This window comes from Dipodomys ordii, unplaced genomic scaffold (genome assembly GCF_000151885.1).
Source record: "Dipodomys ordii isolate 6190 unplaced genomic scaffold, Dord_2.0 Scaffold30, whole genome shotgun sequence".
NCBI lineage: Eukaryota > Metazoa > Chordata > Mammalia > Rodentia > Heteromyidae > Dipodomys > Dipodomys ordii.
In genome coordinates this window covers 8,338,138-8,410,226 of record NW_012267246.1, presented here as the reverse complement: position 1 = coordinate 8,410,226, position 72,089 = coordinate 8,338,138, and positions in this window count along the sequence as shown.

The following is a 72,089-nucleotide window of genomic DNA, read 5'->3' as shown; positions in this document are numbered from 1 at the left end:
CCTGTTTGAATATTCATCAGTATGTCCCAATGGGAAGCATGTTCTCAAACTTATCTCTATCCTCACTTCTGATTCCAGTGTGGGTTTTGTATAGACCCGGCTTGCTGACACAGAAATTATAGAAATCCCAAATCCTAAGTGGTAGGATGGCATCTAAAGGAATGCTGTCCAGTCTGTATATCCATTCATGGAGCCTGTGACAAAGGGAAGGCATCACTGGTTCCCTTAAAAATGTTAAGTACAAAGCCAGGGACCCGAGGCTCACGCCTGTAATCCTAGCTGCTCAGGAGGCTGAGATATGAGGATCGTGATTCAAAGCCAGCCTGGACAGGAAAGTCTGTGAGACTCTTATCTCCAATAAACCACCAGAAAACCAGAAGTGGTGCTGTGACTCAAGCAGTAGAGCACTTGCCTTGAGCTGAAGAGCTGAGAGACAGCACCCAGGCCCCATGACTGACAAAAGAAAAAAAAAAAGATTTAGTACAGGGGCTGGGAAAGTGGCTCAGTAGTACAGTGCTTGCCTTGCATGCATGAGGCCCTGGGTTCGATTCCTCAGCATCACATAAGCAGGAAAAGCATGCAGTGGCGCTGTGGCTCAAGTGGTAGAGTGCTAGCCTTGAGCTGAAGAGCTGAGGGACAGTGCCCAGGCCCAGAGTTCAGGCCCCTTGACACACAAAAAAAAGAAAAAAAAGTTAAGTACATCATGATACCACCCCTATCAATTTTTGCTTTAAGTTTTTGAGGGTTTTAATATGTTTGTGTGCATGTGTGTATGAGTGTGTGTGTATGCGTGTGAGTGTGCATATATGTGCACGTGTGCTGGTACTAGGGTTTGAACTCAAACCTTTCTGCTCTTACTTGGGTTTTGCTCAAGGCTGGTGCTCTGTCACTTGAGCCACAGCTCAACTTCTGACTTTTTACTGTAGATTCAAGTCTCATTTTGGGCTTTTCTGCCCAGATTGGCTTTGAACCTTCTTCCTCAGATCTCAGCCTCTTGAGTAGCTAAGTATGAGCCACCAGTGCCAGATCCCTTATGAATTTTTCCATGTCAACTTGAAGCAACTTAGCACAAACTTGAAGACATGTAACTTTAGTGTATTTGATGGTATTCGGAAATAAATATAGGACCAAGAAGAGAACATTTAAGCAATTATATCTTCAAATGACCAATTTTTCCCCATTATAAAAACCCAAGAGGCATTCCCAGTTGTAAATTGACATGAGTTGGCATAACTTCCTTTCTAAAGAATATAATTAGTTTTTGAGACAAAGCAATAACCTTTCATCCTAAGACCTCATCAGAATTCTTAAGTCTATATTTTAAAGGTTAAACTACGTCACTACTTTATCAGGCAGAATCCAGAATCAGGTTTCTCTGACAACATGTGATTTGTTTCCCTCTTGAAGTATCGAGCTGTTTCTTTGGCACTTTGTTAAAGAACACAATGACAGACTGTTATCTATTAGAGGAGATGGGAGAAGAAACTGTAGCAAATCACTAGCAAGCCTAGAGATGTTTCGTGAGATGAATGAAATATTAGGCTTCTACATCAACTTAATTGGGTTCCAAATTAGATCTCAAAATTAAATCCTTGTTTCCTGACTCTTATTGCTTACCTTGCTTAATTTCCTTACTGCTGTGACAACGTATTTTGTCTGTGTTATAATTTATCAGCTGTCTAGTATAATCACTAGATAGAATGTGACTGTCTCTAAGCACTAGGACAATTATGGAGATGGCCATCTCCCTTTCCTCATGTTGCCCAGAATAGACCCAAGTCTAGAATATAACATTTGTGAAAAGGAGAAGAAAATGAAACAGTTACAGTTCTTTTGCAAGCCTATTCTGTATTATGTACTTGGGCTAAATGAATGTAGGACTCAAACAAACCCTGTCAAGTAGAAAGAATTGCCTCTATTTTCCCAATGAGTAAAATGTTCCTAAGAAATAATGTTACATTTGAATTCAAACACTAACATCAATATTCTCCACTACATATTTTTCTCTCTCGTGGATGCTTGAACCAGGCAACTGGTCAATGCAAATCCCACATCTGATCAGAATCCCTCTGAATTTGTATCCCAAACTCAGGATTAAGAGGAAGTAACATTAGGGTTAAGGCAAGGCGGGGATGCTCCAACAGCCATAGTGTAGAGAAATGATTCATGGTATGTTGAGATCGCGAAGATGCTGAGATCTTCACTGAAGGAAGATAACGGAAGATTAAATTGGGCTCTGAGGGAGACCTTAAAGATACCTCATTCCATCCCATGGTATTATTTTGTGTACACACAAGCATCCATTTCAGGTCATGGAGATCCTGTGGTGTTTTTCATGCTTCTTTATCCATAGTGAATATTCACCAAGCCCCAAATTTACACGAGTATGTTAATCACCAAGTACATACTACATCACATCAATCTGAGGGTAACAAATTGCAAACCTGCTGTTTTTGGAAGCAAAAATTTCACTGAAGACAAAATGGCCGCTCCTCAAAAGCAGCCACACAGCTAAGTGACAGCTGATCTTGCCCGAGAAGACAAGTTCCAATTCCCTTCCTCTAGCTTTTCAATGTCTGTAGCTTTGCCAGAGATCTTTGCCTCTGTTTGTGAGGGCTGCACTGTGTTCTATTTTCCTGATCACTTGATGGTATGTTTCTGCTCATTTCAACTACTTAAAAATGGTGTGATACTTTTGAAGTTGTTTTAATTGTGATAAACAATGAGGCCCAGGAATAGATGTGGCCCTTATTCAATAATAGTAAGGATGAAGCAAAGGAAATTTGGTAACACGATGAACCACAGACAGGAACAATGGAACACTGAAGGTCAAGCTATCCTTGCCTTACCAGCATAGGAAGGATCGGCAAGATCTTTGCTTCCAGGCTGGACCAACTCCACCGGGGAATGCACACAGCCATGCTGTTCCACATATGCACAAGTTCACATTTGCAAAGTGTCAGGTTCACACTATGGGTATCAGCTCTGCTGAGTGTAAGTCCGTATCTGAGATTCATGGATGCAAAGTTTTTCAGTCTCTTTTCGTAAGGATGACTGCATTCTGGCTGGCTGCATTTGTCTGTCACGTGAATAACACCTTGACTCTGTGAGATGGCAAAAATATTTCAGTTTTACAGTCAATATATAAACTTTTAAAATGCCATATCCGGGAGATATTAATGAGAACATTCCTTGCTGTCTGCACCATTTACCACCCATCATCAAAATTTGACAGGTAGGTTGAGATGAATTTAAAGTCTGAGAATGATTTTTTTCACTAAGAAATGCAACATGGAGAGGAATCAGATTTTTTTTTGTCAGTCGTGGGGCTTGAAAGGAATCAGATTTTGCATAGAAGCCCAAACTTCAGCTCTGAAAAAAAAATAGTATTCAGACTCCAGGTAGACCAATATATTCTTGTTGTCATTTGAATAAAAAATAAGTTTGCTATGAATGTATTGGACAATATTCTATTTCTTTTGTGAGATTTTGATGCACCTGCTCTTAGTAAAAAGAGCAATAATAATTATAATAATCATAGTAATCAGAGCCAACCTAAATTGAACATGTCCTATCCAAAGTACTACTGCTTTCTATGATTGATTTATTTGATTGAATAGAATATAGTGTCTTATAAGATAGCTAGTGGCATTTTTCTCATTTTTTAATGTGGGCAACACATTCGATAGTTTTCTATTTCTTCACCACAATTTACCAAAAACTTAACACATTAGACCACATGCAACTAAGAGATCAGATTTTTTTAAATTTTATTTTTTGAGATCACATTTATTTTTCTATAAGCCAGAAATCCAGGAAGCAGTTTACAGCTTGGTTCCCTACTCAGGATCATATAATGCTAAATTAAGGCATTGTCTGGGCTGCATTCTCAAGGAAAAAAAATCTGCTTTCTAGCCAGCCAAGATGCTTACTGGCAAATCTGGCTCCTGGAAATGATGGGACTTTGGTGTCCTTGCTACATCTCCTACCAGGCCACTCCTAGCCCTCAGAAACTGCTCACATCTTGAAGCTGCCCCTCATCTTGAAAGATGACAACAAGTCTTGTCTCACATCTCTGGCTTCTCTGCTTCTGATATCTGTGCCATATTTCAAAGGCCCATGTGATCAGATGCATCCTTTCTTAAACACAACTACACTAAAGGAGTGAACATCCTCATTTCTCAGCTCATTCCTTTACCCCAGGGGTAACACATTATACCAGGGTTCATTCATTGTGGGTAAATCTAAATTTCTGTTCAGTGACACCACCCCCCAATAAAAATGCAAGTAAAGGTTCTAGATAACTATGCCCCAAACTGTTAACTTGTGAATCAGAACCCTCAATTGACTATAGAGCTTCAACCATTCTGCCATTTAGATCCTGCATTTTGAATTGAAGACTACAGAATTAGTAGATGATGTCTGGATGCAATGTTATTAATAATAATTTCCCCAAAGAGTTTTGGAATAATTTTTCATTGAGTATCTCATCCTCTGCCTCATTCTAAAACCCTAAATTTAACTTTCAGACAAACTGCAGAACTTATAAAACACATATTCCTATAAGTCAGGTTCCTCAATTAAAATCATATTCAATTTACCCAATATTTTCTCCCCATGCATACATATAGTTCATTAACAACTTTATTGCTATGTGATTTGCATGCCATAGAATTCACTTGTTAATTTTAGAACAACTTCACCAGTCCCCCAAAAGGACTCTTGTTTTCAGGTTTTTTTTCCTTTCTCAATTTAGCCCTGCCCATACCCTAATACATTCTCTGTCTCTGTAGATTTGTTGCTTCTAATCATTTTGCATAGTTGGAATCATAGCATCAGTGCTTGATCACTGGTTTCTTTTATTGAATTTGATGCCTTGAGATTCAGACATCTGATAGAACCCATCCCTATTGAATCCTGTTCTATCTCCAAATTATATTCATCATGTAAGTATATTGTATCTTGATTATCCATCCATCAGACGGTAGATATTTGTATGTTATCTAGTTTTGACTGTTACAAATATTCCACAAAAGTTTGGGATATGTGCTTTTATTTCCTTGGAGTAGGTGTCTAGCAGTGGGAAATCTGGGTCATATGGTTATTCTTTGTCTAATAGTTTATAAAACCTCTATTCTCCTGGATCATAAAGGATCAGTAACCTATTCTAATGATCAGTTCAGGTCTGCAATACCAGCTCTTAGATGAATCTGTTCTTGACACAGCAGCGATTAGTGAGGAGCGGACATTTTGGAAACGTGCCTCAATAATCAATTTTTGTTCAGTTCCTTAAATTATAGAATAACAAGTTCTATTTTCACATTTCACTCTGAATCAGGGTGTCCCTTCTCCTTTCCTTCCTCTACTCCATCTTGTGTGAAATGCCTCTCTGCAGGTCTTTGCATTTCTAAAGTCTTCAAAGATTCCACTGCTAAAATAGCTTAAGTAGTTCATGGCTTTATGTATCTGGACATGAAGATATAATGATGTTGATGGTGATGATGTGTTTCATGTTTTCAAGTGTAGACAGTCAGTGAGACCATTTGGGACACTAATGTTGCCAGCTGACCAACATCTGGTCAATTCCCTACTAGGTCTATTGTAAGCTCCATCCTGAGTAAGGAAAATTCACTTAGAGTTCTTGGAGAATATGTGTAAGTGGAAACATGGTAGAGTCAGCTTGCAGGACCACCTGTTTAGTGGTTATATGATCTAGGTTGGTGCCAGCCCATCCAACACTCCTTAGCTGGATGATTTCAAAGAAGATGTGTTAACCTCTGAGTCCCAGGTTCCTAAAACATTCTTCAGGAATAATATCACTTTAGGGGTACTTTAGTCAGTGTTATTTTAAAAAATGGCTGGCACAAAATAAAAGGATGAAAGATTGATGCTGGTTCCTGGCTTGAGTTCCTGGTGTGGAGATTGTTCTGGTTTCTGAACAGTGATGGACGGATAGCATGGAGGAATGGTGTACAGGAGTGAAGTGTCTCATTTCAAGACAGTCAGAAACAAAGAACAAATCAGAAAAGGGCCACAGAAAGGTCATCCTGCGAAGCCCCTCCCCTCATGACCTGCCTCCCTCATCGAGGACCCACCTCCAAATGTTTCTCAAAATAGCATCACCTGTTAGCTGGTGACGAAGCTTTTACACATGAACCTGTGGTCAGTGGACATCCCATTCACACCATAACAGGGCTGGAGAGTTCATTAAACACCTTGAATCTCTACTGTGTATTTCTCAGAAGAACAAGTGAATTCTGGGTCTTACCATTACTTGAAGGCAAAACCTGGAATTAGAACCCAGCTCTATGGCTCTGCTTCCATACCAGTGGACTGCACCCCACCTAATGTTAAAATCATCCCAGCTTTAAACCTCATTCTGCATCAATTTGATCAGTATCTCTTGGGGTCAGGCTTTGATATTTCTCCAAGGTCCTCAGGTGATTATTGTGAACCCAAGGCTGAGAATCCCCATTTATAGAGTAAAATCATGTCCAAATATTAGCTGATGATTTTTTAAACGCTTTCTATGATTCCTTTTTGCCTTTGCCCTGTACTCATAGACATGGAAGCATCCATTGCTTTAGGATAGGGTAGATTATTTTTTGAATAAAAGAAAAATGTCACTTTTAGCTTTGATTTTCAAAATAGACTTTCAGAAGTACATAACCAAAAGAGTTTAAAAGCTTAGCCTTCAGTTGCTGGAATTAGGCACTTGAGAGAGTGAAGAAATTTTTTTTTGAATTACAAACTCTTTCTTTGAAGTATCAAAAGTCAGAGGCTGATGACTCAGACACAGAGTGTCAAGGAATCATAAAAGAGGGGAGACGAAGGATGCTTCAGTGTGAAGGAATATAAAAACCATAGCAAGGACTATACTTTCCATAGCCGGGGGATGAAGAACTTGAGAAAAAACTGAAAGCAGACAATGATGGATGCATTCAGGATTTTCCAGTGAAATAGAGAGAGGAGTCACACACACACACACACACACACACACACACACACACACATGGGGGTGGGGGGAAGAGAGAAAGAGAGAGAGTCAAAGACAGAGAAATGCAGATTGATATTTTAGGAATAAATACAAAATTCACATTAGTTCCTATATGAGAACTTTCTGTGATGAATTATGAACAGGGAATATTTTTTTTTACCAATGATCACATTGTCAATAGGTTAGAAATCTGTGTGACTGTTACCTATATGTCTTAATTAAGGTATTATTTATAATAAATTTTGACTTAGGTTGTACATCTTTATATTGTATGTAAGCATACAACTTTAACATGGAGATTAGGGGACCATGAGAGAGTCATTGAAATGGTATTTTGGTTACAATTCTCAGGAGTACTACAATAGTCTCTAGAGAACAACTTCTCAGTTTTCTGGGAAAGAATGATGATGACAACAGCCAGTTAAATAAAATAATGCAGGTCTCTTCCTCCCTTAGCCATTGACTAAGTATTATTATTATTATTATTATTATTAAAATAGTTCTTAGGTTTAATAGATCTCATACGTGAGCCATATATACCAGTGGCTGGCAACCAACCATGTTTGGGCTTGACATTCAAAAATGAATGTTCCTCTACAATGGAAGAGTACACCTGCCAGCTCAGGAAAACAGGCAACTAGCAAGCAGAGAGGAGGTCTTCCTGTGTTGTCAGCCTGTACTTCTCCTGCACAGAAGTTCCAAGCTGAGTCTCCTGATGTGAATGAGGGAGAGAAGACTGTGTTTATTAAAGAGTTGGGGGAAGGAGGAGAAGGGAGGAGCAGGAAGGAGAGGGGTGAAGACAGGGGCAGAAGCAGAGACGGCGAATGCTGGTGTCCAAAACTTTTTTCAGGCATTGAAGGATGAGAACAGGAAAGGCCCCTTGCAAGCCCTGTCTACAGAGAATTCAGCTGGGTCACAAATTGTTGCCTAAGCAATTCAACCCCCTCTCCTTGGATAGAGCGGAAAAACAAAACCATTGCTGTGAGCTCAGTGGAATCCAAGGTGAGTGACATCTTCCAAGGAGAAGTTCATGACTCCAAAACTTGCAAGACACAATTAATGCTTTCCCTAACACTAGAAATCCAATATCAAGAAAGATACACTCAGATATTACTCACCCAACTCGATACTCTTTAGAAACTGCCCAGTTCTTTAAACTAGAATTAAGATGATTCTGCCCTTCAAAGAACTTATATTTTGGTAGACACTGTCCAAAATAAGTAGCTTCTAAAATGAAAACTGAAATATAAAGTAGTTCAAATACACTGAGAGTTTAGAGAGAGATTTTTAAGGGACAAATTTGACTAGGATTTTTTTTATGAAGTACCCATAACTAGCTGGTGTGAGTTTTTAGAAAATTGTAAAGGAAGTGAATATTATAATTCTTTTGCTGAAAGGAGAAAAAAAGCAGATAAGCAAATAAACACCTGCACGATTCAAATATTGATGCATCTGTTCCAAAGCACTAAAACTAATTAGAAATTTTGCTTCATGGCTGCAATTGGCCCTTTAAAAAGCTGGGTATCCATTAACACAGTTTGGTAATAAAAAAGACAAGCAATTAGTTATAATTGTTCTATTCTAGAAAGAAATAATAATTGAAAGTAGATGACTTCTAAAAGATGTGAAAAACAGGTTCGTTAAATTTTTCTTTTAATTTAGTACAGGAGATTCATTCTGAGATTATTGTATTTTGAAGGCTTAAAAGATTTCAAGAAAATAAAATTCTTTCATTAGTTTCTCCCTCCCCTTTCCTTATTTTCTTGACCCCACAGTAGCTTAATGATTTACACTCCAGTGTAAAAGAAAACAAAAAGAGGACAAAATATTGAGGAACTTCCATGAATTGGATGCTGAGAAAAATTACCTATAAGGCAAGACTCACTATAAATAATTGACAATTTTAAATAATATATTGGGAAGTTGTAAAAGCTGATATCAATTCATTATCAGGAAGAACTTCTTAAGGATCAAGCTAGAGCAAAAAATACTTTGCCCAGATATTTTAAATACTTCAATTTGTGCAAAGATGAATAGAAATCTCCTACTGGGATGTCATGTGTAGGTATTTGCTGGTACCCGGAGGAAGCTGGGGTGATGGTTGCTGACTATATATAAATTAACTAGAATATAAATTCTCTCAGAGAATTGCAGCTCCTCACTATTTAATCCATGAAATCCTTTTCAACTCGGCTATATAGAGAATCATGAGCCTGCATACAGGTACCCTAATGGGTGACAATAAAATCAGTCAAAATTAGACATACTGTTGTTAAGTGACATAAGGGTATTCTTCTTATACTTTTTACCTCCACTGTATTAGAGAACCCATTCTTCCAGAACACTGGATGCAAGTATTACAGGAGAGTTTGCCATAGTACTGGTGAATTAGATTGTGGCCACACGGCTGCCATTTTGTGAGCTATGTCCAATAGGCATAGTTTCATTGCTGATTTTAAAAAGTCTCTCCCGTGTGACTTCGTACACACTCAGATCGAGTGAAAGGATGACTCCGACCTCCAGCCATTCTAGAAGATGCAAGGAAGAATTCCAAGGTTAAGTGAATGGACACGCGTGGGTGAAATCACAGAATGGGGTCACTGGACGTGGCGGCCCAGGTGAAGGCTGGCGCTCCCACCTGCAGCGAATGCAGACGCCACATTTTAGGTCCTAGGCCATCCCGCACTTAGCTTTCCTCTGCCATAGACATCACAAACTTAAGTCAGGTCCCCTCTGGGCTCCCAGCCATTGAACCTCTACCTAATAAGAACAAAACATGGCAAAGTCAGTGTGAGCACTCAGGAATCTCGTGATACATGGGCTGGAACTGATATCCACGAATCTATCCACTGGCACCTCATAACCTTTCCACAACCATCCCACCATTATCCTGTCGGAACGTTTTTCATTGCAGATAACAGAACGCCCAATTCTAACTACTTAACAATCAAATAATGGCTCAGCTGCCCACTTTTCTTGTCTCTTCACTTCGATTTCCAATACTATTGTCTCAAAGTTTTTGTTTTAATACATTTCACTCAAACTCTGACTGTTGCATCCTGCCTGGTAATTGTACCAACCACCAACGGTTTTCTACAACTGTCATGTATCCATTCATGTACCATTCAGGGTGCCAACTCTGCTGTTTCAGGGTCATAGAACAAGCTACATTACAGTCCCTAAATTGATAGAACTATCTTGATTTGCACAGAGGAGGCTATGGGCAGAAGATCGCAAGATCCTAGAAGGCAGTGGTGGAGGCCACAAGCCACTTTCTTATGATCAAGTTTGCATCTTTCAGGAGGAGGAGAGAGGGGAGATAAGAGGAAAGGGGAGGAGATGGAGTGAGGGAGGGGAGCAGGGAGGGGAGAGGAAGAGAGGAAGGGAAGGAGGAGAAGAGAGGGGAGGGAAGTAGATGAGGAAAGCAGGAAGAGGGAAGAGGAGTTGGGAGAAGAGAGGAGAAAGAAGGAGAGAGAAAAGAGTGGAGGAAAGGAGGGAAGGGGAGAGGGAAGATAGGGAGAAGAGGAAATGAAAGGGGAGGGGATGAGAAGAGAGAAGAGAAGACAGAAGAAGGCAAAACAAGTAGCTATTGTTCAACACAATCTTGTGATAAAATTTAGTTCAGAGATCACCAAACTAACTCTGTTGCATGTGTTTTTGTGAATAGGTTTATTGAGCCCTATCTACACCCCTAAATGTGGGTGTCTGTAGCTGCTTCTGCATTTCAGTGGATGAGGCTTGTAGCTGTGACATTGAGCACACAGTCCACAAAGCCTAAGATATTTGTTATCTACTTCTTCTCCAAGTTATTCTCTTACGTTGATTTAGAGGTAGAAGATTCATTGTTTAAACTTGAAACTTGCATTCGCTGTTGTGTATTAGCTTTGCGTAGCCATGGAGATTGGTCTCTGTTTCCACTAAGATAAAATGCATAGTTGTGAAACACTATGGCATTCTGGGGGTGAACAATCTTCTGGTTGCTTCAAGATCTCATCCAACAGTTTTAAGTTTGGCAAACAGGAGAAGACTCTGAAACAAAAGTGAAGAAAAGGAAAAGGAAAAGTAACTACACCGAAGAAAAGCATTTTATTTTATGTTACTCTTTATAAACCAATAGGCTTTGCCTATTGTTACCAAAATCCTGAGTGGATGGCTTTGCTTCTCTCTTGTCTTTACAGTGGGCTGCAATAAAGTATAACTCATGTCTGCTGTGCAGATGACCCTGCCATAGCATGCCCTCTCCAGGATCTAAGAACTATTTTGGCAGTGAGTTAAGTATTGATCAGATAAAATAAGACCTGCATACAATCTGTTTTTATAAGAGAATCTCATTCCAGATTTTATGAAGTCCTATAAGGAAAAAAAAATCAATGAGTGGATTTAACCAACCGACTATCTGTAAGAAAGAATGTGATCCTGATAAATGTGCTCATTATAAAGTTAAAAGGTTTGGGAGAGAGAGAGAGAGAGAGAGAGAGAGAGAGAGAGAGAGAGAGAAGCAACTCCCTGTTTCTTAGTGATCGCTAAGAGGCAAATGTATTATGCTTATTTTTTCTTGACAGCACTTTAGAAAAAAATTTTTATTATAAAGGTGATATACAGAAGGTTACCATTTCATAAATCAGATAATGAGTATATTTCTTTTTGGACAAAGTCACTCTTTCCATCGCTCTCTCCCAGTTTTTCCCTCCCACCTTCCTACAAGTTGCATGGCTCACTTTCAACATAGTTTGACTTTTGAAGCGTATGTTTCAGATGAAGAATCAGAAAGGGACCGTTTGAGTGGGTCCTTTACAACAGTAAAGGTCATAGATACAATAGTGTTCAGAAGCAACCAGTTTTCCTAGATCTGGGAATTCTGAGGGTTTCAGACCAGAGGGCTTGATAAGATTCAGATTTGCAGATGAAAGGTCTTAAACCTTTCAGCACATGAGCTAAACCAGCTACTGGTGATGTTGGCCTCCAAACCAGCTTCCAACATCTGCCTGACTTCCTCAGAGTGAAGTGCTTGTGGCACATTACCTCCCTACATCTCTACAACTGCCCAACTTGGTTGATTTGTAGTCTCCATTTTAAACAATGTACCCAAGATCAGAAGTATGTAAGTGACAGAGTAAAGATTAAAATCCCAGTCCTCTGTGACTCCCATGTTCATATTCGGCTGGCAGGAACTCCTGGAAACACCAGGCTGGGGGTGAAACAATACCACATTACCCAGGTGAGATGAGAACTTACACAATTGATGCTATCATTTAGTCCTTTCTCTTCTTTTGCTTTATACTGTCTTTTGATGGGAGGATCTGAGGCAAAGGGGGAAGGTAAACAAAGTCACAGCCTAAGTGATAATGATCAGGAAATGCCATACTTGCAATACTATGGGAAGGTTCTTTGTAGTCTGGCCCAAATCTTCCACTCTGATACCCAATGGCAAAATAAATACTATTATCATATTTAAAGTGTAGGTTACTAACTAGACAACTCCACTTGGATGAACTTGAATGTCAGCTTAGCTGTTCAGAAATCCTTTCTTCCTTCTCTGAAACCATCACATTTTTCTATACAAAGCCGCCTTGTAGTCTCTAAGCCAACATAACCTACCTTTATATAGTGTAAAATACTATGCATCCATCTTGGGCCCAATGCAACAGAGTTAAAACAGAAAAACTAAGAGAAACTCTGTCCCACATAACTTTATTCCTACATCAGGAATTCAGAAAACAGAATTATATTGACACCCCAGGGCATATCAGTTTTCAGACATTCTTAATAACATTGTTGTAAGGCATTTTTTTAAAAGAAAGAAAATGAGTCTGTTGGGACCCAAATGGTTTATAAAATCCCACATATAAATGAAGAAAACTGAAATATAATAATCTTAAATTATCCTTATGACTAAGAATATATTCTCTTATGAGTGATGTTGAAATGTCCAGCTAAATCTCCTCTGACTGCACAAAATATCATTTCAAACTTCAAAATATTGTTATGGTTATATATTAGTTCAATATTGAAGCAATCATGCTGCCAATTTCCACTGTTATGTAAAAACAATTGGAGAATTTATGAGCACAGACATGAGATTTTGCTTTCAGACCATGGTCATCGGGGACGCAGCTCCAGTAATGAGATTTATGTAGTAACAACAAAGATTAGAATTTTTATTTTGACAATTTTTCATTGTGTAGCAGGAGGTGAAGAACCTAACATTATAAAAGCCTCGGAACAGAATTGTAGTGGTGGGAAAATGGCAGTTTATGAAAGGAAGAGGGGAAGAACTAGGTCTATTATCGAAATTGACTGTAGATGAAGCCATATAATCATAGTATAGGAACTGACTGGCCCTAGACATAATATAGAATTCTTGGAGATATATTCAGCTGAGAGGCAATGGGAGCAAATACAAGTTTAGAATTCAAGCACTTGCTGAGTGCTGACGGCTCATGCCAGTAATCCTTGCTATTCAGGAGGCCGAAACCTGAAGAAAATCACAGGAAAGTTCATGAGACTCTATCTTCAATTAACCACCAAAAAATAATGCCACAAGTGGAGCTGTGCCTCACATGGTAGAAAACCAGCCCTGAATGGAAAAAGCTAAGGGACTGTGTCGAGGATCTGAGTTCAAGCCCCAGAACTGGCACAAAAGAGAAGGAAAGCAAGCAAGCAAGCAAGGAAGGAAGGAAGGAAGGAAGGAAGGAAGGAAGGAAGGAAGGAAAAAAGAAAGAAAGGAAGGAAGCAAGCAAGGAAGGAAGGAAGAAAGGAAGGAAGCAAGCAAGGAAGGAAGGAAGAAAGAAAAGAAAAGAAAAAAGCAAGGAAAGGAAAGAAAGGAAGGGAGAGGTCCCATAAGGACATCAACAGTGGCACAGAGAATTAGCTAGGAGAAATAGGTGTGTATGTATAATTTAAGTTTGTTTCGATTTCATTATTATCACTATGAGCATTCCCAATGCTGACAGAATATTAAAAATGTTTTGTTTTTTAAATTAAGTTTATGAGTTTTCAACCAGAATAAATTTTCTATTCTTTATATGTTTATTTCTTATTTCTTTTTTCTTTTATTCTTTTTATTTCTATTTCTTTCTATTCTTTTTTAATTTAATTTTATTGTCAAGATGATGTACAGAAGGATTACAGTTACATGTGTAAGGTAATGAGTACATTTCTTGTTGAACTTGTTACCCTCTTATTTTTCTCCCACTTTCCCTTCCCCCCAATCCTCCTTTCCCCAAGTTGTACAGTTCATTTTTAATATATTGTGAATATCACTGTTGCATTAATTCATCCTTTGTCTATTCTTTTTATTTCTATTTCTTATTCTCATTTCTATTCTAATTATTTCTTTCTATTCTTTTTAATAATGTCCTTTTAATAATATTGTAGCCTAATGGAGTGAAAACCATGAGAAAGAATTTGTAATATTGTCTCTTAGAACTTGATAGAAAGCTATATTTTAAAATGTTGGAAGACATACTTTCATATTAAATACATAAAGGAAAAGTATATATTTGGGGAGTCTAAATGAAATATCAAATTACAAGAGAGAACTAGAGGTTGGAATTGTGGCTCAGATAGTAGAGCACCAGCCAATGAGCAAAAGCGTCAGGTACTGAGTTCAAGTCTTACTCTTAGGGACAGACAGACAAACTCATATGCACTTGTGCGTGCATGCACGCGGCACGTGTGCGCACGCGCACACACACACACAAACAACTTAAAATCAATACTATAATTATAAGCTAATCAAGGGAGAATAATTGTGTGTGTGTGTATGTGTGTGCCCATACTAGACCTTGAACTCAGGCCCTGGGCACTGTCCCTGAGCTTTTGTACTTTAAGGTTATCACTCTACCACCTGAGCCACAGCTCCTCTTCCAGAGTTTAGATGATTAATTGGAGATGAGAGTCTCATAGACGTTCCTGCCCACAGGGGCTATGAATTGTGATCCTTAGATCTCAGCTTCTTGAGTAGCTAGAATTACAGGTGTGAGCTGAAGATAACTTATGAAAGATAAAAGATGAAGTAAAAGTCCAGTACAGGATATTATAAACAGGGAGTATCCAACACATAATGAAAAGGATTAGGTATTTTCTAACTGGATTTAAACAGGAGATGGAAACCGGTTTGGTTCCAATGGTAGAGCACTAGTAAAGAAAGGCAATGGTGGGTGAATACAGTCATAATGTTCAATGCACATTTGTGAAAAAGGAGGTAGGTAGTGGGGGAGGGGTAGGTTTGATAGGGAGAAGGATGGAAAGGGGTGACACTGACCAAGATGCACTGTCCTCACAAACTGACATCAAAACCCTCTGTACAGCGAATTAAAGATAATCAAAACAGACAACACATTTTCTAAAAAAGTAAAAACAACAGAGGTGCCCTATGCAATGCGGTTGTTAGTGCACGGTTCAGTGAGGGGCACGGGGTGACCAGCGGATGGCTGGCCGAGCTTTACTGCTGCCTGCAGCTTTGGTGAAACTCACAAGGATTCCCCCCCAGACGGGAGAGACTGTCCAGCATCTCGACGTGGTTTTCAATCAGGGATAAATGTTGCATCTGAGGCATCTTTGGGAGTTGTCTGAAAGACGTGAGATGGTTTTTGTTCATATTTAAAGTTCTGCAGCTGGAAACAGAATGGAAATGGCTTGTCACTCGTCTCCTAAGGAGGATGGGTGGTTTACATCGTGCAGAGACCTCGCCTGTCTCTCCTGGACCATGGACACGAAGCTCTAGAGAAGCCACCGACGTGTCCTGCACATGTGGTTTGGAAAAGCAGGAGAGATGCTTATGTGAAATATCCCGGGAATATAAGCAGGACCCATTGACCACCAGCATGCTGAGCTCAGAATCGCGTTTTCTTGCCAATGTATACACTGAATAGGTAGCGTATTTGGCTGAATATGGAGCCTATTTGTAAATTTTGCTGTGCCCTAAGTAAGTAAATAGTTTCATATAATTCCCTCCGTGGAAAAGAAAGAGATATCGCTTGCTAAAAATACTGCCTCTGACTAATGCAATAGTCACTTTCCTATTTTTCCCACATCAAAAAGAAAAATTCAATACTGAGAAAATAACATTTTAAGTCAGAAAAAAATGCCTCATATATATATATGTATATATATATATGTATATATTACTCTCAGGAGAAGCAAAATGTGTTAAGCATTTAAGTTCAATATATTTTTCTGATAGATTATGTTTCTCAATACTTTTGCCTTAAAACTATAACTGCACAAGTTAGGTATAGAGGAAATAATTCAAAATCTGTCACCTTGCTTTAAGGAAAAAAAATTCTTTACAAGTAAGTTGAGACTTAACAACCTAAGAGAAACACAGGATACTTCTTTATGGTCCTTAGACTTTACAAGCACACTATAATAATAATTATTATTATATAGTATAATAAATGACATATAATATATAATATATAGTATAGCATATAAAATTACATATAATATATTATTATATATCATTTGTGATAATAATTATTATGGCTAGTGGTAAAGATGAAGTTAGAGCCAGAGAGAATGTCAGCACAGAGAAATTAGAAAAGCAATTTTGACTTGAAAATCTTCTTTTTCCTATTTATTAGCTTCATTTGCTTTGTCTTCTTCCAGTCCTTCATCATAGCTATATTTGATGAAGGCCTTGTCATAGTTCTGATAAGTGTTTATATCAGTTCCTTTCTGGGTTTATATATAGTGTTTAGGAACACATTAGCACCATGACAGTTTGCAAATGAAAGCACTACTGTTTTGGTTATTGCTCCTCTGCTCCTCTTTCCATCCTCTTCTGACCTCTGTTCTCTTCTTGTTCACCAGACATAACTCACTGGCTAATGCAAGTCCTGCTGTCTCCTCTCTCTCAGAATAGCCCCATCACAGATGGCTGTAGGCAGTGGCCATCTGATAGGGATATGCGGGATAGGGAAACCCACAAACCTACTGGGCAGTGACATAAAGTTTCAAGGAGAGAAAGGAAGGAGGTGATGAATATACATGCATTGTTTTCATCTGCCTTGACAAAGCAGCTGGGAAGTTGTAAAATATGAATTGCCATGAAAGGATTTGAAATCATGTGTCTCATTCCTAAAGAAAATAATGGCCAAGAGAATATATTTGAAGACCGCTGAAACTAGGTCAAATTTTTTCTTTTAAGGACTGTGAGCTTTTCTTTCTTCTACTTTCCCATTTTTCTTACCCCATAAAATAGCAAATCTTTCAAGCATCTAATCATTAGAATCAAGCCACGTTCATATGTTTCAAGCCCATGCCATTTCATTGAAAGTCTCTAAAGTATCCTGTAGATATGGTGACTACTGTTTTGTTGTGGTTTATGTCAATATGTATCAGAAAATTTATAACTAATGCATATTTAAATATCCCAAATAATTCCAAGAGAGTCCCTCTCCCAGTTTACCAAGTAAGTTGACATCAAGTGATACTGCTTTTTAAAAAATTTCAGGTAGTGGTACAAAGTTTCTTTTGATTTTTTTTTTTAAATTTCACTGCTTTTAAATTCGTTATTTAAAAAAGAAGCAAAGTCAGCTGAACACTAATGGATCACACTTTTAATCCTAGCTACTCAGAAGACTGGGATCTGGAGGATCACAGACCAAGGCCAGCCTGAGCAGAAATGCTAGCAAAACCCTATGTTGTTAAACAACAACAACAACAAAAAACAAGCAAACGAACAAGAGAAAACCGGGTTGGAGATGTTGCTCAAGTGGTAGAATACCAGTCTAGCAAGCTTGAGCCCTTGAGTTTGAACTACAGTATCAACAACAAGAGCAAAACAAAAGGAAGGAAGAAGGAAGGAAGGAAGGAAGGAAGGAAGGAAGGAAGGAAGGAAGGAAGGAAGGAAGGAATCCCAATGCTGTAGAAGTGTTTTAAAGATTCTAAGCTTTTAAAAATGACCAAACCTGGGGATGAGTTGTCAGCTGCTCGGTGCAGTCATTTCCTTTCCCATCTCTTCCCCACCCCTCACCTGTGTGGCTGCAGTAGGATTCTTTCCTTGCAGGTCAGCCTGGGGCTGTAGAGGTTACCCTTTCCTTTCCAGGCAGGTTTGACTTCATTCCTACTTGGCTCCAGGGACCGCTTCAGTATAGCTCACCATGGTGCCTGGTCAGGCAGAAGTAGCTATCTACAAACAACGTTCTCATGGCTTTCATTGGGTGTTGTGGGATTAATTCATGTGGAGACTAATGTTAAAAGAATTTGAAGAATAGAAAATAAAAGAGAGTTAAATAGTGAGAAAATCTGTCTTTCCTATAAAAGTGTGTTGCTTGAAAACTCCTGCTTTCAATGCAAGGTTTTGTCTTAACCTGGTTTCAACATGGAATTAAGACACACCTCAGACTGCTCAAGAAATAGCAGAGGGTGCTGGTATATTTTTGAGATTTCTTGTGCACTGGTAATACTATTTTAAAGTCACCATATGTAAATACATTTTGCTCTCTTCAAACTAGCCAATTGCAAGCAGATTGTGAACCTGAACAACAACAACAAAAACAAACACAAAAGATGTTTTCAAGCGTGAGGAACAACCTATCTTTAACAACTGGAGTTTCAGATCTTCCCAGGACTGAGGGAAAACATAATAGTTTTATAACTTGCTTGTTTGTTTTTTCCTGTTTCCAGTCCAATTACCAACTTTTACCCTATATTAGAATGTAACGTGGATGGTAGTATTTGTCTTGGCAGCCTTCTAAAGTCTAAATATTGATAGCTATAACTTACAATTTTTAGCCATAATGTGTATACAAAGACATTGCATTTCCCAGTAGATAGCCCCCAAAATATGGCAAGATCCCTGCTCATTAAGTCCCTGCTTATAAATCACTCTTTTAACTGTTGGCAGTAAAACTATCACCTTGGAAAAGGAAAAAAATTTCCCCTCTAAAACGTGGCATTTTGATATATAAATGTTTTTGCATCAATTTTCATTTTTCAGATTTGACTACCTTAGGTAAGATGAAAAAATATGTACAGATAATGGTCATGTGCTCTCAAATAGTAAAGATTAAATGTAATATGGTGACTAGTTACCATGGCAATCAATGAATTATCTACCAACCACAAGGTTTCCATTCGAATGAGTCTTCGAAGAATGCAGTTAAAATTTTCAACCTGATATGGATCCCCCAAATCCTGAAATGAAATGTTCAAATTCTGAAGGGAAAACAAATAAGAAAGAAAAGTAAGTTGTTAATAAAGTAGATATTAATTAAAGTAAATAATTAAAATTAAAAATTAAAGTAAAATAAAGTAGATATTAATTAAAAATAGGTATAAAACATTTAAATTAATCATTGTTATCTCCTCTGTTGTCCTCTGTATACTCATCCTAGCAAACATTCACAATTCTGTTACAGTGATTATCCAGATAGAGGAAGGAAAAGTGCTTACTCACTTCTCATTGGTATACAAGGTTTTCATAGAGAGAAGAAAGGACTATCAAAGAGATTCTGATATTTGCTAGGGTTGCAGCATGGAATGAATAGACTCCTGTAAGAATTACAGGTTTGAACGGTTAGTCATCAGAAGCCTCAGCTGGAATTATACACAAATCATATTTACAAGGATTTCAATATAAGATAGCATTATTCAAATGATAAAAACTATACTCTGTGTAAAGAAAATAGGGAAACATATATATATATATATATATACATGAACAGAATTGTATATATATAGAATCAACATATATAATATGAAGTCAATATGTATATTTAATAAACATACAATATGTACTATATATGAAGTCAATACATGTATATATTATATATATGCTATATGTATATAATATATCATACATGTACATATATACATGTATATGTATATACATACACATACATATATATGCATATGTACGTATATATGACTTCACACATTTTAAAGATGGTGGATATTTTATGTTATCTTTGCATATCAAGCAACTTTGATGAAAAGAAAACTAACACTACCTTTAGCACTTATATTCCTCTTGCAAGCTCTGATCCTAAAATTTTAATCTATGTTCTACCACCAATTGCTATTATAAAAGAGTTATTAGTGAAAAATCTTGGACTGAATGACAATCTCCTTGTCAAAATTAAAGAAAAAAATTTATTATTTAAGAAAACACTACAATGACCTCTCTAAAAGATTAAGATCTTGATAGTTGTACACATTAAACATTATAAAATGTGATACTTAAAGCTCCATTTTCCTAAATTACAAGACCTTTGTTTTAAAATAAAACGAGGAATTATAAATTTTTGTATCTGTCTTCTGTACATTAAATGCTACCTCCTGAGAGAAGCTTCCTTATTTAGCAAAGCTAAATATCTTCTTGGAGAAGTTTCCTTATTTAGCAAAGTTCCATTGGTGTTGCAGTATTCCCACATTTTAAAGTAAAGATATGTACTGTTGGTCAAAGCCTTGAGTATACTATTTATATATTTAAAACAAATAAGTATTTGTGGGGTGTGTGTATGTGTGTGTGCATGTGCATGTGCTTGTACTGAGGCTTGAACTCAGGGCCCTGCTCTTTTGCTTGGCTATTCTTCTGCTCAAAGCTAATAGTCTACAACCTGAGTCAAAGTTCCACTTCTGACTTTTTGATTGTTAATTAGAGATAAGAGTCTCATGGACTTTCCTGCTTGGACTGAGTTCAAACCAGGTGGGATTAAGATTAAGATTACAGATAGGAGCCACCAGCGCCCAACTTAAGTTTTGAGTAATAGGTATGCATACATGCTATATGAACCATTGGCGACTTGAAAGAAAAGAAAACATCATGCTTGGACAATCTATTTTTGTATTCTACTTACAGATTATATAAAGTGGGGAAAATAATTTATTTTTTCTGGACTGCCTTTTCCTATTTGAAAAGAAGAGGTTTATACCAGCCTTTGCCCTGGAGTTCCTTCTTAGCCTCTAGTTTTATAAGTCTCTGACAGGCAAGACACATCTGTGAATGGAAGGAGGCATGAACTATCAAACTCACTTTCATCTCTAGAACTTCCTAAAGTCTTCAAGTCTACCTTAATCTGTCTGTTTCTTTCTATCTCTGATGTGAAAAGGTTAATTTACTCTTTTTATTGCTCCAATGCTTGCCTTTCCCAGTTGTGTCTTTAATCTTCTGCCGAAACTGGAATTTGAAACCCAGTGGTCCCAACCCTATAGCGCTGCTAGTGGTCAGGCTGAATAATTGCAGAGGTATCTCCATTGCTAGCAACTCAAGTCAGGCCAATGGATTTCAGCACAAGAATTTACAGCTCCTATCCTTCACCTGTGCAAAATTTCATTTTTTACAGGATCGCTTCACGTACACCTGGCTGGCTACGCCAGGTGATCAAAACTTTTACCCTGATGCATCATGAAGTGGCTTCAGATTTTAGCACAAACTCACTAGTACAGATTGTTGTTCTAAACATGGCTTTTCTGAAATCAAGTGTAACAACTTTGTTCTTCACTATTTGAATTGTTTTCCAGGCAAAAATCTGGCAATATCAAGATAAAATAAAAGCCAGAGCCAGGCACTGGTGGCCCATTCCTATTACCCTCGCTACTTAGGAGGCTTAGATCTACGGACCCATGTTTGAACCCAACCCAGGCAGGAAAATCTGTAAGATTCCTATCTCCAATTAACCACCAAAACAACAACAACAACAACAACAAACAACAACAACAAAAACTGGAGGTAGAGCTGTAGATCAAGTGATAGAGTGACAACAACAAAAACTGGAGGTAGAGCTGTAGATCAAGTGATAGAGTGACAGCCTTGAGTGGAAAAGCTCAGGGACAGTACCCAGGCCCTGAGTTTAAGCCCAAGTACCAGCACAAAAACAAATAAATTAAAAGCTAGAATATATGTAGTATCTTAATGAAGAGCAGCATAGAATAAAAAGACAGAGGCTCAAACACCATGTGTTTTAGAAAGTGCTCTGGAGAAATGTTAAAGCACCTATTCCTGTAGAATGCAGTCTTAACTTAGTTAACAGGGAATGGGAACCTTTCTTGGCCCTCACCTTGCAGTCTTCCCAGTTTTCTTGTAGCCATGTTTCCCATTTGTGTTTTTCAAGGACTTTTTTCTTTGAAGGGAAGGTGCTCCTCACCTGTGTGAAAAGCAACTCTTCTTCAGAGGGTCCTAGGATTAAAAACAACAACAACAACAAAAAGCAAACGATGAGATTGTAGAAGGGTCACGTTAAGGGATAGGAATGACATCTTTGCTTCTATGCTTACTACTGGCCAATTGCTGGTGACTCATGCCTGTAATCCTAGCTACACAGGAAGCTGAGATCTGAGAATCATGGTTCCAAACCAGTCCTGGCAGGAAAGTCTATGAGACAATTATCTCCAATTAACCATGATAAAGCTGGAATTGGAGGTGTGGCTCAAGTGGTAGAGTGCTACTCTTAAGCAAAAAAGCTCAGAAATAGTGCCTGTGCCCTGAGTTCAAGCCCCAAGACTAGCACCAAAAAAAATCCAATTTAAAGAGCACTTACATAGCAAATATGAAGCCCTGAGTTCAATGTCCACTACCATTAAAAAATCCAGCTTTAACACAATATTAGGAAGATGTAGTAGCCAATATATGTGTATATATATGTATCATTTTATTATATTATCTTAAGTTATGGGCATATATTTTGAAGTTCAGAGATCATTTGATATTTTTTAACTAGTAAAAGCAGAGACTATTTACTTACTTCTATTAATGGAGGAGATAAAATCAGCATGTAGAATTAATTTTAACCCCAGCTAAGTTATATCTATCGGAGACAAGTAAAAAATCACTAATATTGTAACTTTAATCTTCACTTAATGCCTTTTGAAGACCATAAAGTCACTCCTGATTTTCTTTCTCTTTTGTCTTTCAATTGAATAAACTTCCTCACCTTGAGAATCTGCCCCTCCATGTGTGTGTGTGTGTGTGTGTATAAACCTTGAGCATGTGCTAGTTCTGGACTTGAACTCAGGGCCTACACACTGTCCTTGAGCTTCTTTGCTCAAGACAGGCTCTTTACCAGTTGAATCACAGTGCCACTTCCAGCTTTTTGGTAGTTTATTGGAGATAAAAGTCTCACCAATTTTCCTAACGAGGGTAGCTTCAAACCACAATCCTCAAATCTCAGCCTTCTGAGTAGCCAGGATTACAGGCTGGTGCTGGGCTCAAGGTTTATATTCTCACATTTCCTGCCTGAACTGCTTTCTCTGGGATTTCCTTGCTTGCTTCTTTCCTCCAATACAAATACCCTTCCTTAAACAGAGTTCACCATAAGCTGACATGCTCACAATCATACAGACACACCCACAAATCCTTGCCAGTCCCAAGGTTAGGACAGGCTAGCTCCTATCTAGTCCAGAACTGAGTGGAAGGTAGATGTGTGAATGTAAATAGTTAATGTTACTTTGCTAAGATTCAGTTTCCCAATCTTCAAAAACTTAGAGAAGCCTTGAAGCAAGAGCACAATGAATTTGGAGAGCAAATACGTTTGTTTGGCATTTTCAGTGACTGATAGAAACTTTGATACTTGATTTCTTTCTTTTTTTTTTTTTTTTTGCCAGTCCTGGGGCTTGAACTCAAGGATGGGGCTCTGTTCCTGAGCCTCTCTGTGCTCAAGGCTAGCACTCTATCAATGGAGCACAGCACCACTTCTGGCTTTTTTTGTTTATGTGGTACTGAGGAATCAAACCCAGGGCTTCTTGTATGCTAGGCAAGCACTCTACAACTATGCCACATTTACAGGCCAAAACTTTGATTCTTCTACCTTCAGAGAAATGTGTGCCTTCTTATTCCCATAGGCAGAGCACTCTTTTTTGAGCTGGCAATGCCGGCCAGGTCAGAAGGTCAGCCTGCAGAAAACCCATTTCCCCCAGTGATAGTCTTGGCTTTCTATGCACCACAATCCCTGTATCATTTGCACTCATGTCCACCATGCTGTTATTCTGGGCTAACAGAAGCATTTCCTTCTTCCAAAGTTAAGCCCCCCCCCACACTCATACTAACTGCAACAACCTCAAGAACTAACTTTGTGTTAATGGTGTGTTCATCTGGTCTATGATGGGAAATAATGAGTTCAGTGAGAGAATGAGCCCAATATTTTGACACTCAAATTGGGTTTGTTTGTGTGCTTTTCACTAGAGAGGGGTGAAGGCCCCGACGTCAGCTGGCCTATATGACATTTTTCTCATAATGAACTTTACTGTGGCCAACTCAGGAAACCCTTTAATTCCAATCAATTAGGATCAACCAATTTACAAATGAGATATCTTAAGAGATTTCTTATTATTGATCTCATTATTGAGCTCATTAGAATTAGAATTTATAACAGAAAACTGGAACTCACCTCATTGGTCAAGGATAGATTTGAGCAATCATCTCTTTAGCTCAACCTCTCAACATTTCATAGCCTTTTCTGTGCAGTAAATATTCCCAGGGTTATTATGGGCTGCACTGTATTGTTTGTTTGAGTGCTATTGATTCTCTGCTCTTTTAATTATTTCTCTTCACAGTAACTTTCAAAGATTTCTTTGACATTGGTAGCCCAAAGGTCACTTCCACTGTGAGGAATTGTATTAAATTGGATTTCTTTTTTCTTTTTTTTCCAGTTAGACATAGTTGGTAATTGAAGAGAGAGCTTAGCAGCTAAGAATTACATTCTGGACTCGGACGACTCAGGAGTATACGCTTTTACCTGTTCACCTCTGAGCTTGCTCTTTGTCCCAGACTGGATCTGAAATGTGTAACACTGAAATAACTTGCTGGGAGATTTTTTTTTCCCCCAACCCAATCTAGTCTTTAAAAAAGAATTCTGCCAAATGTCTGCTCTCTTGCTTCATTTAACTGTGAGAGAACCTACGTCTATCTTGATCAGGCAACCCAAACCTCCAGAAAAGCTGATCATCACACATCCCATAACTTTTCTTTCCTGATGATCGCTTCTCTGGATGACAGTGGAGCCAGTGAAGATCAACTGAAGTGGTTCTGATCAGGATCTGGTCTAGAAGGAGAAGGAGAATGATTCTGACCAGAATGTTTTTGAAAATGCGTGCTCGCCATCTCACAACGAAACTTAGGGCGACCAAGAAGGGACATCTATGTTCTCTGTGACTTGGAGTGATGGGTCCCTCTCCTAACTCCTGTCCCCTGCATGACTTAGTTGGGTGTGGCTAATGCTGGGGCGGGGAGGAGGCTGGGGGGGGGAGTTCGCCTTTCTCCGCAGAGCCATGGAGTCTTGCGCACCAATAGTCACCACGGCCATCGCTTGGGGGACCCCGGGACCCTTCTTTTCAGTTTACCCTCACCTTTACTCTTGCCCTGTTCTCCAATTTCTGCCGATGCCCTGTTCTCTCTAACCCCCAACCCTCCAACTGCACACGGAGTGCAAGGCAATTTCTTTCTTTTTCCCTTCCTGGTGGCTGCCCAAAGTGTGAAGAATCCTTGTGACCCGAGCCAGGCGCGCACACGCAGACACGGCCCGGCCTTTCGGGGCCATCCTCCCAGGGTACACCCTGAAGTCTTCTCCTGGGCCTAGGCTGGTCTGCAACAGGGCATCGAGCAATACGGCAGAGGAAGGACTACCTCAGATGCTCTGGGAACAGGGAAACAGCAATGTCTTCACCTGCTACTGTTTGTTGTTTGGTTGTTTGGTTGGTTTCTTTTGCAGGTGCTGGGGCTTGAACTCAGGGCCTGAGAGCTGAGCTTCTGTGCTCAAGGTTAGCACTCCACCTCTTTGAGCCACAGAGCCACTCCCACTCTTCCTGAGTAGTTAATTGGAGGTAAGTGTCTCAGGGACGTTCTTGCCCAAGTTGGCTTCAAACTGCAATCCTCAGATCTCAGCCTCCTGAGTAGCTAGGATGACAGCAGTGAGCCACCTGCTCAAATTAAGTCACATTAAGTCTTTCTCCCTTTGTCTCCCTCCTTTCTTCCTAGTTTCCTAAATGTCTCCCTTTCAAAAAGCTTTCTGGGAACCACCTTTAATTAAAGAACTCCAATTTATCTCCAGGGGGTACCATTTCCTAATTTTAAGAAATAAGACTCAGTGCCTAGCTACAAATAGAGTTGACAGAGTTAAAGTGTAAGAGTACATTTTACTAAAAAAATGAAAAATAATGCTGCTTCAGTTTCCTTTGTCAACTGAATGTGTGTGTGTGTGTGTGTGTGTGTGTACTATGCATTCACACAGATTTACTCAGGTTAAATTGAAGTAAAAGTACAGTGGTTATTTCTAGTGAGTTTATATGTTTTTCTTTGTCTTTCTATTTTTTTCCAGTATGTAGTACTGAATGTTAATTACTTATATATTCAGTTATAAGAATGCTTTTTTTTAAAAAAAAACTCTTTTCACCAATTCTATGATACTGAAAAAAGGAGAAATTTAAACTTTCAAATAGTGATTTTTGCCTTTCCTAAGTAATTGTGCTTAATCCACACACACACACACACACACACAAATCTCAGAGAAGGTGCTTTGATCAGATGCTAAAAGAATATATAGATTTTACTTTCTCTTAATCTTGGGCAATGCAGTTGACTTCCTTGAATATCATGTTGTTCTATTTTGTGCCAAGTGAGGTACTTGCAGGAATCTGATGGAAGTTGTAGAAAAAGAGAGAAGAAAAACAAATGTGACATGTAGTTTTTCTACCTTCAGTCTATGAAAGCAATGTAAAACCAGGTCAAATATCCACTGGCATGCTCACGGAGATGATCTTAGTGTGTTCTAAATGTCATGTCTCCTTTCAGCCTTAGGTCTCTAACAGATTTGCATTTGATGGCCAACGTCAGAATGAAGAAATATATGCACCTATCATGAACCACTTTACATTAGCTCTGATAGACCATCCTTTAATATGCATTGAATATTTTATGAGGGATCTCATTGGATTACAAACCAGTTCTAACCGGCAAGGGGTCTTCATCTTATGCATATTCCTCACTATGAGATTCCCTTAACTTGCTTCAATTGTGCAAGCATGTCCTTATGAGGTTACCTGCATGAGTCCCTTACATGTGGTTACTAGGTTAGTGTTTTGATTTTGCTTGTTTTTGGGGGTACTGGAATTTGAACTCAGGGCCTCATACCCTGCTCAATTTGCTGCTCAACTGGAGCTCCACCCCTGAGCCACCCGCTCTGCAAATGACTATATTAAATGTTTGATAATATTTATCATCCACTTAAAGAATTCAGTTGTAATGAGAAGTAGAAGTTGTCATGTCCAAAACGAGCTTTACAACGTAGGTGCGGGGGGGGGGGGGGGGGGGGGGAAGGAGGATTGGGATTGCGGGGGAGGGGGGAGGCTGGGAAGGGATGTGAAGGGTAATCAAAGGAGGAGGATGCAATGCTTGGTAAGAAATGTATGCATTATCCTGCCCATGCAATTGTAATCCCTCTGTACAGTATGTTCACAAATAAAATTAAATTTAAAAAAAAAAGAATTCAGTTGTTACAGATCTTGGATTGTCAATAATCTGATGGTTATTTTGAGGGAAGTGTTCTAATTTATTGATATTGTCTGTAAAATATGTAGCTAGTATTGGCATGAAATATTTCCAGTGTAGTCATTTTTTCTTATCCTGGGTAGTATTATCATTGACCAGAACATATGACAAAAATCTTTGTATTGTTTTCTAATACTAAGGCTGTGACCAACCAAATTCCCAATATTTTACAAAGCTGTGATAGTTATGACATTCACATGAAGCAATAAAACCAAGAGTTACTTGAAAAGGATTCTGCTAGATCCATAGGTATACCAGAAATTAATGCTTCTGTTAGCTATTGTTATACACATCTAAAGACAGCCAACGTGGAATATTTGCTTTAAAGAAATGTCACTAGAGTCCTTAGAACAGCTGTACTCATTTAACCAAGTAACAATTCACATTGCTTATGCTTTGCTTCAGCTGTAAATCTGGGTGTCTAATGCAAACACCCAAAAGGTTTCCACCATTAGATAAGATTCTATATTAAATAAAATCAAGCATTTGTTTGCTATAAGAGTTTTCAGCACTTTTAGCATTGAATCTATGCTAGGAAGAATTCTGCCAGATTTTAAAGTCAGAGACATTTCAGTTCCTTCCCCAGTGCATGGAACTAATGTATTCTGTAGCCAGATCAAATTAAATTGGGAAGGAGGGACTTTCTAAATAATTTAATATTGATCTTTCAGTTTCATTGCTTACTCACTAAATGCCATTGGCTGTTCCAGTAAATATACCAGAATCTTCACCTCAAAAGTAGAACCAATAACAAAAGCTTTCTACCTTATTAAAAGTAGTGCTAAAAAAAAAGTTAATTAATGCTTGAGCTATTCTTTGAAATAAGTCTGAGGATTTGCCAATGGGCTTTGAAGGAATGAATTTGTCCTCTGAATCTTCTTTAAAACAACCAATATTAATAACAACTTTATATTAGTAGAAAACATAGTGATCAGCCTATGTATGACTGTTCAGGGTATGTGTTTAAGCTTCTGTCCTATCGTGCTATACATTTTTAGAAATTTTCTTTTCTTGCTGCTATTAGAGAATTAAAATCTATTGCATGTTAAATTCCTTGACATTGCCACATTCCTTTACCTCTGTGTACAGTTTTAAGAGACTCCTAAAGTAGAAAAGAACCTAAGCTAAAAGGCCATCTGAGAAGAAAGCTTCCATTTCTCACCTGACATCTAATTGTTTACAAAGATCTGTTTGCTTTTTCTTTGTTTTACAGGTGAATTTGGTGCTGCTGATATTGTATAGAAAGTTTAACTACTGTGTGTCTTTTTAACAATATGATGTATCATATGATCATGTGACTGTTGCTATTGTCTGAAGAAATTGTGAATGTTTAGTTGGGCCCTGGGATCTCACACATGTAATCCTAGCTACTCAGCAGGCTCAATTCTGAGGATCACAGTTCAAAGCCAGCCCAGACAGGAAAGTCTGTGAGACTCTTATCTCCAATTAACCATCAAAAAGCCAGAATGGGAGCTGGGGCTCCAGTAGTAGAATGTCAGCTTCGAGCAAAAGAGCTCAGGGACAGAGCACAGGCCCTGAGTTCAAGCCTCAGGACTGGTGTATGTGCATACACACACATACACACACACACACACACACACACATACACACACACACACACACACATAATGTGTGTAGGAGTATGTATAAATATATACACATATATACACACATATATATGTAAAATGTAAATATATATAAATAATAATTGTTTATGTTTTTCCCTTTTCTTGTTTGTTTTATTTCTATTTTGAGTTTTGGTGCTACTGGGTAGGGTTTTAACTGGGGGCCTTGCTTTTGTAGCAAGTACCTTCAGCACTGTTTTTCATGAGCTAAGCTCTTGCTTGCCTCCAGGATGCATGGCTGATTTGAGAAGGGCTTCCCTTGTTGATGGGAATCGCAGAATCAAGTCAGGTCTGGATGAGCCAGGATCCCCGATCTGCTGCCCAAGCTCAGCCTCACCCATAGCTTTCCATGAGGAGCACTTACCACATCTGGAAGTGGAGAAGGGATCTCAAAGAACTTTTCTTCTCAAGTAGACCTTGAACATTGATCCAGGAGGTCTCAGCCTCTCAAGTACTAGGATTACAGCTGTGAGCCACTAGTAACCAGGATTCTTGCCCTGTTTATTATTATTACTATTATTATTATTATTTCCTTTTAAATTCTGATGAAGGAATAGAGTCTCATTAAGCTCTGTATGTCTTTAAACCCAATATTCTGGGATTAAATGTGTAGATATGGATGGCTAACAGTAAGCTTCATTGTATTTCATTTGAAAATATAAATTGCATCTGTGATACATGACATGAACTCTGTCAGGCACTGCGGGTTAAAAAGTTGAATAAAATACAGTCATTGTACTTGACAAACTTGTTTTCTTATGAGACAAGCATGAGTGAGTTTTTTAATCCAGTGGATTCAGTGAGAAAATTACAAATGAAGGGAAGAAAGAAATCACATGTAGGCTTTATTTTAAGATGTTAAATATAGGATAATATATATGCAGTAAACATCATCAGGTACAGAATGAATAGGAAACGCTTACCCAGGATGCAATTCCTTGAGTTGGAATGTGGCTGACTCATTCTGTTTGGGGTGGGGATGTGTCACTGGGATTGGAGTGGCAGGAGCTGCAGGGGAGCGCTGGACAACTCCTGTGTGGATCTGAGGAACTGACAGAAAGAAAAGGCTGTGTGCTTTATCTACCCCCTTGCAAATCTTTCAAAGCAAATACTTGTGTTTTAAATACCAGAAAAATCATAACAGCAAACTTTTCCATTTACAGAGCAGGAAAGTGATAGCCTCAGATTTTGCCTAGATTCTTTATTTTTTGGGTCTGGTCGTGGGGCCTGAGCTCTGGGCCCAGGCACTGTCCCTCAGCTCTTCAGCTCAAGGCTAGCACTCTATCACTTGAGCCACAGCGCCACTTCCGGCTTTTTTTTCTGCTTATGTGGTGCTGAGGAATCGAACCCAGGGCCTCATGCATGCCAGGCAAATGCTCAACCACTGAGCCACCTTCCCAGCCCTTGCTTAGATTCTCTAAAGACTTTTACATCTCAGCATATTCCTAACTATGGGAGCTCTACAAAGGACTTGCCATTTAACCAAGCAGTCTGTGAACACAATCTTGATCCATGTCACCCCTCTTGACTCTTTCCCTCACAACTCCTCTCTCCACCCCTTCCCGCAATCTTCCTAATTTTGTAGGCTGTACATTGCATTCTTGACTGTGTTCTCCCCTATTTCTACTCTTCATTTGTCCACCCCTTTCCTCTTGACTCCACTTCACCCCTTTCAAACATCCATCTTCTGGTATTTATTTTGTTGAATTTTGACTTTACACTACTTAAGCTCTCCTTTGAATTTGCCATGTTTCAGGTAATGCATGTATATACATTTGCACATCACCCAACATATTTACTTTAAGTTTATAAGCTAAATCTAACTTCCACATATGAGAGGTAACATGCATCCTTTGTCCCTTTGGGCCTGACTTACTTCACTTAACATAATTTTTCCCAAGTCTTTCCATTTCTTTACAAATGATATAATATCATTCTTTCTAATGGATGAATAAAATTCCATTTTGTATGTATATCACATTTTCGTGATCCACTGAGGAGCATCTGGGCTGATTCCATACCTTAGCTATGGTGAATAGTGCTGCAATGAATATGGTTGTGCTGGTGGCTTTAAATACATCTACATACATGCATACAAATATTTACTATTGCTACGTACACACATTTGTATATTTACTATTGTAAATTCTCCCCAAAGGTGAAAATGTGTGTCTTAGAAAAAGGTATCTACTTATGAACACACATACATACACACACAAAATACATATCTATACACACACATATTTTGGAATGCTGTCCAAGCATTCACTTGATACATCCCCAGTCCCCTGTGTTCCTTCTGATGCTGTGGAGACAGACAATGTCTGTGTGGCATTGACAAGTTTTGTCTGACATGCAGGACTGCTGCTTAGGTCTGAATGTAAAATTCCAGGCCCATATTGATGCAAATAGTTATTGTAAGACTCATCCCTTGGTTGTGATTTTTAATAACAAAGGATAGTTTTTTAAAAACTAGGCTTATTGCTAGCAAAACAGTGTCTAACCCTTGTAATCCTAGTTATTTAGGAGGCTATTTGAGGATCGGAGTTCAAAATCACCTTGTGCAGGAAAGTCTGTGAGACTCATCTACAATTAACTACCAAAAAGCCAGAAGTGTAATTGCGGCCCAAAGTGAAAGTGTGCTAGACTTAAGCAAAAAGCTCAAGGACTGAGCCCAGGCCCTGAGTTCAAACCCCTGGAATGGCAAAAAAAAAAAAAATAGGTTTACTCTTCACACCTGCTATAGAAAATATAACTTTATATAACTTTATATTTATTATAGAAGATAACTTTATGTTTGAGTTATAGCCAGATGTTTTCTAAAACTATTTGTTTTGGGCTTGAACTCACTTAGTTTATGTGCTCATAGTTTATGCCCTTGATCCACATCTCCAGTCCAGCTTTTATTCTGGTTAAAGTTAGTTGGAGATGGAGTATCATGCACTTTCCTGGCCAGGTTGACTTGAACATGATTCTCCAGATCTCAGCCTTCTAAATGGCTAGGATTACAAACACTAGCCAATAGTATCCAGCTACTTTTTAAAAAAAATTTTTAATGTTTGTAGATCTTTAAATCTTCTATGTTAAGTCCTCTCATTTAGAGATAATAATCTGTTTTTCCGTCCAATACTTTTACTTTAATCTTCTGTTACTCATTTTACTACAGTGGCTAGAACCTCTTATACAAAGCTGATCCAGCAAAAGAATAGGAATATTTTTTTTTTCTCTCTGATTCTAGTTGTTTTTGTTTTGTTCTTGTTATTGCTGTTTTTAATTGGTTGTGGGGCTTTAACTCAGGGCCTGGCACTGTCCTTGAGCTTCTTTTACTCAAGGTTAGTGCTTTGTCACGGGAGCCACAGCTCCACTTCTGACTTTGAGGTGGTGAATTGGAGATAAGAGTCTCACTGTCTTTCCTGCCCAGCCTAGCTGTGGGCTGCATTCCTCAGATCTCAGCCTTCAGCCAGCTAAGATTATAAGCGTGAGGCACTAGCACCCAGAACTCAGCTTGATTCTAAAAGGTCCACACACAAATATGCACTTGTTCCGAGTGTCTGTTCTTTATGGTCAAGAAAGAGTGGCGTGCATGGCACAGATTTCTTCAAATGTAAAGACTTTCAATGTAATTAATATTAAAAAAAGTCCACATTTTAAAAAGAGGTGTGCAAATTCTGCCTATATGGTACATTTTGCTTTATTATATTATGTCACATCCCTGCAGCTGTTATTATTAATGTATTAAGTGTATATTCCACAGTTATTAAACATTTCTTATGTGCTTGATCCTGTACTGAGATTTTCAGGTCATCATGGTGATCACCTTATAAAGTAGATAACATTAGTACTTTGATTTTGTGGATGAGGATTCTGTGGTAGAGAGAATCAGCAACGACTCCAGGTGACATGAATGAACCTTGAATTAATCACTAGCCTTCAAATACAATTCAGGTGCAGAACTGGGCTGCTTTAAATAATGGCAAAACGGTTGTTGTTAGGATGCAGTTATTATGAAGGAAAATCATTAACATTGATTTTTTTCCTATTCTAATGGCTGCAATTAGCTACATAGAGATAATTTCACTTGAGAATTATACCTGTAAATCTAAACCATCCCTCTGTACTGAGAACAAATGCTAAGTGTCAGTAGAGGAACTCATGGGAATTTTATTCCAGATAAATCCACACTGCTTCTAGATCTCTCTCCTAACTCCCCTCCCAACCCTCACTAAAACCAGACACATGCAGTTTAGTTGGTTTATTGGTTTACTCATTTTTAATCTTTCGGCCTGCAGTGAACAAACAGTTATCATAAATTACCAATCTAGGCCATTGTGGAAGAGGAATTAATTTTATTAATGTTTTCACAGAAAGCCACCATGGAGTCAGAGCCTAAACTGAAACTGCATAACACCTGTCAGCCATGATTTATAATGGCTCTGGCATAGGGGCTTTATCTGTACTGGCCATCTCTTCATGGTTTTAAAAAGTGTAAAGTGATTAACCAGAAGGAATCAAGTGAACTTAGAGTGTGGGATTAAAAAAAGAAGAAGAAAAATAAAAAAGAGTCCTGGACCTTATCAATTCAGAAGCACCTGTCATCAGAAGACGGCCATCCTCTCCAGTTAGGAATTTATAAAGTGCCATAAATCGTTTGCTGCGGCAGAGGTGTCTGTTAATTAAAATGTCAAGTTGGGGATTATGTAGTGGTGTGAGGAGAGGGAAGGAGGAAGTGGCAGATGGCCTCCTTTCTGAGCTGAAATGCAGCTCCTTAGCGGAATGAAGCAGCAGTGTGCACACATCATAGACCCGACAACACTTACAGAACAGGGTTATCAAAATCCTATAGAGCAGAATTCCACTGTGTATGTATACCACATTTTCTTGATCCATTGGTCCACTAAGGGACAACTGGGTTGATTCCATATCTTGACTATGGTAAACAATGCTGCAAGGAACACAGTTGTGCTGTTAGCTTTGGTGCAGGCTAGCTTGTGGTCTATTGGATAAATGCCTGGGAGTAGGATTGCTGGGTCATAGGGGAGCTCTATGTGGAGTCTTTTGAGGAACCTCCATACTGCTTTCCAGGGGGGTTGAACAAGTTTACACTCCCACTAACAGTGCAGTAGGGTTCCCTTTTGTCCAGCACCTGTTAATCTGTTATTGTTTAGGTGTTCTTGATAGTGGCCATTCTAGCTAGAGGGGTGGGGGTGAGATGGAATCTCAATATGTTTTGATTTGTGTTTCTTTTGTAGCCAGAGTTGTTGAATACGAACAAGGAAATGGAAAGACTTGGAAAAAAATTATATTAAGTGAAGTAAGCCAAACCCAAAATAACACAGGTAGCGTGGTTTCCCTCATTTGTGGTAACTGGAATGTGTCTATTGAAATATGCATGCTGGGTCTAACTGGCACCTTTGTGGCATCATGATGGATGACAGGGACTTTCTGAAAACTCCTAGAGATGAAATCCCATTTCCCACCCTCACCCGCCCCCCCTCCCCCCCGTGATAGGCCTAAACTCCTAGAAGCAGATGGGGCAGGGACTTGCACAATAGGTTCCTGGACCTGTCAGACCTGTACCGTGAACTCCAGAGACACTGAACTCTTGAGTGCCCTTTGACCTGGCCCTGACCAGGACCTTATTTAGGTCATGCCACTCTGCCATGCCTCATGTCTCCTGACTCTCCTCAGGTCACTGGCCTCCCTCTTCAATTCTCCATTACAGTTGATCTGGTTTGATGAGGTCATTTTTTCTGTTCTTTCTTTACTACCCACCTAACAGTATTAAGTGCATTTGAGGCAGCAAGTTTTTTTTGGGGGGGGGAATATGTCTACTCACTGTCACCAGCTTTCTAATAAAAACTCCCAATTTGACCCCTCAAAAGGTGTCTTCTCTATATCTTGCATTCAAATTCTTGTATAACACTATAGATCTACAAGTCAACACACTGGGTGGTAAAAGAAGAAAACACACAGGAACATGATAAATTATACAGGATTCTAGGAATTCACACAGAGTGAGACCAAAGGAGAATATTCTTAGGAAAGGATCATAGAAGTTCAATAGCTATGCACATCTGACCATATAAAATAATATTTATTGAAATGAACTCTAGGAGGTGGAAGGGTTTTTTTCCCCCCTTTGTTGCCATTTTTGTTTTCATTCCCTTTTGTCTTGCTTGTTCATTCATCTGTCTTTCCAAGGGTTATGGGAGGGACAAAAGGTGAACAAATGCAGCAGTGATACTTATCAGACACTAGACACTATGTTGAAAATGAACTATACAACTTGTGGGTGGGGAAGGGTGGGAAAAACAGAGAGAACTAAGGAATGGGGATATTATTTAAAAAGAAAGGAAGGAAAGAGGAAGGGAGGAAGAGAGGGAGGAAGGAAGAGAAAGAGGAAGGGAGAAAGGATGGGAGGAAGGAAGAAAGGGAAGGAGGGTGGGAAGAAGGGAGGGAAAGGAGAAGAAAGAAAGCAAAAGGAAGGAAGGGAAGGAGAGAGAAAGATTTATAAAGGTTTTATAAAACTTATAAAGATTTTCTATTTGAGCAATACTGATCCTAAGATTCATTATATACAGAGCTCACAAATAAACCTCCCAATATAATGTATTAAAATGTTTTAGCAAGTGATGATTATAATTCTACAGAGTATCTTTACTTGTTTAGATTTTAATACTCAAATTGACATAGTATCTGACATAGTTAATACAGCAGAACTTCTCTCAGTCTTGTAGCCCGTCATCCCTAACCTCTTAACTCTATGGAGTAAATGGAAGCTATACAAGTTTCATCCACTTTTATGAAGCAACAGGTTACTTAATCTTGAAAATTGAAAGTGTGACCAGCATTTCTGAAAGACGGGAATCAGGTAAACTATCAATACAAAGTCGAAAGCAGACAAGAAACCTGCTAAACCCCTACTTGTACATTGTCTAAGTATAAGCCAACTCTGAGACTCACTTAAGAGACATCTTTAAAACACATCCACCATGGAACAAGACTTGACTTTGGGCCTCTTACTAATTAATGAATCTGATTGGTGGCTTTGGTAAGACCATTGGTCTTATCTCATTGAAACCTGGCTAGGAATTCCTAATAGGTACTGTGCTTCAACTATCTGTGTTATCTTGTGCAATTCAGCTGTATCTGTAGAGCTATTACTGAGGAGGCAAGTCCACTTCTTTCTGTGAATAGGGGGAGGTCCTAGGATGACATCACGTTTGTGGGTGACTCAGTATTAGGTAGGAGGGACAGAGGTAGGGAGGGACTTCTTTCTCTGTCAAAGTAGCCATCATGGTAAAGCCATTCTCATGATTTCATCTCCAAGTGAAACTGAATCTAGCAACTCGATCCATTTCACTTGCTCTTCTTTTCCTAAGTAATAATTAAGACAACAGGAGAAATAGAGTTAGCTTTAATTCCTTTTCTTACCTTTCTGACATGTTTGGCAGGAGATCAAAGTTCTTCTTACCTTCCTTCATAAGGTGTTTTTTTCTGAAGACATTTATTTCATCAGCCACTATTTTTTTGGGGGGAGGGGAGGAAGGGGTCTCTCATGCATTCTCTGTGACCAATGAAACAAAGCTGAGGCCCTTTTAAAGGAGGTTATATTACCCATCCTCTTGCAGCAGCATTAGCCTGGGATATTGCTTACAGCCAGTTGTCTGCTCTGTGGTGCAATTAGACCTGTGCTTGAGAGCCAGAAGACAACTAGCCCTATTTCTTGAATGGTATGCATCCAGTTTGGGTTTTGTTGAAGTGGTTCTTGTGCATGAAGTCTGTTCCTCTCTTGATGTTTTGTTTCTTGTTTTCTACACTTTCCCAACTAGAAGGAGAAAAAGGGAAGGTAGCTAATTCTTGCTTGAACCTTGGGGTAAAACTCCTTTGAATTAAAGGCAAGGAATTCTGTCTTATCACAAAAAGAAAGAAATAGATTTGTACTTCACAGGAAATGCTCTACACCTTTCCACTAGAAGAAGAGAGAATAAAATAATATATTGCTACATATTGGAATATACTATTTTATTCTGTCTACTGAAAGCACAGATGATGCTAATTGTTTTTTAACTTCATGAGCTGAGAAAAATGAACATTTAGGAGCTTAAACCATTGTGCCACAACTCTACTTCTGGCTTTTTGCTGACAAACTGGGGACAAGATTCACATGGATTTTTCTGCCTGGCCTAGCTTTGAACCATGGTCTATAGATCTCAATCGTCTGACCTTCCAGTCTTTTATAAGTTTTAGTTAATATTTCACTGAAAAACACCAAGTGCACTTACATTGTTGCTTTTAGGCAACAATGGCAGAATTGAGTCATTGCAACTAAGAAAAATTATATGTGTGTGTGTGTGTGTGTGTGTGTGTGTGTGTATACATATTCTAGCCTTGGAAGACAATACATAGTCTCCAAAGAAACTCATATTTCCCCTCACTGCTCTGTAGGTATTTATTTTTTCCTGTTAATTTCTTTTTGTTTCTTTTGCTTGACTTTAATCAATTGTTTTCCTTTGTGTCCTCTAGAATTCTTCTGGACATTTTCTCCCGATTAATTCTTCCTGTGCCTTAAATAGTCTTAATGTGAAGCTAAAATAAAACATTTAAAGAATTATTTCATGACTTTCACTTTAGGTTTCTTCTTGGATTAAAAGAAAAAGAGCTGGGTGCCCCTGGCTCAGGCCGGTAATCCCAGCTACTCAGGAGGCTGAGATCTGAGGATTAGGGTTCTAAGCGAACCTAGGCAAGAAAGTCCATGAGAAAACTGGAAGTGACGCTTTGGCTCAAGTGGTAGAGCACTAGCCTTGAGCTGAAAGGCTAAGGGACAGCACCCAGGCCCAGAGTTCAAGCTCCATAACTGACAAAAAGGAAAAGAAAAGGAAAAGGAAGTGAGGAAGTGTATCTTTTTTGGTTTTCACAGTACTTAAACCCTGGAAGTTATTCAGCAGACTTTCTTAACTTGGTATAATTTTAATCCTACCTGGGAGTTAAACCCTAAAGAGGAAAAGCAATAGAGAGGTGGAGGTGAAATAGAACCTTTCTTACTGTTTACAGAGTACTTAGTGTAGGAATCACACTAGTGCCCTCTCCTTTTGTATTGCTAATTTATGCTGAACCTGAAAGTTTGGGAAAAGGTTTTCCTCTCTTGAAGGGGGCTTGGGGCAAGTTAATTCTCAGCCTGACTCCAGGCCAAACAAGGTCCTTTGTTTCCATTTCAACAAGTGGGATTTGAGAAAGTGACTTGTAGAATTTCATTATGGCTCCTTCTGTCCATTAATTTGCAGCTACAGCAGGGTGAAATTGAGATGGACTTACTAAAGGTTCAAGGACAGTATTCTTAAAATAGAAAGGTGTGAAACCATGTGAGTTATTGGGTATTATATCCTGAGTATAAAGTGCAATGTTGGCATTGCTTGTTTTTAATGAGCATACTTTAATGACTCCTGCGGGTTCATTCTGATAATTCTGCACATAAATGCTGTAGTATACTGTTCGGTCACCTTCTCTATTCTATTCCTTCAGGTCTCTCCCCATTGCCCTCTTCTCTAGTGTTTGGTGGGTTTCAGCTTTTGTTCTTTGCCAGTCCTAGGGCTTAGGGCCTGGGAACTATTCCTGAACTTCTGTCTGTCTGTCTGTATCTCTCTCAAGTCTAGTTCTTGAGCCACAGTTCCACTTCTGGTTTGTTTCTTTTGGGAGGTGGGGGTGGAGGAAAGGGCTGGTAGTTAATTAGAATAAGAGTCTTGGGGGAATTTCTGGCCTTGGCTGGCTTTGAACCATGATCCTCAGATCCAAGCCTAGCATAGTTGCTAAGATTACTAGTGCCTGGGTGGATTCAGCATTTTTAAGGACAATAAAGAGGTTTACAAGAAAATATTTCCATCACCCTCCTCTCATTTGCCTCCCTGATTTCTGCTCACTCACTTTTCTTTTTACTCGGAGCAGTCTTGAATGTCATTTTCCACTGGCTATCACCCATGATCCTCATCTTCATCTATGTTCAGCTATTCCCAGCCTCACCTTTGGGTTTCACTACCAGCTGGTGATTCCTCATCTACGTGGACATGGTACTCTTGTTTGAGCTCAATACAGCATACTGTACCCCCCCATCATACACCTCAAATACACATCATTTGTATACCACATAAACTTTCTATTCATCACAAACTTCAGAAATCCTCTACTCCCCTTTACCACATTCTCAATTATAACCTTTTCCCCCCCATTAACAAATGTAGTACTAGGCACTGGTGGCTCATACCTCTAATCCTCATTTCTCAGGAAGCTGAGATCTGAGGGCTGCAGTTCACAGCCAGCCCGGGCAGGAAAGTCTGTGAGACTCTTATCTTTAATTTACCAGCAAAAAGAAGGAAGAAGAGCTGTAGCTTAAGACACGGAGCATCAGACCTGAACAAAAAAGCCCAATAAGAGCATGAAGCCCTGGGTTCATACCCTAATACACACACGCACGCGTGCACACACACACACACACACACACAGTGTTCTGAGGTTTCCATTTTATATTAAAATACATAAAAATGAGATAAATAGATGAGATGTTAGAGCAGCAAACAGATACATAATAAAACAAATAATAACGTATTAATTGTGGAATTCAAATAGTGAGTGCAGGTGTAAAATCTTTTATAATTTTTAAAAAAGTTGTATTTATTTTTAAATTATTTTTGCTATTCTATTTAAGTCATTGTACAAAGGAATTTCAATTCAACATGTCAGTTTATGAGTACAATGCATCTTGATCAATGTCACTACAAAATCTTTATCATTTTTTTGTATACTTCAATATTTCTCATTAGAAATGTTGGAGGGAGGGGGAAAGAAGGCAACTATTCAGAAGGTGTTTGGTACTGTGGAAACTTTCTCCAGAAAGCAATTATTATAACACAGACAGCAAGAAAAAACAAAGTTTATTTTAATTGCACTCATTTGGCTGTTTCTATCAATCCAGCTACATTTAGTTCTTATATTTACTTTCCAGCCTTCTGAATTTATTCATAAATAAAAGCAGCTATTTCACTCCATGTGTTTATTGTGAATTATAATTGAAAAATACCTTCAGATTCAATCACTATTTATGTATCGAGAAGCTACTGGAACACGGCTAGCCTTACGAAGATGGAACATTGCTTTGTTGTTCTTAAAGACATTTTCTAAAAGTGATAGCAATTAGATTTTATCAATTTCCATGCATGAGAGATAAAGTGTGAAGCCGTATTTATCAACAGAAGCAAGGGAATGTCATTTAGATATTCATAAAGCAATCAGTCATTCGTCAACAAAGCATAATTCAAACCTCATTTTGACTTTTGCTTGAGAGAGAATTAAAAATGTATAGTACATATTCCTTTTTTAGTAGGATGAATAAGCTGAATTTTTTTTCTGGTCCTAGGGCTTGAACTCAGGATTTGGGCACTGTCCCTGAGATTCTTTTGCTCAAGGCTAGTGTTCTACCATTTAAGCCACATTTCTGGCTTTTGCTGAGTAGTTTATTGGAGATAATAAGCTATCAGGCTATATAGTCTGGCTGGATTCTTGAATCTGTACCCTCAGATCTTAGCCTCCTGAGTAGCTAGGGTTACAGGTGTGTGCCACTGGTGCCCAGCTGAAAAAAAAAAACATTTTTTAAATACAAGAAGACAGGATTCTTGCCGATCATGTTCTAATTTTCTACTTGTTTTTCCCTAAAAGCAGTTTTCAGCCATATGAGAAATATAGATAACATGATATAGAATAATAAGATATATTTAAGAAACATAAAATATAGGTAAACAGTATTTTCAATGTTAATCTCATAAAATGAAATAAAATGCTGAAAAATGGAGATTAGCCAGGCACTAGTGGTTCACGCCTGTAATCAGGGACAATGCCCAGGCCCTGACTTCAAGCTCCAGTACCAGTTAAAAAGAAAAAAGAAAAGAAAAAGGATATTATCCCATCCAACTCCATCCTCCATTTCTGTCTTACTTTCTTGAATATATGTTTATTGAGCAGCTACATAATGCCAGGCCTTGTGCTACTGAGGAATAGTTCAGGGATTTTATTTTGGTAGAGAGGCAAGGAAAGGCTTTTCTCAGTATCTAAATAGGCATGGGATGAGGGCTTTGGGAAGGGAGGAGTCATCCAGGCAGATGCAAGGCTAATGTAAATATGAAGGCTAGGATGGGCTCTGGATCTCTTCAGCAAAGGAGAAGGCAGAGCTGGCTGGAATTGGGAGAGCAGGCAGAGTCAGGAGATTAGGCATACTCCTAGCTTTTCAGAACCTTCCAGATCATGCTGACAAGTCCATATTTTATTTGAAATGTGTTTACAAACCATTTCAAAGATTTTCATAGTAGCCAAGAGCCTGGTGTCTCACGCCTGTAATCCTAGCTACTTGGGAGGCTGAGATCTGAAGGTGGCAGTTCAAAATCAGCTCAGCAGAAAAACAATCTGTGAAACTCTTCAATTAACCAGCAAAATGCTAGAAGGGGAAGTATGGCCCATTGGTAGAGTGCCTATCTTGAGCACAAAAGCAACTGCAAGAGGACCTGAGTTCAAGTACACACACACACACACACACACACACACACACACACTCATCAGGGAGTTTGTGAAATGATTCTTATCAAAGATCACTCTGGCTTCTGTGGAGAAAGAAGCAGGCAGGGTGGAGGGGGCTGTCTGGCATGGAGACCTTCACAGAATCTGAGGACCCAAGCAGGACTGTGTTAGATACATCGCCATGCAAGGGGGGTGGGGGTGGGGAAGGATTACCTTAGATGCAATGTCAAGGCAAAGTCAGCAAGGTTTGTGTTTGGATTGCATCTGGGAGGACTGATGAGGAACATAAACTGCCTCAGGTTCAAGGGATAAAGTCCATAGTGTGTGAAGTCAGCTAGGGGAGGCCCAAGAAGAGAGAGAGAATTGAGGGAGGCACAAGATGACCGTTGCACATCTATACGGATGGCTGAGCTCAGAGAACAGATCAGGACCGAAGGTTCAAATTAGGGGTGAAGCAGCAAGGTGGTCTAAAGCTTCGGGGCCAAACGCCTAAGAAAGGATTTTTCTTTTCCCATTTGTTTCCTAAATGACCTCCTGTAGTTGAAGATGCTTATAGCTAAATGAGTGAATTATTAATAGATCGAATTTTGTTCTAAACATACCAGTATGCTGAATGAAAATTTGTATTTTTTCTATGTTGTTCCAACATGAGAATGACAGGTAGATAAAAGTATATTGAGTGCCAGGTGCCCGGACTCATGCCTGTGATCCTAGCTGCTCAGGAGGCTGAGATCTGAGGATCGCAGTTCAAAGCCAGCCTGGGCAAGAAAAGCTGTGAGACTCTGATCTCTAATAAACCACTCAGAAAACTGTAAGTGGTGCTGTGGCTCAAGTGGTAAAGTACTAGCCTTGAGCTGAAGAGCTGAGGGACAGCACCCAGGCTCAGAGTTCAAGCCCCACAACACACACACACACACACACACACACACACACACACACACATACAAAATATAATGAGGAAAAATTTTCATTTTTATTTGATCCCTGAGTAGTAACACAAGGCAACCACAAGATGGCATATTTCACCGTAGTCAAAAAAAGATATCCTACAAGGAAACTTTCTAAAATCATTTAGAATGACAAGCTGCAGAAGCAGAAATTTTATAGATCTGGCCTCTCCATTGCTCCATCTCTTGAAGGATTCATTTTAGGAAACAGGTTTCTATGACAGGTTTCCCTTCCTCTCATAAACACAGAAGGATTCACACCTTCCTTTATATACAGGATGGATGACTCTGAATCCAATGGTGGAATCAACTCCATGAAATACAGAGTGGAATCACAAACCTAGCCTACAAATTGCATTTATATGACTCTGAAGATGAACCCTGAACTTTCACTGCTGTGTATTTAACCAATATTACACGGAAACTTCACTGAGCTTGTATCTTCTATTTTATACAGAAAGAAATGACACAGATCATATAACACAGCTAATATATTTAACTGCCATGTTGAATTAGTTATGTTGCCTAAAACAATGGCAGTGTGTTCATTTGACAAATCTTAGTTTCCTATCCATTGTATGACAATTCATTTTTAAGTGTACAGTAAAGAGTTAGGTACCAGTGACTCACACCTCTAATCCTAGCTACTCAGGAGGCTGAGATCTGAGGATCTTGGTTTGAAGCTGGCCCAGATAGATAAGTCCTTTGAGACTCTTAATTTCCAATTAAACATACACACACACACATGACTTGTGCACTGCTTGTATTTAACCAATTTCTTGAAATATGCTAAAGTAACACAGACTGAAAAATGTTATCATATTTATATATATATAGTCTCATTTATTGTAAAGGTGCTGTACAGAGGGGTTACAGTTCTATGAGTAAGGTAATGAAGACATTTCTTGTTGAGCATTGTTACCACCTCCTTTGTTTTTCTCCCACTATCCCTCCCTCCATCCCTTTGCTACTTATAAATAACTTGGGAAATTTATTTCAGAAGTTAAATTATTGATCATTCCTTATCATGGTAAAGAGATTTTTTTGTGGTTTTGTAACTTTAGGTAAAATTTCACTTCTATACCACAGTGAGAGCCATTCTGTAATATTTTATATCATGTTACTTTTTAGCAGGGAGGAGAAAGAGTAAAAATGAAAAGAATGGGTATTGAATGTCAAGGGAAAATCTGATCACAAATAAAAGGGAAGAATCAGCATCATAAAGTAAACCAAATTCCCTACCAAATGTCTCTGTCTCTTCTCTGCTGTTTTTCAAGATTTAGATGCTGATCTTCCCTTTGAAACCCTGCTTGTGACTTTGAGCCCCATGGTATTCTACCGTCCTGAAATAAAACATGTCTTCTCAGGCTTGGGGTCAGTGTCATTTGTGATGGTCTCTACTATGGAACTGGGCCTGCTTGGCCTCAAAGAAACCCAGTGTATTTATTGAATACTGTGATTATGACACACTTGTTCAAAGGCTTCAGCATTTTGTATTTAAGTCTTCCACCAGCACAGATGTCAGAAGAATGGGAGATGGTGTTTGCTTAACATCCTAAGTTTGACTATTAGGATGCTTTGGGTTAAATGACAGAGATCTAAAAGCACTTCTAAAAGCAAACTTTGGGAGAAATGCTTGGCCTAGAGACAGCAGATTTCTATCTCTGTCTCTCTGTCTATTTCTGTCGGTCTGTCTCTCTCTCACATACTTCTGCCTACTGCTGATTGCTGCCTTCATCATCTCCAGCCTATTATTACCAAAAGATAAGAACTGACAGCAAGCGAGCTCTGGGTTCCCACACTTCTGTTCTTCCAACTAGCAAGAAACAGAGTTATGTACTTCAGTTCTGGCTGTACAACTTTCCACGAAAGAGCTCCACGTGGCCCAAATCACATACCTCACCTCAGACTAATTTCCATGACAAAGGAGTAAGAAATGTGAGCAACCCCAGGCTTGGATGGAGTCCTTCTGGAGATGGATAATGTGATTGACAGCGCCACCACAGCTATGTTTTGGAATGCAAGATGAGTTGCTACTCCAAGTGAACAAAGACCTGTGGATGAACCCAGTCACAACACCCCAGCACTGATGTGAAGATAAGAGCAAGACAAAAACCAGAGGGACCTTATGTGAAGTTAATGATGAAACTTTCCTACACCTGATATGTAAATACCATAGTTCAAATATAGAATTAAAAGTATAATGATGACTTTCCCCCTAATTTGAATATTACCTCACATGATCTCCTATGAATATGTACAATTTTTAATGTGTCAACTTATTTATTTTTCCTGGTGTTGGTCCTGGGGCTTGAACTCAGGGCTCTGTCCTTGAGTTTTGTTTTTAAAATGATAAGTAGCTAGGCACTAGTAGCTCACACTTATAATCCTAGCTACACAGGAGGCTCACAGCTCATGATTTGAAGACAACCTAAGTTACCAGAAGTAAAGGTGAGGCGTAAGTAGTATAGTGACTCAACACAAAACACAATTAATTAATTGTTAAAGAAACTGAAATATTTATTATCAACCATAAAATCACAACTGTGCAGAAATCTTTATTTGGATATTTTTGTCTCTTTCTTCTACTTATCCCTCAAAAAAGGATCTACCTGAAGAACATAATTAGCTCCCCTAGAGGCTCTTCATTTGAGCAGTTTTGGATTTTGTCAGCTAGTGTTTGTATTCTCTTCATCCGTTCTTTGACAGCGTGTGTTTATTCTCCTAAACCAAAGATGATATTCACAAAGGAAAGAAGAAACTGAAGAGAAAAAGGTTTTCTTCTCTGTAAATAAATGATTGCTCCAAGATATTTTGGGGAGTGGAGAAACAGGGAGGAAGTGCTTCCAATTCGCTCCTCTTCACAGCATTTTCTGATCACACTTCAGAGGCTGCAACGGATCTCCAAAGCTGTGCTGGCTCACTAGCCTGGCACGCCACACTGGACCCAGACCCGTGGCTGTCTGAGGAAGAGGGATGTGTGGTGTGAGGTGGAGTGCCGGCTTGCTAGGCCCAACATGCAGCTTTTTCTTGGATTTCTTTGGTCCACGTGTATCAGCGTGCTTGTTGTGTTAAAGTGCTAACCAAGGAAAATGGAATGGAGGTCAGGAAGTCCTTAAAAAACTAACCCTTCTACAAAAGTAGCTGAGTAGATGTGTGTGTGTGTGTGTGTGTGTGTGTGTGTGTGTGTGTGTGTGTGTGTGTGTGGCTGTCCTAGGGTTCAAACTCAGGGCTTCATGCTTGCTAGGCAGGTGCTCTACCACTTGAGCCATGCTGTCAGCCCTCTTTGCTCTTATTACAATTTCAGGTAGGGTCTTTCTCCTTTTATCAGGTTGACCTAGACCATGACGATCTTTTCTCTGCTTTCCATGTAGCTTGAGTTAGTGGTAAGAACTACCATGTCCAGTTTATTGGTTGACATGGGGTCTTGCTAACTTGTTTTCAGGCTGGGGTGGCATTGAACCACGATCCTCCCAATCTCCACTTTCTGACTAGAACCTGAGCTATGGTGATGTGCCACTGGACATTGCCTTGAAGAGAATTTTTAGATGAATAACTATTCTTAAGTAAATTAAGTCCTTTGATATAAAGACACCTTTGCTTTGTTTCTTTGAGGTGTGTGTGTGTGTGTGTGTGTGTGTGTGTGTTTAAATATATGAAAGCATGCCCCTTACCAGGTTTCAAATAGCTTCAAATCTCATCTGTGCTAATTGTGGCTTAACTGAAATGAGCAAGTTAATGAATCATTCTGTGCTTTGGTTTCTTAGCCAATGAAATGCAGCAAATAATTCCACCTGCCCAGTAAGATTTTGTGTATTCAATAAGAGAAAATGTAACAAAACAATCACCTTCAAAACAGAAAGCGAACAAAACACCTTACTTTCATTGTTCTTTCTTTTAGTCTGAAAAAAAGCCTTATTTGAAGGCACAACAAACACAAAATCTAGAGCAAGTGGTGCCTGACTCAGTTTACTCATGAATTCGTTGCATCTCCAAAACCCTTTCTGAGGCACCCAAGGTCACAGCATTTTGGGTGCTGCCATTCAGATTTTTTTCCTAGGGTAGGATTGGGTTCAAACTTCAGCCTGGAATGTTAGTAAAAACCAGGGACAATGACATTTGTTCTCACCTCAAGATGACTGTACTTAGTATGTTTCCTTCGAATGGAATACTGGAGGGAGGAACATAATGGTGGCTTTTTCCTCTTTATTTGGATTCTTACAACTTTAGTTTTTCAATTAGAGGATGTTTGGGATGGATGGGGGAGGGGGAGAGTAACTACTTCTTGGGTTTCTCCTCTGTGCTCCCCACATGCAACCAACCCCAGAAGAGCCCCCAGTTCCACACTGTGAGCCACAAGCTGCCATAGGTAGCTAGCTGACTGCCAAACCAGGCTTCTCTCTGGGAGGAACTGCTTAGCTTCTTGCTCATGGCCAACATCTATTTAACAAAACTCAATTCATTTCATTTTATGCACTTTAGAGAGTCTTGGCCAGTTTAGTCAAAATCCTTGTGTTCAATTTCTTTTTAACCCCAGCTAGATAGTTGAATCAGGATGGAGTAACAAGTTTCCTCCTGGATTCCAACAACAAAACTGGGTGGGGAAGGTAAGGCCCAGCACAGGCCTCCCTGACTAAATTCTTGGCTTTCCTGAATACAATAGCTACTACTTTTGGTACTTCTAATAATACATATTTAATGAACATTTACGATATGCCAGGCCCTGCAAATGAATATTTTATTTGACCTTTATAACCACTCTGTGAGTCAGTATTGTTTGCATTTGTATTTTATAGATGAAAAAAACTGTGGTTTAGAGTTAATAGACCATCCAGCTACCTAGTAATGGCATCTGGGACATGATAAAAAAAAAAGCCATTATCCTTTTACAGATTGTACAGTCTGTTCACATCACACAGATTTATAACCAGTGAGCTAAATTGATTCAACATGTATCGAAGTCCAGTCCCTAAAGTATACATTCCACTCAATATGTTAAAATTTGTCTTATTATCTATAAGTGGTTGTACAAAGGAGTTTCCAGGTGACATGCCAATTTACCAACACAATGAATCTTGATCAATGTCACACCTTTCATTGGTGTTCTCTATCTCTTCCAACCCCACTCATGAATTTTACTTTATCCATTTTCCTAACATCCTCTCAATTTCCAGTATTCAGTAGTATTATTTTTCAGTGTTCCTTGGACCTTCTCCTACACTGCAGCTTATAGAAACTAACTGAATGAATTAAGTCCAGCATTATGAGGTGAATTTAGCTCAAAAAAAGAAAAAAAGATTCACGATACAAAATGTAAAATTTCCAACACAGGACCAGCCGGCTGTATAAAAAAAATTGTAAAGACTCATAAAAATGCATGAATGTTTAGCAATATGAGGCACAACTCTTTATGGATGGGATATTTTCCAGTCATAAAGTTTTGTAAAATCATGATCATAAAAAGGCAAGTTTAATTGAGGTTACAAAAACAACGAATTTGGTACAAGGCCTAGGCTGGTGTAATCACTACATTCCTTATGGACCATTACTTTGTTGATCATCAGCAGAACTTTGAATTATTTCTCAAGAGGACTTAGTTATATTTAAATGTATCCTGCATCCAAGCAGAAATAAAGTTTCGGTTACTTATGCAAAATATATGCAGATACATACATACATAAATGCAAGCACTAGAGAAGGTAGTTGGCAGAATAGGAGAGTGTAGAGACTCAGTGCCTAGATTCGGGCTCTTTCTCTGCCACTTCTCAGTCCATACAATTTTTCTTAAATTCTCGATTTTTCTATTTCCTCATTAAACAGCCACAGTAATAAACCCTAAGTCTACCATCGTTGTGAGATTTAAAAAACTCAAAATAGTGCGTGAAGCTTATGGTAGCATGATTATTTGATCAATAACTGCTCTGTTCCTGGCACTGTTCTAAGTCCTAGGTATATGAGATGAAAACCTCAAAGTTCCTTCCCTTATCTTGAATTAATTACCTGGCAGCACAGAAGAGAGATCACCTATAAGCACAGAGCCTAAGGTAACTGAAGACTGTGATGAAGTACTCAGATGCACCTTTCAGAGAGATACCAGAATCCCAGGGTAGCTAGCATAATGTGTGCCTGTGTTCATGTATATGAGAGCTTCCGGCTCTGCTCCACAAGAATTTGAGAAGGTCTTGATACCTACATCCAATCAAATACATTGGTCCAATATATTGACTACTAGTCCCTCTCTTTTACCTACTCTCCACCTTCCTTCCTTCCTTCCTTCCTTCCTTCCTTCCTTCCTTCCTTCCTTCCTTCCTTCCTTCCTTCCTTCCCCCCTTCCCTCCCTTTCTCCTTCCTTCCTTCCTTCTTCCCTTGGTCCAAGATCAGGGCTTGAATGTGGTACCTGACACTTTAACTCATTAGCTGGTGCTCTACCAGTTGAGCCACAGTTCCAACCTCTACTCTCCATGCTCCACGGAACCTTTCCTATCCATTTGTCCCCAAGGCTGTCACTTTCCTGCCCACTAGCCCTAAAGTGCCACCACTGGCCTGCTAAGAAGGGGCCTGTATTGCTCAGGAAGTGTTGTTTTGCTCTCGGGATGTTGTGTGAAGATGTCTGGAGTTGGGAGCTTTGCCAGCAGGCTGTGTTCTTTCTCAGGAAAGTGGGGGTGCTGTGGCCCTTAGGGCGTCTTCCTCCTGGAGACTCTTCCAGCCTCCCACGGCTCCCACTGGGTCTTTGCTCGCTGTGTTCGCTGCTGCTGGCAATGGCTCATTTAGTTTCCCCTGTGCGGAAGAGTGGCTTTTTCGTCGGGGACTGAATTGAAAGCCGATTTCCCTCATTGAACAGAAATGAGAACAGGACATTTCTTTGCAACACCTCTAGGCTCTCCCGTGGTGGCTTGGCTGGGAAGATTTACTGCTTAACTCTTCACTACCCAATACTACATAGGCTTGTAAACCAAATAAAACAGGTGTGAATATAGAGTGTATTCAACAGGTGGAATCACAATGCCTAATACTGAAAAAACTGTCTTTGTTAGATCATTTGTGGATAGAAAACATCTGCTCAGAAACCTCTGATGTGAAAGTAACATTATACATGTAACAGCATTAGGAATGATTGGGAACGTGTGTATCCCAAAGGCAGTTTTAAGTGCCTTGTTATTTATTCAAATAATTAAATAGGTGAATTAAATACACTTAATAATTTGACTGAAGGAACATAAATCCTAGCTTGAAATGATAATTTAACAAATTTCTCTACCATTTTTGCTATACTGTGTTATGAGCCTATTAACTGCACAATTTATCTATGAATTAAGTATTATTATCATATCATTTTTTTAGATGTTTAAATATATTTGAGGCATGTAGAAGCCTCAGTCATGAACATTTTTAATCACTCTGCCCATCATTAGCACAATATGAATTTTAAAGGCAGAAAATTCAGGGAAAGCTCAAATTGAACAAATTGTGTCAGTTCAAAGAGGTTTCATTATCATTTGAGTTATCTTCAACAGGAAGTAATTCAAGGTTTAAAATAGAGAATTCTAGTTATAAAGCCCTACTTTAGGAAGAAAGGTAATTGTCATTTGGAGAAGAGCAAACTCCAGATGTTTTGAAGAAATATTGGAATGAACACATCTCTATTGACAACCACCGCAGTGTGTTATAATAGATTGTTTTTCATTCTGGATCAGTTAGGTTACTAAAAAATGCCTTTGCTCCATTTCAAAGGCAGTTGATGGATTAGGGCTTCGCTCTGAATGGACAAGGAGAGGGCTTCAGGTCTGACCAGCAAATGAGAAGCCATGGCTGACAGGACTAACAATCAGCATCGGGCAAAAGAAACTCACTTCTGGGCTGAAGAATGTGTTTGGTTTGGATTTGACATCTGTAATTTCTTTATTGTACAAATAGGATTGAACTCACGAGTTAAAGCTGTTGTGTTCTTCCTCTCATGGTGTATCGTGTTTACCCTCACTGAAATAAGGACAAGTGGACCCCAGAATCTACATAAAGTAGGGAGGGAGCATTAGAGCCATTGGCAGGCATAGTTCCCCAAGAAAAATACCAGCAATGTGTGGGCTCAGGGATAGAAGAAAATACTTGAGAAGTTTTGGCAAATATTTTTAGCTTAGAGAAATAGTTAAAATTTGTTTCTTGTGCCTTAAGTATTGAGTATTAATTCAAAATTTCCTAAATTCAAAATTTGATAACTTCCCAATATCCTTTTCTTCCCTTCCTTCTCTTCTTCTCTCCCTTCCTCCCTTTTTTCCTTCCTTCCTGTCTCTTCCTTTCTTGCTAATCCTGGGTTTTGAGCTTTTTCACTGACTACTGGTACTCTGCCACTTGAGCTCCACTTCGGGCATTTTAGTGGTCAACTGGAGTTACTAATCTCAAGGATTTTTCTGCTGGAGTTGGATTCAAACCCATATCCTCAAATCTCCGCCTCCCGAGTAGCTGGGATTATAGGCGTGAGACACTGACTTCTGGCTCTGTGTTTTGTATCAGTTGTATTTCACAGTAGTTAGGAAAGCCTGACTCATAAGGCTGATTAAAATTTAATGAGATTGGTTCCATCATTTTTCCCTAAGGAGCATCAGACACCTTTCTAGACTCTAGCAACAAGAAATCCTATGCCACCAGTTCTCATCTCCGTTACCAAAATAATCTACTCCCTTACTTCTGCATTGTGTAATCACCATAGACTTATACCACCACGTACAGCTTTGCCATTTTCGAAATATTTGCTGTTAGGAACAGAATGAACATTAGGAACTTTATTTTCCAAAGTTTGACTACTACTATACCTCAATTCCTGTAAGTTTTGAAGGACCAACACGAGAGAGGATGATGAGCTTCAGGGAAGGCGATTGTGCATAAGACTCAGGTAGGAGTTGCTGCACTCAAGGAAGGGGGAAGAACTCTGTTATGAAGTCAAAAGTGAGTGGTAGACTTTACATGTAAAAGGGTTAGGAAGATACTACCACCAAATAAATACACCATTGACATAGAATGATTTTGAGCCAAAGACAATCTTTTAAAAGAAAAAGAATAGAGAAGCTGGGTGCCAGTGGTTCACTCCTGTAGTCTTTGCAACTCAGGAAGCTGAGATCTGAGAAGCACAGCATATTCTTTTCTCAATTAATATAGTTTGGTTATTATTAATGGGGATATGGAAATTTAATAAATGAGTGCATGTGTACGGAAATTTTCCAATTTTTTTTCAATTGAAGGCTATGTTTGGGTTGAGAACTTAGTTTAGCTGTAAGCTTTATAAAATTCCCTTAAAAGGCTGGGAAGGTGGCTCAGTGGTAGAGCGCTTGCCTTGCATGCATGAGGCCCTGGGTTCGATTCCTCAGCACCACATAAGCAAAAAGAAAAAAAGCCGGAAGTGGCGCTGTGGCTCAAGTGGTAGAGTGCTAGCCTTGAACTGAAGAGCTGAGGGACAGCACCCAAGCCCAGAGTTCAGGCCCCACAACCGACCCCCCCAAAAAAAAACTATAAAATTCCCTTAAAGTGTATTTAAAAAAATTTTTTGAAGTATGTATTCTTTTTCAAAAAACCAAATGTATGCATTGGAGTTGTCTTCCTGAAAGTTCCTATAAGTTTCTGTCCTACCATTAGTGAAGATATTTTGTTTCCATAGTCCTTCAGCATCACAAGTGTCTACTAGGAATTCTCCATAGGAGGCTGAAGAAACTGGAAGAGAGAAATGTCCACAAACCTTCACCTATGTTGGATTCTTGTTTCCATCAAATTTCAATTTGCACATTTAACATGTCCTAGAGAACTTTTCAAATCTCTTCTGCAAAACTCAACTTTAATGTCTGTCCACCCACCTCCTATTGTGTGTAGTTTGAATACATACAGGATATTGAATACCAATGATGCAAAATTTTCAGAGTCCCTTGAGCAATAGTTTAGTTCCTCTTTCAACAGGCAGGGGATAGTCAAGCAATAAAGATTTGTCTATTTCCTAAAAAATTCACAATTTTATATTCAGTTTTTCAAAATGAGTTCCTATAATTAATAAATTCTAATTCTGGAGGCTGAAATCTGAGAATTACGGTTTGGAGCCAGCCCAGGTAGACAAATCCAAAAGACTCTCCTCTCCAGTGAACCAGCAAAAAACTGGAACTGGAGTTGACTCAAGTGGCAGAGTGCCTGTCGTGTGTGGGAAAAGGCAAGCATGAACACAAGGTTCTGTGTTAAAGTCCTGACACAATAAAAATCGGGGGGGGGCGGATGGAGCGTAATGTACAGAATAATAAAAAGAAATGAAAACAAAAAGTAAGGGAGACTGAAACTATCAACATATCAGATGAAACCAAATCTGTAACAAATGCCCATAATGCTATGTAATACAAAGACAAGTTTGTGATTTTATTATCTAGATACACATCAATAGATGTATAAAACACAGTCCTCAAGAAACATACAGATGATTTAATCATGTAAGGATCCAATGCATTAAAAATGATTTGTAGGATCCAATTCAAATACTTACACACACACACACACACACACACACACACACGATTTTTCATGTTCCTATTGACAGAGAACAGCCTTTATTTTTTTTTACACTACCATTTCAATAATGGACCTCATTACTGAAAGTCACAGAGGCCATATTCTGTGAAACCAAAAAGATTACAAAGAACAGAATCATGAATTTAAAACTCCACAGCCCTTCTTCTAAACAACTACAGATCTGAGTTGCAATCAAATAGCCATAAATGGCAAATTACCTAGTGATTCATTGTGAGCAGTTTACTTCATAATCTGTAGGATCATGGTGTGGAATTTTGTTTAAAATATCAATAAAACGAGTATGAAAAGCAAGGATTCCACCTAAAGATAGAGCCAAATTCCATTATTCCCAGAACTGAGGTATTTAGGGCTTCTGACTGATGCAGAATATTTAAGGTCACAGTACAAAGGAATCATGGAGATGCCTGGCGTGGATTCAGGCCTATTTTTGATACTTCCCACGTCACAGGCAGGAGCATTAGTCAGAGTTCTCCAGCTCGGTGTGGACCAGAGCACAGATTCCCAGACAATAATGCAGAAGAGGCAGCTTAATCAAGTGTAGAAACAGCGAGGTAGGTCTTCAGCCCACACTAGCTGCTCATGAACAGCTAGGCTCCTTCACCACCTTATGCCTGTGGTTCTCCTCAAGGCTTTCTACCCTGCCAGGGGGTCTGCCCACAGGGATCCCAGAGAAGCGGCCTCCCCGGCGGGTGTGTACAGCCCCAGGCTCAGCAGTGCTCAGCAAGCTGGAGAAAATGGACTGGCACCACATGTGGGTTTGTGGTCCAGGCTGTGCTTTTCCTACTGGCCAGCAGGGGGCAGAAGCCTCATTCCTTAGCCAAAAGATGTCTTGGTTTACACCAGTTTTCTCCCCCCCACCCATAAGAAGGCTCAGAAGGTATGGGACCACGCCCACTCCTTCAGGGTTATTTACATCAAATGTGGTCAAAGCATGAGCTAGGAGCCCACCAACGCAACCAGAGTCTCTTTCTCCACCCCAGGGAAAGCTGAGGCCCAGTGAGATATCTATCATATTCTGCGGATTTAACCAATCAGGGCTTTTCTAATACCATGGCATCCCACAGGCTTCGTGCATCAGGATGGCTTCTCAGCCTTACTTCAGACTTGACCTAAATCCACTGACAGCAATGTTTCCCCGGCGACAGTCTCCAAGGTGACCGGTTGTACACAGTCAGATTTGAGATTGACTGCTCCACTTCATCATTTCCTTTCTGTCTGACTCAGAATTAGGTGAGGAAAGGGTAGGTAAATGTTTCAGAGTGGAGATCTTGGGAGTGATGTTGTTTTGGACACCTGTCTACCTGTTCTTAGGTTGGCAAATCTCTCTCTCTCTCTCTCTCTCTCTCTCTCTCTCTCTCTCCCTCTCTCCCCGCAACTGGGCATCTGCACACAGCAGACTTGAGGAATGCCTGGCTTATCTCTTCCACGTTAGAACCTGGAATCTGATTGTAACTTTCTAAATTCTATCTCTGGGGATTTTGCTGCATGAAGAATGTATTGAAAAATCCAGTGACTAGACAGAGAACCACTTGCTCTCAGTTAATTCATACTTCTCAGAACCCTGACTAGTAGCTCCAGCTCTAGAAAATGGGCTGGTACCAGAGCTCACACAACTTTAAAATACCACCTCATGTTTAGTAGTTCTACCTCCTTCAAGGCAATGATTTATCAGTGGTACAAGAGTTCATCTCCTTCTTCACATAGGAACTTCCATACTTTGGAAGCAAGGCAAAGTTACTCAAAATCTTGACATTCATTGCTCAGGAAGAGACATTAAAAATTTTATTTTCTCATGCTCTGCTCTTATGATTTAGGTGCAGTGTATTATTGTACCACGTTTTCAACATGAATAACAAAGATTTCAATCATTGATTTGTTAATGCTGAAGTGTAGGTTGATGAATATTTTATGCATTTTAATGAAGATTTTCAAGTACCTGCTATGTGCACACGATTTGTAGGATAATTTTTTAACCAAATGAATCAAAAATATCGTTTTGATGTGGTATTTTTCAGATTCCCCAGAGGAGTACTTATTTTCTGTCTCACCCCGCAACTGAGGAAAGAAGCGGGTGTGCTGTCTACCCAGCTGCATTTAATCTCTGTGGCACCCAAAAAAGAAAAGTGTGACTTTCCAAAAAGGTTTACAGTCTAAGCCAACATCCACAAAATAGAAAACATTGAATATTACAGTCTGGTCACGGTGCTGAGCTTGAAGATCAGAGAAGAGAGAAGCCATTGCTTATTGTAGAAGTCCAAGAATCCTTTATGTCAAACATGCAACTGGATAGTTATACATAAACAAAATCAGTGCATCTGAGTGGGGTAATAACATCATTAGAAATCAATCATCAGGTATACAGATAAATTACCAAATACAGTACCCAGCATGTATAGCTTCAAATAGTCTTTCTCTTCTAAGTTTAAATTTGTCAGGAGACAAATATACTAGTTAGAGATCAAGAACCAAGTCAAGTGGCTGGACCAGCAGGAAACATGTCACCCATAAACAGGACAGGATAACCTGTGATTAAAACTTTAATGGCATAGAAAGTTCTTCTACTTATCATAAATATTGACTCCAAACAATATGGAAAACGAATAAAGACACTAGTTGATTCTAATATCATTCATCAAAGACATTTACTGCAAGCATTAGGATGATATTTTTGCTAGAAAATTTTGCTCACATTTGTATCCAATGTGAGCTGTCTTTATTAATGACCCAAACAGAGGCATATTGAATAACTTTGATGTAATAGATATTTAACAAATAGCATGTATTCTAGATATATACCCAGAATATATGTATAAATAATCTATGTAATTGAGATTTAACAATGAGGATGATTTCTGGACATATATCCATGTATAATGTATAGCTTTGTATTTAAGATTTCAAATCTATAACAGTACTTATAGCTAGGAATTTCATATTTGTATAAAACATTTTTAAAGTAGAATTGCTAGGTTCAGGTATGTATTTTCAGAGCTATATAGAATACTATTATTGTCTTCCAAAAGCATATCAATTCACATTTTTAAGCTTTTTACACACTTACTGGTACTCAGGATTTTCATTACTTTTAAATTCCTGCTGTGAGCTCTTGAGATTGAGGGAGAAAGAAGAGGGGGGAAGGGAGAGAGAGAGAGAGACAGGGAGAGAGAGAAAGAGAGACAGAAAGAAAGAGAGTGAGTGAGAAGAAGCCACAATTCAATCAACCTCTTTAGGCAGAAATTGCTCGGTCTTGCTTCAATTTTTCAGAGCTATCATTTTGATATAGGTATGAAAAATGATCCTTTGCAACACTGCTCAGAATTCACTTATGTTATCTATATGAGTCTGCCCTCTGTGAGGTTTGATTAATGCCTACACAGGAACAAATGGAAAGAATCCCTTATGTGCTTGGTTTTCATAAGCAAATGAAAATTGAGTTATTTGGCTTTTCCTCAAAAGATTGCAAATATCTATATCTACTTCAATGCAAGCAAAGGCCAACTCTTGCAAGCTGTCTTTCTGATACAAGACAAAAATCGCTATATCTCTTGGGTGCGTTCTGTATTTCTATTTGACTCAGATCCCCAGTGCATTGCAGAATGGGGCTACTTGACTACAAGTTCTAGATTCTGCTCAGACAAGGGCCTCATCCAAACAACTTGCTATCTAGGAAAAGAGATCTGAAAGGAGTGATATGTAAATGGAGCTTCAGGAGTGTATCCACTCTCCACAGGGATCAAAGGATTTCATTGTCCTGTCTGTACCACCTTCTTCTCCCTGAGGAACCCAATCTCCTTCAAGTTCTCTTGGGTACATGCTCCCGGAGGTCTTCTGCATTTCCAGTGCAGGCCTAGAAACTCTTCCTTGGTACTTCCAGGAAATCTTATATGTCCCTACCACTGCAATTCATTCATTCTTTCATCTTACTTCTTCCCTGTTCTGGGAGTACACTGAACATCAGTAATAAGATATTCTTTTTTTGCTTTGCACTTGGCATAAACATTATTTAATATGCATTAATAGAATATATGAAATTAAGAGACAGAGTTCTAGACATGGAGGGTACTTTGATTCTGAGATATGCCTTTCTTAACAAATCAAAATTTAGGAAGCATCTTATATGGTCATATATACATAGCTATTGAGCCATTCTGCTCCTCTGCTAAGATTATCCTAAGTGAAATGAACTCCAAGACACAAGAGGTTTTTCTTTGTTGTTGTTGTTTTTAATGTACCATGTCATTTTTTGTTTTTTTTTCATATATTCTCCCTATGATATATCTCCTGCCATCACTGTACTCGATTTTGGTACCCTGGTATTGTATATATGTTTATTTGAATCAGGGAAGGGAAGGGGAACAACAGAATGGTGAGACAAAGGACAAAGGGAAAACAAATGCAATAGTGATATACACAAGACAGTATGTTGGAAGTGATCTGTACAACTTGGAGGTGGGGGAGAGGGAAAGTAAGAGAAAAATGAGGGAAGGGTAACAAGTTTGACAAGAAATGTACCCTATTACCTTACTTATGTAACTGTAACCCCTTTGCACATTACCTTGACAATAAAAATACATACATATATATATATATATATATAATTTAAAGAAAACAATTAGGAAGCAGCTATGAAGGTTGAGTGACAGCAGGGGAGGCGGGGCTTGGGGGGGGGGGGGGGGAAGGCTGAGAGCACAAGGATCTGAGCTTAAGCTCCCATACTGGCAATTAAACAAAAAGTAAACAAAATAAATTAACAAGACATAATAAACTAACAAGACCTTTAACCAGGAAGAGCAGCCAGGGGCTCAAAGAGTGGGGGCACCCACCTTTTTTACTGCCCCCCGAACTGCCCTGGGCCTATAGATGGCAAAGCATCCAAGCTGGAGAGAAGGGTGAAGAGTTCATTCCATTCCTTTGCATTAATTTTCAGACATTGTGGTACAAAATTTTGAAAAATGAATGGAAGAAGCCAGGCTATATATAATGACATGGGGAAAATACAATCTTTTCTCAGAATTTGTAATTATTTATTTATTTTTTGGTCCTTTGTGGGTCTTGAACTCTGAGCCTGGGCGCTGTCCCTCAGCCCTTCAGCTCAAGGTGAGTGCTTTACCACTGGAGCCACAGCACCACTTCCAGTTTTCTGGTGGTTTATTGGAGATAAGAGTCTCACGGACTTTTCTTGCCCAGGCTGGTTTTGAACCTCGATCCTCAGATCTCAGCCTCCTAAGTAGCTAGGATTATAGGTGTGAGCCACCGACACCCAGCCATATTTATTTCTTTTTATCTGTAAGTAGTTGTATGGTGAGATTTCAATTCCACATGTCAGTTTGTGAGCGCAATAGCTCTTGATCAGTGTCATCCTTTCCTTCATTCTCCCCCAGCTCTTGAACCACATTGCTTCAAGTTACCTGGTTCCATTTTTCACATATGTGCATTGAATGTTATGATTGTATTTGCCCACCCTTCACCTGTGCAGTCATATGCCCCCCCCAAATCCACCCTCCTCTCCCCATAATTAGACCATCAGTTCTTCATTATCCTGAGAAATGCATTTCATAACCATTCTGAAAGAATACAACTTCATTTATTTGATTTTAAAATGGAACATTTCCAACTAACCGTGTCATTTCTGTCCTCTTAATCAAATCTGTACGAATGTGGTTATACTGTAAGTTTCATTCACACGTTTTTCCTAAGACTTCCTTGTAAAAAACGCATTGGGAAAGAGTTAGATAGCAGTATTACCTTCAACCTTATTATCTTCCTTTTGAAAATGAAACTCAATTTTCTTGAGATTATCTTTAGGTTAGAACATTTTATTACTGAAGAAAAAAAGTGCATCTGAGAGTGGGAAGGAACCTTGTAACTTTCCTAAACTAACTGTGAACATGCTGAACAGAAAGACAAGTACTTGTCCCAATACTGTAAAAAGAACACAATTTTGTAATCCAGAGACCTAGGCTGACATTTTAGCTTAATTCTAACACTTAAAGTGTTAGAATTTCAAGTAAAAGCAATTAATGCCTGAAATGATTACAACAAATGTTTCAGGTAGAGTAGTCGAGTGCCTATTAAATCTTCTAATAGAATGCAAACATAATGGATTTCAGAGCCTAGAACAATGCTGAAACACAGTAAGTGCTTTATAAACCCATTTTAACCGAGGATCTGATGGATAAATAGCTTCTAGATAATAAAATATATTCAGCATTGCTATGGTACCAAGTACAATGTGAGTTTAAATAATATTAAATTAATGTCACTGAAGTGCTTGGATTTTTAAAGTTTCAGAAGATTCCTTTAAGAGTTCTTCTTTCACAGATTGTAAGACATGAAAGATTTTAAATTCTCTCAAAAGTTTTCAGAGAGAAAGACCTACTGTTTACTTGTTCACACTTAGGTTTGTTACTGATTTAAGACAATTCTCCTTGTGTGGGGGAAGGTCAAGAAATATCATTTAATTCTAGGTAGCAACATTTTGGCAGAAAACTATCAAGCAAACTCAGTCATTAATCTAATCAACCACCCATCTCCTCATGACAGTGTGCACAGGAAATTGGCAGGAAAGATGAGGGAAGAATTATATGGTGCACATTGGTTCAATAAGTCTTCCTGATTAATATTTATCAGGCATACTTAGGATGTTAAGTAACCTGTAAAATACAGATGACTTTTTAGGTCTCACCTTCAGTATGTACTTCATAAGACAGTGTAGAATGAGGTATACTTGCCAAAGCAAAAAATAAATCTAAATAATAAACAAAAAATAAAATACAGATTTGAAAAGGCAATGAGTCATTTGTATCAGAACTTCTTCCTTGCTCAGTCTGCAAATCCAGCCTGTGCTCACTTCTCCAATCATTGAAAACATCTTCATCCATTTACAAAGCTCTGGGTTGAGATGCCTTTCTGGAAAGAAAGTTGCTTGTGTTTTACAAGATAATAAATGTCATCAACTTTTAAAAGCTAAGATGGAAAGTTCAAGTAAAGTTAATCTAGAAACTCACCTCTATGTAATTAAGATAGTACCCTGCGTCTGGGAACATGGTTCCTTTTAGGGTTTTAAAGATAGTTGAGATCCTAATAATCCATTAGGAAGTAAGGATATATTAAATGTTTGGTCTCTTTAAACCTCGGACAGACAATGATGGGCATCAGGCACATTGCACTAACTTGAAAACTCCCTTCTTTTTTTTGGGGGGGTCCAGTAGTGGGGCCTGAACTCTGGGCGTGGGTGCTGTCCCTCAGCTCTTCAGCTCAAGGCTAGTGCTCTACCACTTGAGCCACAGCACCACTTCTGGTTTTTTCTTTTTGCTTATGTGGTGCTGAGGAATCAAACCCAGGGCCTCAGGCATGCAAGGCAAATGCTCTACCACTGAGCCACCTTCTCAGCCCCGAAAACTCCCTTCTAAGACACAAGTGAAGGGCTGGGGATGTGGTTCAGAGGGAAAGTTCTTACCTGGCATACCTAGTGTCCTAGGTTTGATCCTTACTACTACCATCCCACAAAAAAGAAAAAACATTCTTCTAAGACACAATATGATTATAGTAGGAATTTATGATAAATCATTTATAGTGTTGGTCACAGATTAGCCTGAATGTCCAGCATCCAAACCATGTATTGGGTACTTAAAATGAATCTAGTCCAAATGATAATGGATTGCGAGTGTAAAATATACACTAAATGAAACAAGAATAAAACAAGAATGCATGATAATGCTTATATTGATCACTTGTTAAAACATATATGCTACAAGTGGGTTGAAATAAATTTTAATGATAATGCCACCTATTTTATTTTAACTTTATAAATCTAGCTACTAATCAAAAGAGGGATATTTCCTAAACTACCCTTCATTGTGATGTCAATCTTTACATTAAAACCTTTTCGTGGGCTGGGAAGGTGGCTCAGTGGTAGAGTGCTTGCCTTGCATGCATGAGGCTCTGGGTTCGATTCTTCAGCCTCATATAAGCAGAAAAAGCTAAAAGTGGTGCTGTGGCTCAAGTGATAGAGCACTAGCCTTGAGTTGAAGAGCTGAAGGACTGCACCCAGGCTGGAGTTCAGGCCCCACAACTGACAAAATGAAAACCAACCAAAACAAATAAACAAACAAAAATATCTTTTCATTAGAAGAAAGAATGTGGCTACTAGACAACTGAAATTGCATTTGTGGCTTGCAACTGTGATTAGACACCATTGTTGAGTCTTCAGTGTGAGGTGCAAGTTTTCATTCTGCCTTGAAATCACCCCCTAGAGCCCACAGATAAGCGAGAAGGGGTGGTTAGCCTTACAACCGAAGAAAGTAGCCAGTTGATACACAAAATGGCCCCTAAATGAGGAAGAATGAGATTACTCCTCTGAAAAATGCCAGCCTCAACCATGCAACATACTCCACAGGGACTTCCTTTTACCTCGCCTTCCTTGTTCACTTTCCATTCATCCTCAAGCCAAATGGCTTGGAAATTCCTGAAAGAGGCAATGTTGTACACTTCGCATGCATCCTCATCTGTATTTGGATCAGTGGCAGAATCTGGGCACTACCCTGCATCAAAATTCAGTGGAGTTTCAGGTGATGACCCAGTCACCAGGATGCTGGACAGGAAGTGGCTTGTAAGCCAGAAATAATAACTTGCCTATGGAAAAGAGTCCATGAGAAGGAGGGGAGTCATTACCCTAAGTCTTGTGGTAAAGAGAGAGTGGGAGAGGGAATGGGGAAACAGGAAGAGGGTGAGGGAGAAGGAAGGGAAAAAGAGGGAGGGAATGAAAGAATAGAATCACTTGATTACTAAGGCCTCTTAAAAGATGGCATTGAGCTGGACACTGGTGGCTCACACCTGTAATCCTAGCTACTTATGAGGCTGGGACCTGAGGATCATCGTTCAAAGCCAGCCCAGGCAGCAAAGTCTGAGACACTCTTATCTCCAATTTACCACCCCCTAAACCAGAGGTGGAAGAGTGCCAGTCTTGAGCAGAAAGAGCTCAGGGGCAGCACCCAGGCCCTGAGTTAAAGCTCCATCACCAACAAAACAAACAAACAAAGAAATCAAAGATGGCATTGAAGCTAGGAAGCAGAGTCTGGACATGTGTGTGGCCCTTCAGACAACCAAATGAGGAGGTCTTTAGACTACATGAAGAATGCTATGCTCTCTCACTCATTTCCTCTTCCAGAGCACTGGTGCTTGGTGTGTGTGTGTGTGTGTGTGTGTGTGTGCGCGCGCGTGCGCATGTGTGTGTGTGTGTGTGTAGCTGGTTTCCAGAGAGTCAAGGCAAAGCCTGTGTTGCCTGTTCTTTTTACAGTATGAGCTTCTTATGATTGTGAACCCTAGTTCCATGCACTTCGAACCACTCAACATCCTGTCACTGCCTTACTTAATGTGTTGTAAGTCACTTCCTACTCTTAGCAGTACAAAATCCTAATTGCTCAGATCAGCGTGTGGCATTTGGTCTTCACCTGTCTTTCCAGCATCTCTTATCTATTAACGCTATTCATTTTCAGTTAGGCAGATGGAACACTCCCCTTTTCCTGAAATCATGCTTTTTCTTTCATCCAAAAAGTGTCTATTCACTTCTCCTAATGCATCGGGCATTCTCCTAGACATGAGGGACATCATAGTCCAATCAGCCATTTTCCCTTTTATTAGGAAACTTACAGCCAGTTCATAAGATTTCTTTCTTCTGGTAAATTCTTTATTTTATTTTATTTTACTTTTTGGGGGGGTCTAGTTGTGTTGCCTGAACTCTGGGCCTGGGCGCTGTCCCTCAGCTCTTTAGCTCAAGGCTAGTGCTCTACCACTTGAGCCACAGCACCACTTCCGGCTTTTTTCTTTTTGCTTATGTGGTGCTGAGGAATCAAACCCAGGGCCTCAGGCATGCAAGGCAAGCGCTCTACCACAGAGCCAACTTCCCAGCCCTCTTCTGGTAAATTCTGGCCTGGCCTTTTACATCTGCTTGCTATCCATTTTCTTCCATAGGTTAAATGTTGTGTCCACTCCAAAGTCTTCCTTCTGATAGGATCATTGCCTCTTATTTGCACAGGTTGGATAGAACATTCTAGTATTAACTATCTTCTCACCTAGTCTGGTATTTCAGGGACAGGATCTTGCATCTACAACATCTGATGCATCAGGGGTACTTAAAATATGCTAAATTTCATTATCACTTATTTAGTTCTGCCTTTGTTTCTTTTTTTTGTATTTTCTATGAGGTTATGTAATATCTAGAGACTTGGCAGGCCAACTTTAGTTCAGAACAGTTATACAATCAAAACATACTTTAAAGAAGTCTATTCCAAGCAGCACTGGTTTGATGATTTAACATATTTCTTTTTGTATCTAAACAATGAAGTCATTTCAGGGTTATTTTTTGGGTGGGTGGGGGCAAAAAATAAAAGTACATAGTTCTCCAAATTATCCTCAGAATTAAAGATCCACAGCTGCTATGCTTCTAATAATTGAAAAATCTATTTTGACCATCAGAGGCTCATTTTAATGCACACAAAATGGGGCTATATATAGTGCACACAGGCTCTCGTGTTGCTAAGTTATTATCACGGAGTCACTGATTAAGGAGTGCCTTCCTCTGGGACTTGTCTGGAAAACAAGATTTTCACCATCGAATTGGTTATTTTCTGTTTCTCAGAACTTGATAGGAACTCAAGTAATGAGAAGTCTTACATCATGATCCTTAAGCCTGTCTTTTCGAATGTTTTTTATTTAAGTAGTTGTTCAAAGGAGTTGCCATTTAACAAAGCAGTTTACAAATACAATGCATCTTGGTCTTTGTCGTCCCTTTCGACATTCTAACCCACCCTTTCCTCTACTTCTATTAGTTTTGTAGTATATACATTGAATTCTTGACTGCATTCTCAAACTCTTCCCCCTTCTCATCTTTATTCACCTGGCAGTTAAGCTTTATTGATTTGCCCTGTTGGTACCTAGTTGAGTCTCAGGCAGCTTGGAATGAACACAACACAGAAACACAGAAATGATCCCACACATCTGAGAGTGGCACCAAAAGAGCCAGGGCTTTAGCCTCCCTTGGTATCTGCCCACTCGATGTGGCGAGGGACAAGAAAGAAACAGCACAGAAGAGGATGTGGTGGAAAGAATCAGACCTCAAAAGGAAAGCCAAGTGTCAGCAATCTATCAGTACGGACTGAATGACAGCCAAGCAAAGAGATGACAGCACTAATAGATGAGACATAAGGCTAACTATTACACACACACACACACACACACACACACACACACACACACACACAAACACTCAACACCTCTGCTCTGTGCATTCTTCCTGAATCTCAGAAACACCTCCACAAAAAAATCAAGGAGTGAATTCTGAAAAGGAAGGAGAGTTATTTTTATCACCTGGTGTAATGGGCTTGAAATATAAATCACGTCGACACTCGGGGAAGTGTGGAGCAGGGATGGCATTTCTTACCTTCTTGAGTTTAGGAGCTGGGATGTAAACATATTGCATGGTAGTTCTGTGTATTTTTGAAGAACATATTTCTGGAATTGAAATTGTTGGGTCCAAGTGTATAGAGGGTGCCAGTTTGGGTGGGTGCTACCCAATTGTCCTATAAACATTATATATATGCTGCTTTTCTCTCTTATGTGGAAGGTAGATCTAAATTATGAACATATATCAATAGATAGGTGTACATGTGTATATACATAGATATACATATATATGGCCACATATATTTGTATACATGTCTATATATGGCTATATATATTTTGCCAAATGCACAGATACACGAACATGTTTGATATAGGGGAGGAATCCAATGGTGTAGCTCCTTTAAGCAACTAACTTACATTTAAAAAGATGAATACCAAGCCAGGTGCTGGTGGCTCATGCCTATAATCCTAGCTACTCAGGAGGGGGTGAGTTCTGAGGATCACAGTCCAAAGCCAGCGTGGGCAGGAACATCAGTGAGACTTTTATCTCCAATCAATAACCAGATAAACTGTAAGTGGTGCTGTGGCTCAAGAGGTAGAGTGCTTATCTTGAGCTGATGAGCTCAGGGACAGTGCCTAGTCCCCAGGCTCAGAGTTCAAGAACCAGGACTGACAAACACACACACACACACACACACACACACACACACACGATGAATACCAGGAAGTTGGAATACTTGGGTTGCGTTTTGTCAGAGGGTTAAAGTTAAAGAGAGGAGAGGAATGAATGGACAGAGGAATGGTGGGTGAATACAGCCATAATATTCAACGTACGTATGTGAAAATAGAACTAAAAGAATTGAGGGGATGAGTGGAGTGTACTGTACTCATAATTATGAGTACACTGTACTAATAATTCACATATTGATTTTATTTTGGGTCTGGTCATGGGCCTGAACTCTGGGCCTGGGCGCTGCCCCTCAGCTCTTCAGCTCAAGGCTAGCGCTCTACCACTTGAGCCACAGCGCCACTTCTGGATTTTATTTTTTTGCTTATGGGTGCTGAGAAATAGAACCCAGGGCCTCAAGCATGCAAGGCAAGCGCTTTACCACTGAGCCACCTTCCCAGTATAATTCACATATTGAATGGAAACCACTTTGTACAGTTACTTTGAGATAATCTAAAAAGAAATACAATTGTGTTTGTGTATGAAATATATATGTATATACATGTATTTGTGTGTTTGATCTATCAATGCATAGAAGTACCCTTTGCCTGATGCATTTGCCAAATCCTACCATTAGTTTCTAAATGCTCATTTATCTAAACTATTTTATTTCCACACAAATACCTCTTTGGTTTGCTTCCAGAAAGATTTGCCCGGAGAAAATAGGATTTTATTCAATTCCACTCAAATCCAATGTCATGAACTCATTTTTATAATCTATTTTTGTTCCTTTGGTGGAACACTGGAACAGAGGTGGAGTCCAAGGGGCCCGCGTTTAGAAGGTGGTCACTTGGATCTGAGCATTTCAAGAGATGGTACTGTATTTCTGGTCCTAGTAAGATTACAGCAGCGTCTCCAGCACGTAGTACCAGAAATTCCTGGTGCCTGTTCAAAAGAACAAATTCCCAAACTACTGAAGGAAACATGCTGTGGAGATCCCAACATATGCTCAGTTTCTGCCTTTTACGGACCCTCCGTATCATTCTAAGAAGCCCCAGAATCTGAGCCTCGCTGGCTCACACCACTTCATAGATGAGGAATTGAGCTCAAGAGAAACTGGCAGCTTTCTCAAGGTTGCCAGCTATAACAGAGTGTGGCCTGACGTCAGCCAGAGAGCTGCAGTCCCATGCCGTGGAGCTCCAGTCCCAAGCAGAGGGTTCCATGGAAGATGTACTGGTTCAGGCTGAAAACAGGCTAAAGTGTGACAGTGTAGAATAGACAAGGACTGGGGAAAGGGACAAGAAGAAGCAGAAATCCGTGGATAATAGGTAACTGACAGAGAAAAGCAGGCTTTCCAAACTGGGAGAGACAAGCTATGATTAATATGTTAACTGGGCCTAAAATTAACCCCGAGTCTATGATTCTTTTTATGTCCATAAATAGGTCAGGACTGTGGAGGAGAGACAGAATTCAGGGCACCAGCCTAGGATTCATGGGGTAAAATCACTCCAGTGCTGCAAAATATTGGAGCAAAAGTCAAGAATGAAAGTTAGAACAGGACAAATGTATCCTTTCCTAAAAATAATTTGAAGGTATCTTTGTCAGAGATGATAATTAGTCACTGACAAGGTGTGTTGATTGAATTTCTCTTTCTTTCTTTCTTTCTTTCTTTCTTTCTTTCTTTCTTTCTTTCTTTCTTTCTTTCTTTCTTTTTTTTCTCTCTCTCTTTCTCTCTCTCTTTCTTTCTTTCTCTTGGAGAAAATACTGCAGATTTTGTGATTTAAAAAAAAGAGAAAAGATTGGCTCACAAAGGTATGTGGGAAATAAGGGCAAAGGGCTTCCTTTCTGGCAGAGGAGAGAGAGTTCATTGTGACTCATTATTAGAGACAAGAAAATAAATTCTGGCAGCTGACTCTCCCCTGCTTGTTCTTGCAAAGGAAGAAAACTCAGGCTTCATTCAGGGAAGAATAACTGGCTATTACTCATTTAATTTGAGCATACAACCTTGGGACCAGCATACAATGATGAGTCCTCATACAGAGAGCTCCTTGAATCTGGAAGTAGGGCAAGGCCAATATTGTCTTTTTATGATCTATTTGAATGGCAGAAGAAAAAAAAAAGGAGCTTCAGAGACAACTTCAGGGAAGGTAACTGCATATAAGAACCAGAAAACACTTTATTAGGGGAAAATGAGCATCACAGTGTATAGTACATGCACATTGTCCTCAAACTTTAGCATACGTCGGAATCATCTGAGAGGCTGAGTGCTGGTAAGGTTAAACATAGGCTATTGGGTGGAATTCTCCACGTGTTGTTCAGCAGCTCTGGGACAAGACCTGGGGATGAGCTTTTCTTTTCTTTTCTTTTCTTTTTATTGTGAAAATACTATACAGAGGGATTACAATTAAATGGGCAAAGTAATGAGTACATTTCTTAAGCATTGTTGCCTCCTCCTTTGTTTCCCCTTCCCATCCCTTCCCATCCCTTCCCATCCTCCCCCCCCCCTTGCTAGAGTTCTAAAGTTCGTTTTTTGACATAATGTCTTGCACATCTCATTGTTGCAGTGGGTCCAGATTTTTCCTTTTTAAACAATTTGTTTTTTTCCTTCCCCTCCACAAAGTATACCAACATCAAATACCATGGGGGAGGGACATACAAAGCAACAAAGAAATCATCTTATAAATATGTTAGAAACAATCGCAAGAAAGAAAAAAAACATTTGAATCCTTATCTTGGGGTTCATTTCGCCTAACCTCAACTTATCTGACCTTTTCTGCTTGTCTTAGACATATGCTAGTAATTGCAACTAAGGGAAACCATGGGACGTATGTTTCTTTGGGCCTAGCTTACTTCATTTAATATAATTTTTTCCAAGTCTTTCCATTTCCTAACAAATGGGGCAATGCCATTCTTTCTGATGGAGGCATAGAATTCCATTGTGTATATATATCACATTTTCTTGATCCATTCATCTACCAAGAGGCATCTGGGTTGGTTCCATATCTTAGCTATGGTAAATAATGCTGCAATAAACATAGTTGTGCTGGTAGCTTTAGTATGCTCTTGTTTGTGATCATTTGGATCAACACCCAAAAGTGGGATTGCTAGGTCATAGGCGAGTTCTATGTGAAGTCTTTTGAGGAACCCCCATACTGCTTTCCAAAGTGGTTGAACAAGTTTACACTCCCACCAACAATGAAGTAAGGTTCCCTTCTGTCCACATCCCCTCCAGAATCTGTTATCAGAGTTCCTCGTTATAGCCATTCTAACTGGGGTGAAGTAGTATCTTAATGTTGTTTTGATTTGCATTTCTTTTATGGCTAGGGAGGTTTAGCATTTCTTCATGTGTCTATTGGTCATCCTTCTTTCTTCTTCAGAGAAGTTTCTCTTTAAGTTTTTAGCCCACTTATTTATTGGGCAGTTGTTTCTTTGAGGATTTGTTGTTGGGGGATTTAATTTTTTGAGTTCCAGGTATATTTTAGATATGAGACCCTTGTCTGTTGTATGGCTAGTGAAGATCTTCTCCCAATCCGTGGGCTTTCTATTGATCTTGCTAGCTATGTTCTTTGCCATGCAGAAGCTCTGCAATTTCATGAAATCCCATTTGTCCCATTTGTCTTTGATTTGTTGTGTTTCTGGGTCTCTATTAAAAAAATTTCAGCCTGTGTCAAGGAGACCTAGGATTTCTCCTATTCCATCCTGTAATGTTTTCAGAGTGTCTGCTTTGACTCCGAGGTCTTTGATCCATTTGGAGTTGATTCTGGTGCAGGGTGATATATAAGGATCTAGCTTTAGTTTTCTAGTTTTCTTTAGTTGCCAGCACCATTTACTGAGGGGGATGAACTTTTCTAAGGCATCCCCAGAGATGTTGGAAGAACTCTCTGTGTCAATGAAAGGTCTGAATTTCGGAATCAGAGTACCAGTCTCCTTTGCTGATCTCTCACGGCTAATTGAAAAGTGAATTGGACAGAAATCGTAACCTTTCTGAGCTCTTTGCATCTTGTATGTGGTGGCAGTGTCCATCTAAAGTGCTGGTCCAGAGTTGTGGACAGGATAAACCAAAGGCGATGAGGCAGAAAGGTGTGCTGTTACTTAATTGTATGCACTTCTTCCCCTTTATTTTACAGCTAGAGGCAAGAAAAAAATCCTTTACCTACAACTTTAACTCTGGTTACTTCTACTTAGTTTTTCTGGTCATTCAACAATAGAATTTCTATAATGAGAAGCGCTCTGGTGGTTTTCTAAGTGAAGGGGCTTAGAACAACAAGGGTTGAAAGGTGTTCTCAAGGATTGGTTCCATGACGTCAAAGATTTCTGTCAGAGTCAAAGTGGACATCTTTGTAGCTCAATCAATTAACTCAAGCTTACCACAGATGTTAACCAGGTTCCCATGAGGCCATTCTGGGCTCTACATTACTGTCTTTTCCTCCTACCTTCTTATGGTAGAAAGTGAACCCAGTGCTCTCTGGAGCTTTTTAAGAGGGTGCTAACCCCATTTCTGAGGGCCCCAGCCTCACCACCTGACCACTGGCCATGCTTCCTGATACCATGATGTTGGGGGTCAAGATTTCAACTCACAAATTTAGAAAGGACACAGACATTAAGTCCATAGACGTACTATGTGATACTGCTTTAACATTTCATTAGATATGGTATCACACCATATGTATTTTGATGTGATACTCTTTGAAACATTTTGGACTATCATGAGTACAAAAGAACTGTTGCATGAAGCTCAGAGAGATCACTCATCCAGTCCTGTTTTGATGGACACAAAGTTCACATTTTACAAAATCGCAACTTACTGTGATTATTGAGTGATGGTAGGAAACATTCAGTGAAAGGAGATAAATAATAGAGTGGGCTGTACCTTCCCATAGCAATTTTCTGATTTCACTGCTAAAATGCAAACACTCACAGGAATTTTCCTTATGTCAAGATGAACTCTAAAATTAACTCTTAACAATTTAATATTCTTTTATCTTTGATATTTAGAAACCCTTCACTTAGAAGAAACTCTTAACAGAAAAACAGCACCTATTTTTGCCTCTTTGTAATGAAAGTTTCCAAAGTAATCTCCACATTCAGCAAAAAAAGGCATTTCAAGCCTTGTCTAAAGGTCAACTGAATTTTAATGTACAATTTACAATCAAGTTGATATAGGACTATTTATTTTTCTGGACTTTCAGTAAGAATAAAGCTCATTTCTCTACCCCAGGGGCCAGGGCCTAGTGGCTACAGTAAATATTTATTGAATATATTGATGCTGAATGTATTGATTTTGGGCTTTGAAACAAAATCTTAGAGAGAACATGTTGGTGTCAAGATGTGGAAATTAAAAATATCTAGTGTTTTATAATGAAGATTTTGGTGATGATATACACTTTAAATGGGTACTGTTCTAGAAAATCTGAGGAATAGTTATGATAGATTACAATGGTATTTTTTGTCTGCTTGCTTGTTTCCATTATTAAAAACCTACTGGATGACATTAAAGCTTCAGTTAAAAAAAGTACTAAATAGCAATAATATTTATCTATCAGCTTCAACCTCAATTTATTCATTGGTTTTTAATTTCTCTTAATTTTTTTATGTACTGGGGTTAAACTCATAGCAGGTGCTCTACCATTTGAGACTTGCCCTCAGCCCTTTTCTTACTTTAGTTTTCAGATAGATAGTGACCAGGCTTTGCCCAGGGTGGCTTCATGCCATAATCCTCTTAGCTCTGCTTTCTGAGTAGCTGGGATTATAGGCATGTGCTACCATGTCTGTTGTCATTACTTGTTTATTCTTTATTTCCACTCAGTCATTTTCTTAGGTCACACCCTCTTTGTAGGTAATGCTCATTTTCTCTCCTATATGCATCTTGACTTATATTTTAGATGATAAAATAGGGATTAAAATTGTAAGGTAATTGTGACTTGTCTGACTGTCCACTAAAAGCCCCGTGTTGGCTGCAGTGTATGGAAAGCAGCATTGAAAGACAGCAGAATCTTCAGGAGGTAAGGCCCAGTGTAAGAATGTAAGTTATTGGCAGTGCGCCTTTGAAAGGGATATCATGGCCATGGTTCCTTCCTGTCTTTTTCCTCTACTTCCTAGCCACCATGAGATGAGCAGGGTCCTCTACCATGTGCTTCTACTATGATCTTGTCACAGGCCCGAGAACAAAAGAAAAACAGATACCGACTGAGATCTCTAAAACGTGAACTAATGTAAACCTTTCCTATCTGTAAGTTCTTGACCTCAGGCATTTTTCCCAGTGAGCAATGTTGACTAACTAGGAATTTTTGAAGGGACATAAAAAAGATACCTTGAAATTACTGGGTTATAGACACTCTTTCAGATGTGGTAATACGCATTTGTGCAGGTTAGGTTGGGGTAAAATAGTATTATTCTTTGTGAAATTGATTTGCTTTAATTAAATATCATTTTATCCAATAACAGCTTTAGATGCCTAAAATAAGACACATGGATTGTGGAATGACTATGCTAGCTTCTTTGGTAGTTCTAAGCACCAGAGTCTAAGAATAACAGAACAACTAATAACTATGGCAGGTTGGTTCAGTGACAAAGGATGATGATTCTGATCAAGGACCAAGAGAAATTGAGATTTGTTTGTTTGTTTAGTGCTAGTACTTGGGCTTGAACTCAGGGCCTTAGGCTCTTGCTTGTCTTTTTCACTAAAGGCTGTCCAACTCTGCCACTTGAGCCACAACTCCACCTTTGGATTTTAGCTAGTTAATTGGGGAGAAGATTCTTACAGACTTCCTTACTTGGGCTGGCTTTGAACCATGATCCTCAGATCTCAGTCTCCTGATTAGTTAGAATTAAAGGTATGGGCCACCAGCAC